General features: G+C 39.1%; 2 protein-coding genes, 3 long non-coding RNA genes and 1 pseudogene across 6 annotated transcripts; 1 reads left to right on the forward strand and 5 right to left on the reverse strand.

Annotated features, from left to right (window-relative positions):
• Positions 1 to 828: 828 nt before the first annotated feature.
• Positions 829 to 14,373, reverse strand: LOC143711329 (uncharacterized). Its single transcript, XM_077202723.1, has 3 exons — positions 14,113 to 14,373; positions 8,131 to 8,763; positions 829 to 4,145 (listed from the first exon to the last, which is right to left on the reverse strand). The coding sequence occupies exons 1-3, from the start codon at positions 14,309 to 14,311 to the stop codon at positions 3,715 to 3,717; spliced, it is 1,263 nt and encodes a 420-aa protein (XP_077058838.1). The 5' UTR covers positions 14,312 to 14,373; the 3' UTR covers positions 829 to 3,714.
• Positions 14,374 to 29,485: 15,112 nt separating this feature from the next.
• On the reverse strand, positions 29,486 to 33,348 carry LOC143711344 (uncharacterized). Of its 2 annotated transcripts, XM_077202757.1 has the most exons (3): positions 33,064 to 33,348; positions 31,927 to 32,469; positions 29,486 to 29,997 (listed from the first exon to the last, which is right to left on the reverse strand). In XM_077202757.1, the coding sequence occupies exons 1-3, from the start codon at positions 33,236 to 33,238 to the stop codon at positions 29,567 to 29,569; spliced, it is 1,149 nt and encodes a 382-aa protein (XP_077058872.1). In that variant the 5' UTR covers positions 33,239 to 33,348; the 3' UTR covers positions 29,486 to 29,566. The 2 variants fall into 2 exon arrangements, with proteins under 2 accessions (XP_077058872.1, XP_077058873.1); XM_077202758.1 differs by lacking the exon at positions 29,486 to 29,997 and having other exon boundaries at positions 31,763 to 32,469; positions 33,064 to 33,344.
• Positions 33,349 to 36,563: 3,215 nt separating this feature from the next.
• On the forward strand, positions 36,564 to 37,090 carry LOC143712025 (uncharacterized). Its single transcript, XR_013194963.1, has 3 exons — positions 36,564 to 36,615; positions 36,779 to 36,824; positions 37,049 to 37,090. It is a non-coding gene; the product is annotated as an uncharacterized LOC143712025 (long non-coding RNA).
• A 2,615-nt stretch (positions 37,091 to 39,705) lies between these two features.
• Positions 39,706 to 41,173, reverse strand: LOC143711345 (uncharacterized). Its single transcript, XR_013194812.1, has 2 exons — positions 40,418 to 41,173; positions 39,706 to 40,263 (listed from the first exon to the last, which is right to left on the reverse strand). It is a non-coding gene; the product is annotated as an uncharacterized LOC143711345 (long non-coding RNA).
• Positions 41,174 to 45,168: 3,995 nt separating this feature from the next.
• On the reverse strand, positions 45,169 to 60,978 carry LOC143712124 (uncharacterized; annotated as a pseudogene).
• Positions 60,979 to 61,310: 332 nt separating this feature from the next.
• Positions 61,311 to 63,577, reverse strand: LOC143712026 (uncharacterized). Its single transcript, XR_013194964.1, has 4 exons — positions 63,140 to 63,577; positions 62,663 to 62,747; positions 61,652 to 61,916; positions 61,311 to 61,502 (listed from the first exon to the last, which is right to left on the reverse strand). It is a non-coding gene; the product is annotated as an uncharacterized LOC143712026 (long non-coding RNA).
• Between the last annotated feature and the right edge of the window lie 8,512 nt (positions 63,578 to 72,089).

Consider the following 72,089-nt stretch of genomic DNA (forward strand, 5'->3'; position numbering starts at 1 on the left):
AGCTATGTTATTGACCTCTGCACACTGATTTAAAAAAATGATTGGTCGATATTATGAGGAATACATTTTGGTAAGTTGCAGTCTACTGTATCTTTCAACAGTGTTCGTGTTTTTTTACTATTAGCTAGTAGAGATGATCGGTTTGCGTGCGCTAGGGATCTTTTGTGTAACATTTACAAGCGGCAAAACAGTATTTATTGTTTGAATTGCGTAATAAAATTGACAGAAGCTGAGAACTGAGATTTTTTTATATCATAACTAACCTGCTGTGTCTAGTCTGTCGGTCTCCGTGTCCTCTTTGCTTTGCGATTTTTCTGTGCGTGACAAAATTGATGTGTGGCGTGTGTCTCACGGTGAATTCGTGAGAGTTGGCTGCTCTGAATGACGCTAGCTTGGTCAACATCAGCGAATGCTGTCTGTCAAATTAATGTAATTTAAACTAACAATAAAAATGTAATATGAACAAAACGAATATGAACATATTCACTGGTAAAGGTGAAGGGGAGTAGCCTGAAGATGTCATATTTAAAAATCACTTGACATCAACCAACGTTCCTCTGGAGTCACAACGTCCTCTATTAGGAGTTGGCTCGGCTTCGGCTATGGCTCTAGAATCGTTGTGAAGGTAGGGGCGGAGCATAGAGACTATGCCGTTTCTCGTTTGTTACTCTAGAGTAGACCAACTCACTTTCTGGAGGTATACTGCCCCCATCTGGTATGGAATGTGGAGTATGAATTGATTTTTTGGCAGACATGACACAAGGCACCTTTAAGTGAGACAACTGTTACCATGTGTGCAAACAGCAGAATCAATCAATGAAACCGAGATAAGTTGAAACGCATAGTTTATTTTAAAAAAACGCTATGGAAATAAAAAAATAAAAAAACTTCCATGGGGAAAAACAGTGTTGCCAAATAAAAAAGAACAAAACCAAACAATTCCCATAACTAATGACCTAAACCCTCTAAACCAACTAAAGAAAATGGGAAAACGAATATTTCAGCATATACGAAGCCAAATAAGGATGCTAAATAAAGACCAAAGATACTGGGAGTTGCGTTCCCTCTGTACATAAAAGCTAACACTGAAAATACTACATATAAATACTCAATTACGGCACAAACAAAAATGCGTCCGAAGATATGTCCATCTGTACGACACATCTTTGTCAAACTATAGACTCCCTGATGGCAAATAATTCTACTGTGGATTACATCATCAACATGCCAGTGGACACTGCCTACTAGCGGTCAGCATGTGTAATTGCACGTCGATGCGGACAACGACGCAGCAGTATAAATGAAAACCGACGCATGCAGCGTAGAGGCTGTGGCATAGGTCCGACGTAGAAGTATAAATCAGCCTTAACTCGAGTGACATGGGATGCTGACTTTGCTCACACCCTGCTCACACCCACACCTTGAAATCAAGCCCTTTTATTCAGATGGCATATCAGCGGGTTGGTGAGTGGAACAATGTCATCATGATAATTGACAGGCAGGAAGTCCAGTGATCGTACACCTAGGAGCGGAATAAAGAAACACCGGGGAACAGATAAACAGAGCTAAAAAAAACAAAATATACACAAAACACTTGTGGAATGTAACAATAAATATACCCGAATTAATTCAAAAGTTTACCATTCAAGTAGTAATAGAAGGTGTTTGTTGAAACGATGAAATTAGAGCACGTTCAAGAGGTGCGCATCTATGTTAAGTGCGTTTTTGAGAAACGCAGGGCTGCAGGCTCTGCACCATAGGCGCCGATACCGTGGGTGCTCCGGGGCTCGAGCACCCACAGAAAATATCATCACCCACGTGTGCCAGACTACCAGTAGGCTACATTAATTTAAAATTAAACATTGCAGTTGGTGCTATGTGAAGCGTCTGTCACACTGTGATTGGTTATGTCGCTGTCAGTCGCCTGCTCCATATCCTATCCACCAATCACAGCGTTTCTCGGATGAAAATGCCTCTGATCGCGGTTACATGTCAGTTAAACTTTTGATCTCCAATCCTGTCTGTATTTGTGAGAAGTGGCGCTGTCCTGAGCTATGGTCCTGAGTTCAAAGATAGCCTACTTTACGGCTTTATTATCAAGTAAATAGGTGTGTGCGTTCGTGTCGGTGGCTGTCCATTTCCTAAAAGAGGTCGCACACCGGACCAGAAGCGCAGCGCTGCGTCGTGCAGTGCCATGTCTTTTAAAATTCGAACACATTATTCTCTATGTGTGTAACTTACACACACCGGCGGCGCCCAGCTACGGCTTTAGGACCTTGTTCAAAATCCTGCCGTGCCACAGAGTGCGATTTACATAGTTTTATATTAAATTTACATGTATTTGTCTCAAATCGTCCTTAATGTATATACTGACTACAACCTGTGCTGCAATATTACATTTACATGTATTTGTCTCAAATCGTCGTTAATGTATACATTGACTACAACCTGTGTTGCAATATACATTTAGTTTTACATTAATTTACAGAAATCAGCTGCTTGAATTAAAATTGCTGATGTTATCGGATTTTCGCCTATGCTCTGCACAATGTAAATGCCGTAAATGGTCGGGTTGGACTCGGGTCTAATTTTATCGGGTCTGTCTCGGTTCGGATATTTCTTTAAAAAAAATTATTTATGCACGTCGGGTTCGGGTAAGTAGTGGTTCGGTTCGGGTACAGTTTTTAGAACCCGAGAAGACCTCTAGCTGCTGGCCCGAGAATTTTCGGTTTCTGTGGTAGCACAAAAACAAAAATCAAACCTCACAACCGTACATTCTTCCGTTGAGAGCTTGAATAATAGACACTCCAGCCCAGTTGGTGGCGATAATGCACCTTTAACCCGTTTAACCTGTAACCCTGTCAATCTAAATCGATCTCAAAACCATCATCGTCCCATACAAATGTCTCGGAATTCATTTCCAAGTTGACATGGATAGATTTGATCTTTTAAAAATGTTTGGATAGCGTAGCCTACGATACCGTGACTGCATAAGACTACAGAAAGAATACAAACAACCCCATTTCCGTTTCCGGCGGCGGAGTAATACCGTACCTCACAGAACATCCAATACAAGTCAATGGAGTTGGACAAAAAATACAATAAAACCTGTTGGAAAGCATCTTTTGCAGCGATTTTTGTGTGAGCTTATCAGTGAACACCCCAGACCACTTGGTGAGTTTCACGTCTTTGTAAACTAAAGTTTAATGCATTTTATGAACGATTGATCCAGTGAACCTATGCAACCATTGTGGAGGTGGGGGGGGGGGGGGGTCTTGCTACCACAGAAACCTAAAATTCTCAGGCCAGCAGCATTTGTCATAATTTCAATCTTAACCATTCGATTTCATCAGAAACTATCTTAAAACAGGGCTTTAAGTGTAAAATACCGAACTTTTCCTTTAACCAGAACTGCATAATGAATACCAATGAAATGTAATATATTAAGTCTGTACGAAAATTTGTAAAACTGCTTTGAAACCATGTATATTGTGTAAAATGCTGTAAAAAAAAAGAGAAAAAGACAATGGAAGCAAAATGGCTTTTTTAAATGACAGACATGGGATGTAGGAAGAGTATGTGCATCTACAAAACCTGAGATAAATGTCTCCATGTATCATTTATTATTAGAAATGTACATCAGAAATTCAAAATTAACATTACTATTCTAATTTCCTTTGCTAAAGAAGGGGTAACAAAAGCCAATTTACAGGTTTAGGCTTTTTCCTTTGATAACAGTGACATATCTCCTTCATGGTGCTTGATTATATGTGATCTTGCCTGATTCCACTGAACAAACCCCTTTCCACATTTATTGCACCCAAATGGTTTTTCACCGGTGTGAATTCTTAAATGCTCTGCAAGATGCCAGCTCTTATAGAATCTTCTGCCACAAAATTTACAGGGGTAGTTCCGATCACCTTGGTGTAAAAGCATGTGGCTTTTCATGCTCTTTTGACGTTTGAATGGCCTATCACAAATCTTACAATAGAAAGGATATTTCCCAGGTCCCTGATCAGAAAAACTTAATTTAGGAGAGTGCCGTGGGTTTGTGTCCACATTTACACCGTCTGGCTGCAGGATTATTTCGACATGGGAGATCTGTGAGTCCAGTGGTTCTCCGGACCGATCTTCTGCTCTACTTTCTGTAGGGAAATAAATGTTATAGTAATAAGTCTACAAATATGATTATCTGTTAAAAACTAGTGCTGCCAATCGATTAAAAAAACAAAACTAATTAATCGCACATTTTTAAAGTTTTTAATTATTTTTTTTTATATTGTAATACCTTCACACTGAATATCAAAAATAATGTAGAAACAACAAAGGCTGTATATTTTAAATATTTGTTTAATGGCATCTTTTTACTAAGTACTATGAATGAAGGCCAGTATCACTGATACCAGTACTGATGGTCTCCATTTAATTTTTTATTCTCAATTTTATCCATTTATTATAACCATTCAACATTACAGTATAACTGAAAGCTATTATTTTTCATGTCAAGAGCAGGAATAGATTTTCTCTTTTGTTCTTTGATTAACAGTACTAGCCACTTTTCTACTGTCAGTGCGAGCAAGGGCTTTCAACGGGCCGGGCTTGGCTAATAGCCTCAGACCTGTAGCAACGAGCCCAAAGCCACGCTGTTTCCACAGTTAGGCCTTAAGTTCCACAGTGCTTCAAGTTCCTTTATTATAAGTTCCAGCACCTTCCGTCTAATCGACGGTTTAGAGTCCCGTAGTGTACAACAAAACGTAGGAACAGCTTTGTCCTTGTAGTGATGAATTATATGAATAAGATGAAGTAATGGGTTTAGTATAATGTTTTAGGGGTTAGTGTTGTTATAGTTTTGTCTATTGTATTGTCAATTATATATATGTATGAGAAACAAACTGAACCGGTTTACTGAAATTTTATTTACCTATGGGTATGGAATAAAGGAACCTGCACCTGAACCTGAGGAGCTTTAGTAAAACTGTAAAACTGGACTCGATTTATTTTATGACATATGCGGAGCTAAATATGGATATCAGATAAAGAGACGAGACGTAATGACAGATAAAATAAAATAAATACACGATTGTGATAGCCTAAATCAGTGTTATTCAAATGGCGGACTGCGGTCCGGATCCGGACCATAGGACGTAATTGTGTAAATTTAACGTTTCTACAGATTAAAGTGAGCAGCGCGTCAGAACAACAGAGCGGTTCACACCACAAGCACCCAGGGTTGTTTATAGTATGATCCTTCGGAGCTATATCTATAATATTTTTATTTAGAGCCAAAAGTGCTTCATTCAAGCCCTTTCCGATCCGTCCGTGTTGCTTCTCTCTCCCCCTTGCTAAAAAGTAAAGCGAGAGCTGCAGACGACGTGGTTATTTTAATTAGAACAGTAGCAGAAACAAGGTGAGAAGCAAAATAGATACTTTCGCTAAAAAACAGCAGGAAACGAGAATGCAGCTAATATAATTGTTTTTTTTATCTGACATACAGATGACTGACAGTTTAACTACACCAGGTTAAGACTACACATTAATTGCATTTAGCATTATTAATAAGCATATGAAGAGCATTTCATAATAAACAATGTTAAAATTTGGAAAATTATTCAGAGAATTTTTTTTTTAAATTAGGCCAACTAGTTAACTTTGTTTTGTCCTCATGATGAGAGTTTTGATTATTAGATTATGTACATTGTTTGTTTTCAGTAGTTCATTGCTTTGATAAACACTCCACCCCCAGTCTAAATGTAAAATAAATAAAAATAGCCTGTTAAAATATCTGATCTAACCTTTTTATTTACATATCCAGTTGGGAGAAATATGTACTTTTTTGGGTACATTTTGGATGAAAATTCTAAGACATCACTATTTAGCTCTCTGGGCCTAAGATTCTCATCTTTGAATCATCAGGTTTTTTTTTTTGGTTTTTTTTGGTTTTTTTTACAAAGTACTTCTGCTGCCTTGATGGAAATATATAACTGTTCCAAAAAAGTATTGTCCGGAACTTTAATTGAATACCCCTGGTCTAAACTATTTGTCTTATTTCTTCAAGCGGTTATATTTAGCATGTTTACTATGGTAATGGTTAGCACACTTTTGCATCGCATATAAATATTTCTGCCTTATACATTAAACAGAATCCACATCGAATCAAAAACAGAAGGTATTCAAACACTCGCTGCAGTCTGAAAGTAAGTTTTGAGCTAAAATTATTTTAAAAGTTTTTAAGCTGATTAGCTGCTGTCTCCAGACTCAAATAAACTCCGCCTCTGTTCAAAACCACTCCACAAACCCGAGCTGGCCCGCTTTGGACCAAGGTATTCAGCGGGTCAAAAAACCCTGGCCGCTGGCCCAGAGGAAGCCCCAACGAGGCCCGATCAAGCCCCGGAAGTGACGGTGGAAAAGCACGCCCGCTTTTGTTCCGACAGTGGAAATGCGGCTAATGACGGGCAGCAACGGGATTATTAGGCTGCTGTCACTTAGGCCCTGTTTACACCTGGTATTAAGATGCATTTTGGTTGATCAGATCACAAGTGGACGAAGCTAAATACAGGTGTAATCAGCGTATAAAACATTTTGAGCTTGTCCACTTCCGAGGTAGTCGAAAACGCATTTGACCGGATTGCTTTCGTAGTGTAAATGCTCATGTGGTCGAACAGCCGCAAAAGACCGCCTACTCTCCGCCAACCGACCTAATGTGTATGGAAAGCGCCCTAGCCAGGCGAGATTTAAACTTTGTCAGCTGGAGATCCAAGTATGGTTTGAAGATGAAAAACGCTAACCCTCACCATTCCTGTTTCTAACATCCACTCACCACGTTTGGCGTGGTCTTGTGGCTGTCAGAGCAGAAATTAATTTGATGCTCTCTGTATGTTTATCCGTCATCTCCGGGCACTTTCATATGCGCAAGCTTATTTTGTCCATTAGAATGAAAGATCTATGCTTCTGATATATACATTTAGATTAAATATGCCACACTCATTCATGGAATAAGCATTAAAATTTCATGAATCATTATCCAAAAGTTACAATTTTTTTTATAAATTTAATTAGAAATATTTGTAGTGAATGCGCTGTTTTTAAACACTTTTCCTGTGGCATGCTGTGTTTTGATGTTTTATCCACAACGAGAAGTGCTTGGCACATGATAATTCCGCTTTAATTTGTGTTCTAAGTAACAGATTTGTTCTGAGAAAATATTTTTGTGTGAATAATAATCAATGCACTTTGAATCCAAGCAGAGACAGACAACGAAGGACTCGCTCGGTGATGAACACCATTGGCCCCAATAACACAGTACTGTAGGCTACAAACTCTGCTGAACGGTGTGTGACGGCACATAGTCCATAGGCCTATCTCATTTTCTTAATGTCTTGTACCGTTGAACATGGTATCACTTGGATGGAATATGCATGGAAATGATATGTAGATGTAGATGATACGCAGATGCAAAAAACTAGGCATTGTAAGCTCCATATATGGTTATTTCTAGGGGAGAGATGATGTAGCCTAGGCACAATCTTCCGCTGACGGTTTTATAAAGGGAATTTTGGTGTAGGTTCTGGTGTACTTTTGTGCGTACGCACACTTTTAGGATGAAAACTATGGAAAGTTTTATACATGAGGCCCCAGGTGAGAACGGGTATGTGTCTCCCTCGTCTACTTGTGATCCGATTGACCAAAACTCATTTTAATAACAGGTGTAAACACTCTTTTTTAACTCATTTAAGACTGCTTACGAACCGGATACTCGCCAATAACGGGCATTTCGACAAAATTGTGTGTTGTTTTTTGTCCAATCAAGCGCAAAATAGAACTCAATGTGGTGCTGGTGCACTGTCTGAAGCGACATCAAAGAGCGGGTTCAAAGACAGCGCACCAATATATATTTGAGATCTGCAAAACTAATTAATGGCATGAGTTAATTTTTACAGCTCTATTAAAAACACAGTGTTGAAATGGGTTACCCCAGAATGTAAATTAATTTCATTCTTTGGCCTAAAGCCCCAATTCATTGACCTGCCTAACTCAACCCGTCTTTAGACATGTTTTTTTTTTTTTTTTGAGGATTAAGAATTAAGACTGGCAAACATACAAAATCTGATTGGCAGCTATAGTGATAATCACCTGCATGGAGTCTCTCATGTTCTTTCAAGTGGAGTTTCGATTTAAAACGACTCCCACATGAACCACAGCAGAAAAGTGTCTGGTTCTGGTGCACTAAAGTGTGTCTCTGCAAACGTCCTTTGGTGCTGAAATTTTTTCTGCAAATCTTGCATATTAATGTGTTTTGGTAACTTTGAATTGCCTTTTGTGACATCTCATCAGAACTTTCAATGTAAAGTTGAAGACACGACAGGTCTTGTTCAGGTGCTGGAAGTTCAAAATGACAATCACTGCCAGGCTGCACTGTAGATGGGTATGAATGTTTAGCCTGATTTTCACACAGCTCTGACTTAACTGTGATGGGTGGTTGTGTATCTGTACCAACTGTGATTGATGGTTGTGTATCTGTACCAACTGTGATTGATGATTGTGTATCTGTACCACCAATATCTGCATTCTTCGACAGCACATTTGGCAGAAGTGTGAGGCAGTGAGAGGGTTCCTGCCATTTAAAACCTTCAGAAAGGGGAGAAGTATTGGTAGAAGCTTGTCTCAAAGGCTCATGAGCCATCACAGTGGCAAGCTCCATTTTTACTTGTATTTCTGACAGTTCTGAACCCAATGGAACTTGCAGACATCCATCTCTCCGAGTATCTGTGTGACATGAAGCACAAAATTAGTTTTTACTTGTAAGACAGGGACATTCTAAATATAATGTTCAAGTCAATTTAAAATGTCATTCACCACCAATTTCCCTTTGGTAAAGGCAGGAATACACTACACAAAATTTTCAGATTTTTGCCCTGATTTACAGTCTGGAGGAGTCATATGGGGTTAGGATTGTTGCATTATTCCAAATAAATAGATTGAGATTCACAAACAAATGTAGAGATTCACAAAAAAATATCAAATTCACAAATAAATAGATTAAGATCCACAAATAAATGTTAAGAGTTAAAAAAATAAATAGAGTTTAATACATTTTTCTTATTTTTTTTACAAATGTGTTTTATCACAAACACAACTCTGTCTAGCATTTATTTGTTAACCGCTTTCTGAGCATTTGTAAATCACTGCACGCACTTGTGAATCTCTTCTTGTGTATTTGTAAATCCCCTCACGCATCTGTGGATTTTGAAACACTCTAGCATAAACGTGCAGACAAATCCACAAATAAGTAGATTCCACCCACCGTTTACCTAAACTAATCAGATAATGGCCACACTGAGCTGACCAATTGTAGCACGTTCTCGCTACAACCAATCACGTTAGGCTTTACAGTCGGGGCGAGAACTGGATCTGATTAATTTTGCAGATGTGCACCCCTGAAAGGAGCTGGGCGCTTCATTCAAATTGAGCTGTTTGTGTGGTTAAAACACCCCATTTCCAAAAGATTGTTGGAGTTTAAGGTTTCTTTATATTTCCATCAGGATAAACTCAGGATTACACACAAATTATGATCATCACCAAGCATTATATAACGCCCTCTCTACTAGGGCTGGGTATCGTAACAAAATTTTCGATACCGATACTGATACCTTGACTTCGATACCGGTTCCTGAACGATACTTTTTTCAATACCAATTTTATCAATATAACATTACCTAAAAAAAAAAAACTTCTTTTTTCAGTTTGTTGACTTTTTTACACTCATATTTTGAGTCTGTAAAAAAGCACCAATGCTAAAGTTTTCTATGTTTCCTAATCATTTAACAACATGTATTCTTTACTTCAATGAGCTCATTGTTTCTGCCTTAACTTAATGCATTGTTTAACAATGAAACTGAATGAAAATTAATTGAAATGCATTACACACAGTCACCCCTGATAACAGATCACTCTAAATTGTAATTTAGACATGCATTTTCTGTAAAGCTCCTTTGAAACGATAGGCTTTGTATTGTGAAAAATGCTATACAAATAAATGTGAATTGAATTAAATATAGGCTACTGGGGTGCGGGATATATGCCTCACGCTCAGCACACATGAAGCTTGCGCAAAGCACAGGCAAAAGTAGCCTAATGATTATGGATGTGTCGGGAAACGATAGCAAGGAGATATTTTAATTGTTTATTAATGAACATGTTTTTACTAAACGTGTTGGCTGCAAAGATGATTACTGCGAATTTGCGATGCTGACTCGTCATCCCTGCAGTAGTGAACGCGCGCGCGCCTATATGGATTAGGTAATCAAACTATTTATTTCTAATTGTTTCGTTTAAAAGTAGACATATTTTGAACATATATAGAACTATTTCTCATGTCTGTGAGGCAAGTATCCTATACGCGTTCAAAGTTGAGTTTCGGTTCATTTGTGACGCGCTCCAGTTCTTGTAGTCGAAGGCGGATAAACTTTCTACTCTTGAGTGTATTCTGTGCGCTTTTAAGTGCCTTATCAGATTTCCCGTGTTGCCGGTCTTGGCAGCAATTATCTTGTCGAAAATATTGCATCGTGTGCTTATGGCATCGAGTCGGGTAAATAGGTACACTTTTGATCATTTCCACATATTTTCTGTCTATCTGGGTTGGACGCTTACACACACACACACACACTACAGCCACACGTGCGACGAGCCACGTCTCTGGGCAGCCGCGTAAACTGTTTTTCCGCCACAGCCAATCATGCTGCATGTTTATTGTTTAACTGACGTTGACGAGATTAACCACTTAGGTACCGAAACTTGGTACCGAAAAACTAGACATGTTTCGATACTCGGTAGTATCGAGGCAATTCGGTCGGTACCTAAAAAGTACCGAACTCGGTACCCATCCCTACTCTCTACCGGACTCTAGCGGCGTGTCAAAAAGCAAATAGCCCACTATCTTCCCTGCTGACGTCTGTTTTCTTACCTGCAGATATATGACGTGTCTATAATCTTCTTTATCGATGCTGGCTACATGAAAATTCCTAATTCGTTATAGTGTCTTCACTGATTCATTGATAGTAAACCGATGCCCGTTCTTCTTCTGAAGTAGCTACTACACGCAACTACACGGAGGACACATCATTTGCACATTTGCTTTGTCCAGTGTAGACAGCCTTGCACGGGGTAGACACGATGTAAGAAATGACTAAACGGATGATTTTGTCTTTTAAAGCACAATCGTGGTGACAAATAGCTAGCCATAGGACATAAATATTATGTAGAATACCAAATATCAACACAAATGACCATCATTGAAGATGCAACCACGGCTACGGGGGTTTTGAGTGGATAATGCAATGCTGGAAAATACATCTTTGGATTAATTTTGGATGTTGTAAGTAACTTTTACAAAAAAATATTAAAACTGATTCATATGAAATATCATTTGTCAAATCACTTGTCTGCTGGGCATTTCACTTTTAAATGCATGATACATATTTAATCATTAGATCCACGGACCTGCTGCACATTTAAAACCTGATTGAAGTTGGAAAAGCTGTTGGGACAGTAATTTCCCCAATATTACACAAAATCACATATTTATCATGAGGTTGAATCCAGTTTTTATAAGTCAGCAACGCATTGATGCTTTTCTGTTTTATCATGAATAACGTGACGCTTCCATAACGCGTTGTTCCCATAACATAAGCGCTGTTTCTCTGGCATTTTCAAAGGCTCATAAAAATGTGTGCCTGATACACAGTTTAATGGTCTAACTCTAACGAAATCCAAATTTTAAATATTTTACTGAAGCAATATTATGGGCCTTAGCCTAATACTTCCTATTTGAGCCAATGCAGATGAATGAGCAAAGTTACCACCCTGACTGTAAAGCCTAACGTGATTGGTTGTAGCGAGAACATGCTCAATGTGGCCATTATCTGATTGGTTTAGGTAAACAGTGGGTGGAGTCTACTTATTTGTGGATTTGTCTGCACGTCGACGCTAGAAGTGTTCCAAAATCCACAGATACGTGAGGGGATTTACAAATACACAAGAAGAGATTCACAAATCTGTGCAGTGATTTAAAAATGCACAGAAAGCGGTTCACAAATAAATACCTGGGAGAGTTGTGTTTGTGATGTAAAACACATTTGTAAAAAATTTTTTTAATTTTTTTTCATTTATTTGTGAGTTTTATATTTTTTTTGTGAACCTCTTACATTTATTTGTGGATCTTAATCTATTTATTTGTTAATTTGATACATTTTTGTGAATCTCACTACATTTGGAATAATGCAGCAATCCTAACCCCATAGAGTCAACACTAGTTGTCAAAGGTAATAGCCAGTTTTCAGAGTTTGGGAAGTCAGAGTTGACACGTTTCAAATAAAAAGGCAAAGTGTATGATGGGCACAAACTGATTTTCTTTTAGCTTTAGACTATGATTTTACCCAGTCGGAGGACAGCAATCATGCTTGATATTTTGAGAGCCGACTTTAGATCACATATTGTTTACATTAGCCATGTGTCTCCAAGCAAAAGAAAATCCACATTCAGGTTATGGTAGACGTGTCTTTTTGCTGTGAAATTTTTTAATGTTTTTTATAAACACAAGAATAACTTTAAAAAACAAAAACAAAAAAAACATTTGAGCCTGGAACGTTTCTTAAATTTGGTTGATTTCACACGGAATGACCCAAATGCGTTTATGTCTGAGAACCTTTTATAAACTTAACTGCAGAAATTACACTGTGTGGTACATTACAAATATTTTGAGTGTCCCTTATTTTCCTAAAAGAACCACGATTGTCCCTCATTTTCCTTTCCAGAAGTTGGCAACCCTAAGCACAACTGTTTCCGATATTGAGAATAATGGAGTATCAAATCAGTATATTAGAATAATTTCTGAAGGATCATGTCACATTTGACTCTGAAGACCGGAGTAGTGGCAGATGAAAATGCAGCATTGCATCACAGAAATAAATTACTTTAAAGTATATTAAAATAGAAAACCACTATTTTAAATTCTAATAATATTTCACAATATTACTGTTTTTGTTACTGTATTTTTTATCAAATAAATGCAGGCTTGATGAGCATAAGAGACTTCTATTACATCCTTAGACCAGATGGTGGAGACAAGTGATTTTTAAAAAAGTATATTTTTCATTTAATCATTCGTTCAAATAGATCTTTTTTTTATTATTAGTTCTAATTAATTCAATATTATTTAAATAGACTGCAGCCATTAGCTGTAGAGCCTCTATTGATTTAAATGTTGTTTAGTTGACTACTTAGAAACAAATTGTGATTCTTATTTTATCCAGAATCTTGCAGCTCTGTTAAAGTAATGATACAACCTGTAGGCTATTTGAGGATAGTTTATTAGTGCATTGTGCATTTCATAATCATTATTTTATTGCATTATTATATGGTAAGTTTTGCCCCTCAAAACTAAAAATATTTTTATTTAATATAGCACTTTGATCATAAAACAAAGCATTTAAATAACAACTTGCTAAGACATATTGGGAGACTGAAAACTGATACGTATTTACTCTGTTATACTGATATAAAAACCTAACAATTTATGTTAATAATTATTTCATTGCAAAGCTATAATATTCTTAACTTTTTACTACATAAACAACAACATCGGCACAACATTGCTCAGTTTGGGTCACTGAATAGGCTAATCCGAGGTATTAGATGAGTATTCTCATTAGATGGGCAAGAAAACCCTGATGTATCAAATATGACACCAAACATAAATCGTATTTATGTTATATAAAGATATTAATATCTTAATATTATAAAATATATAAACATATCTTACTATCATTTCATACGTCAGGTGTTACACGTTTAAATAAAAACAATTTAATAATGGCAATTTAAATACAACTTATCATCATGGGATCCTTTATAATATGATAAAAGTCAGAACGTCATATTTGAGATTTATCGTTGATATACAGCGTGTAACGTACTGACCGATATGTAACATGAAGGTTACCTGAAACAAGGTACTTCAGATAATTCCATAGTACTAACACTGACCATGGCCAAAAAGCATGGTATTCCCATTGACCATGACAAAATAAAATAGTTTAGAGTGAATGTTTTACTAACCATGGTGTGTTTCTGCATAGACGCCGTTTCGGTTGTGAGTCAGTGTACTCCTGAGACAACAGTTCTCTTGCTTTAGACGCTCTATCTCCTGCTCATATTCAATTATATTGTCTTTGACAGCGTCAAATATTTCTTCGGCTACTGCTGTCAAGCGCTTCACCAAAAACGAATGAATAGACACAAGTCCCATTTTGATCATTTTGTTACAATGTACAAACTTCCGTTGTTTCTTCTTCTTTATTTTACTGGCAACCGCACTAAACAGTGCATACTGCCATCATCAGGTAGCTTGGATCAAAAACATTTTCCTTTTACCTCTTAAAGGATTAGTTCACTTTAAAATGAAAATTAGCCCATGATTTACTCACCCTCAAACCATCCTAGGTGTATATGGCTTTCTTCTTTAAGACGAAATACAATCAGAGAGAAAAAAAAAAAAAAAAAATATATATATATATATATATATATATATATATATATATGGGGGGTTAATAAAGGCATTCTGAATCAAAACTGAGTTTTTGTAAGAAAAATATTCATATTTAACACGTTAGAAAGTAAAATTCAAATTTCTGGCCAAACAAATACGGATTCCACTTAAAGCTGCAGTCCGTAGTTTTTCCTCTTTGTCACCAAAAGTGTAACAGCACGTATTTTTCAGTTCAGCTACATTCAATTTGACCAATCAGAGCCAAGCATTTCAATTTGAAGTCGAAGCAGACTCGAAGAGTTGAAGATACTGCCCTCTCAGACTGCACTGGTAAGTTTTATTTGCTGTTTGCATAAATAAATAGCTCACTGTTTCTTTTTTTTCCAAGGTGGATAGGTCTGCTATGCATTTGCTAATATGACACGTGGAACATGCTGACACTGATTTCTAACACTGGGTATTTAGTAAAAGTCTGAAGTCTTTGATAAATGTGTTTAAAATCTATGTGGAGACATTTGTCTGTCTTAAAACAACTATAAAACATTGTCCAATGCATTGGCAAAAAACACAATTAGTCATTATTATAACACGTACGACATTACATTAACATTTATTTTTAATTGCAAAATGAAGCTGTGTATTTATTTCTGATTTCCTGAACAATTTGGCTTCATTGTTATGATGTAAATGATCTTTGAAAAGTTTTTAAAAAACATGTTATGAACATAAAGTTAATTCGTCTTGAGATGACCTGCTAATTATGGTACTGTGTGTTGATTGGTGTTTATATCTGTTCAAGCTTGACAACCTTATTGCCTTTTTGATTACTTTCTAATATATATTTCTAATTACAAATAAGTTCAAAGATTAAATTGTTAAAAGGGATGCTTATAAGAGAGCATTTACATTTTAAACTGATGAGTCTGTGAAGGGTTTTGATTATATTACCCACCAAGTACATTGTACTCAGCTTACGTAATTCTTACAAAGAAAACAAATCATTCATCATAACTTGCCTGCCTTGTGTGTGTGTGTGTGTGTGTGTGTGTGTGTGTGTGTACATATATATGTATATATAATCTCTCTTTTTTTCATATTAATATTTGTTGTTTGCCAGGCCAGCTGCTATAGAAGAAAAACTGAAATCTGAGTGCAGAAACGAGTGAAGAAGAGAGTAGTAAGTATGGTTTAATCTCATATCCCTTCGGCTTGTTCGGGGCTCCAGCGACCTTCCAGCGCCTGATGGACAGAATTCTCCGGCCACATACTGCATATGCCGCTGCTTACTTGGATGATATTATCATCTATAGTAACGACTGGCAGTGGCATATGCAGCATTTGCGAGCTGGCCTCAGGACGCTGCGGGAAACGGGGCTCACGGCCAACCCAAAGAAGTATGCAATTGGGCGAGTGGAAGTTAGGTATCTGGGTTTCCACTTGGGTCATGGACAGGTGTGTCCCCAAATTGATAAGACGCTAGCAGTTGTGACCTGTCCGAGACCTAAGACCAAAAAGGAGGTAAGGCAGTTGTGCCTAATTATTCGGACCTCGCTAGCCCGCTGACTGACCTAACAAAAAAGAAGCACCAGATACCGTCCAGTGGACGGAGCGGTGTCAGCAGGCCTTTATCCAGATAAAGGCTGCTCTATGTGGCAGGCCACTCTTACAGGCTCCTAACTTTTCTCTCCCTTTTATCCTGCAGACTGATGCGTCGGACAGGGGGCTGGGCGCAGTCCTGTACCAGGAGATAGAGGGTGAAGAGCGGCCGGTGCTGTACATTAGTCGTAAGCTCTCGAAGAGAGAGACTAAGTACAGCACCATAGAGAAAGAGTGTCTTGCCATCAGATGGGCCGTTCTCACCCTCCGCTGTTATCTATTGGGACGGGAGTTTACCCTCTGTTCGGACCATGCTCCCCTGCAATGGCTCCACCGCATGAAAGATACCAACGCGCGGATCACCCATTGGTATCTGGCATTACAACCTTTAAAATTTCAGGTGGTCCACAGGCCGGGTGTGGCTGACTAACTCTCCAGGAGGGGGAGGGGGAGGGGGGGCTGCAGGCCGGATGGCTCCCCGGCCTGAGTCGGGCGGTGGGGGTATATGGCGAGGGGGCGTGGTCCAGCGAAGTCTGCAGTGAGAGAGCGAGGAGGGAGCCGAGCAGTAAGTAAGTTGGTCAAGTGCAAAATGACGGACACCTGTCTCTGATTGCAGTGATTGGCTTGGGAGACCATATATAAGCTGGCTGGTACGAGAGAATGGGAGAGAGAGAAGGACTGGGGACTCGTATGGACAACTGTGACAAGAGAGCTGGATACTATCAAGTGGACTGGGTGCTTTTATAGCGGAAAGAGTTTTGAAAGACTGTTTGTGGAATGTTGCTGTAGTACTTACTACGGTGAAGGCGCATGTGGCGCAACAGTTGTTTTTGTGTGTTTTGAGAGAATAAGTAAACACGAATAATTACACGAATTAAGCATACAAATGAGGTGTTATCGAAATATTTCAAATTTGAATAACGAGTGCTTATATAACAAAAGGCAAGTAAAACGATCAGGTTACATTTTAGACACTGAAGGAATACAACTTTGTCAAATGTTTAATTTAGTTTCATATATAAACTGAGAAAGTTCTGTAACTTGAATTTAGCATTCAGCTGTGGAGCACGAAACTCCTGTCTTATTCTGTGTCTCTATATACAGCTGTCAGACGGGTTTTCTTTCTATTGTAAGTTAAATGAAACATGTTAATCAAACTCTTGGAGACTCTCGCGAGCTTTTGTCTTAGAAAGAGAGAGTCCTGTCACTCCTGTCCTGGAGTCTCAGGGTTTGCATAAGTTTTTCCCTCTCTCTTTTAATACAGGTTCCTAAACTGGTATACGAGTTTCCACCATCACAATGTAATCCCTCCCTCTTATAATGTATATATATTACAATGTTTGACTCAAGAAGTCAGACGATGTTGGAATGACTGCAGCTACCGACAAGCAATAAAGAACTTCTGCTTGGAAAACTTCCACCGTCTCCTGGTCTGAGCTTCTAACTTTTCTACAAAGAAAAAGATCACTACAGATGGTGCCGTGACCCGGATATAATTAACTTCACCTGAATCCAGATTGGAATTCAAGCTCAAAGATCTGACTGTATTCAAGAGAGAATCTTACCTGAATCCAGAACTGAAATCTCCACTCAACAAAGACTGAGTTCCAGAACTGAAATCTCCACTCAACAAAGACTGAGTTCCAGGCTGAATCCTGAAGCTTCAAAGCTCAACAAAGAACAAACTTTTTTTCCAGAGTTCCAGACGGAATCTTTTCTTTAAAAACAACCATTTGGTGAGTTTCACTCTATTCAAGATCCTTGAGGAAGGTGAAAGATCCTTTGCATTTCCTTTTAGAGAAGATTAGCGTAACGTGCTAATATTCTGTGTTACCCTTTGCTCTGGGCAAGGAAGGTTAACTGTGTTATCAAGTGTAGCCTCTTTTGATCAGAGAAGTTTTAGTGTTTTTTGTTTGTTTTATCCTCTAAAAGTTAAGAAGGTGAAAGATCCTTATGCATTTTTCTTTTAGGGAAGATTAGCGTAACGTACTAATAGTTTGTGATGTGTTGGTAACAAGGAAGTTAAACAATAGTTGATTTGTGTTAACAAGCGTACCCTCTGTGATCAGAGAAGTTTTAGTGTTTGTTTGTGTGGTAACAAAGAAATCCACAAAATGATTAAGAAAAGTGCTAGACTAATCTCCACAACTAAAAAAGGTGGTCTTGCTACTCCTTTGTGGTCAGATAGTGAATTTAAAACACTGTTAGGAGAACAGATGGACTCCATAGTGACTGTGACTCAGTCAGATTGGATTTGAGAAAGAAATTTGGTATTCACCCAGAAAAAGTATGGTCTATTGAAGAATGCAAGAAGGTGTTGGGTGCATGTATCAGGAAGAGAAACATAAAAGGCATTATTTTCTGTCACATGGAACTTAGCTTATCCATTGCACAAGAACAATCTAGGTGTATAGCTAAATTAAAAGAACATAACAAACAAATGCACACTAAGGTGGGCCATAACAAGGCCTCAACCAAATGTGACTCAGAAGACCAACAGTCAGATGAAACTTATCCTGACTTAAAAGCATTCTTTGAAACAGATGTAGACATCCCATCAGTAACTGATAAGCCTGTAGATTCAGTAAAGGTTTGTGTTGCAAGAAGATCTCAGGGAATTGAGGGAACTGAAAGTGTTCCTCCCAACTCTTCTGTTGTCCAAAACCAAACTGTTGCCAAAGCACTCGGACCTAGAGACATAGAAAGACTATCCCAAAGCTTACCTTCAGTACGCACAGATTTTTCTGAATTTAGAAGGGCATTGATCAGTAAAATGCGTCTTTACGACATGTCGTTGGCAGAAGTCACACAGCTGATGTCACAAATTCTAACTGAATCTGAATTCAACAGTTTTGAGTCTGCTGTTACTTCTGAACTACAACATGCCAGAAAAGATGAATTGAGAAAGGGAGTTCTGAAAGCGTTGAAGAACATTGTTGGACCCAAAATTGACTGATCGAAGATCACTATTTGTTTACAGAAGAAGGGTGAAACTGTTAGTGAGTACACTCAAAGATTTTTTCAGTCAGCAGCAGCATACAGTGGTATAGCTGACACTACAGAGAAGGTGCTAGAAGATAATGGTCACCTAGTTCGCACATGGTTTGATAGTCTTTTGTCAGAGCATAGAAATGCATTGCATTTCTTAAATGTCACATGGGTCACTAGAACCCTGCAAAACAACTTGGACAGTTTAGTTACTTGGGAAAGAAACTCTGATGTCAAGGCAAGAGTGAAAATTGCAGCAGCATCCTTTAAGGTCAACGCAGAGAAGCAACAGAAACGCAAATGTCCTAAGAGAGAGGGCAGCAGTTGTTATTATTGTGGTAAACATGGACATTGGGGAAAAGAGTGTAGAAAAAACAAAAAGAATGTTAGAGAAACTAACAATGTAACTCAGCTTCTGCTCAGCCTGCTGGCTGCTCTGAAGCAGCCCCTCCCCTCGTCATTAAGCTCGTTCGGCAGCTGTTTTAGTTGTTAACCAGTTGGGCTGTGAGTGCTTTATTTCCCCACTAACTAGCAACAGAGATAAAAGACTTCTGTTTTTGTTTAATAGAACAAAAGGAAAGTGACTATCTCAGTTTTTCCTTTGGGGGACACTGGTTAAAGTAGACTCACAGCCTTAAATGTTATGCTACAGCACAGGCCCTTCATCAGTAATGATGTTAGGTCAGACTGTAAATGTGAAATGCCTTCATGCAGTGTCCACACTGATGAATGAAACAAAAGAAACTTCTGTCATCTCCTCCCATTGGGGAAATGGGTTAACTACCCCCACAGCCCCGAACATTGTTTTACAGCGTGCACTAGTCAAGAACCCATCCTCATGTATGATGTCTGCAATGACTGATAATTTGTTAGAGGATGAAGGAGAAATGACTCACGATTGTGTTACGCTTACATACACACCTTCGAGGGAAGTAAAAGAAACTCCCACAGAGAATTCAGAATGTGAGTTGTTTGTTGACGGTTCAGCTCAAGTAATTGAAAGTAATTCCTATGTGGCATGGACCACATTAAGTGATGTTGATTGCAGCAGCTGCAGTATTGTGTCAGGGAAGGAGAAACCTGGACTAATGTACACACTGTAGAGTTGTTCCCCCCACCTACAGGGATAGGTTAGGACACGGAACCAGTGAGGAGCCCAGAGAAGAACCGAATGCAACAGGCTTCGGAGGGTCAAACTCTGCGGTGAAGATTACCTCATAGGCCCTATCCTAGTCCATCCTTACCTCCCTGTTCCTTAGGTGTCAAAGGTTTAAGAAATAGGGAAAGATGGAACAACAATAGCAGACTCAGAAAAGTTTACAACCATAGTGTTTGAACAAATACTGCTCTACTGTCTAGCAGACTCGGAAAAGTTTACAACCCTAGTGTGTGAACAAATACTGCTCTCCTGTCTTTTGTTTTCTTTCTTACTCTGTGCAGATACCACTTGATGATGACTGTCCGGGACCCATATGCACTGACCTCGTCATCTGCGTATGAAGCCAAAAGAAAACCTCAAGAAAACAACTAGACCCACTGCCGAACCAACTATCACGAAAAAATAAAATAAAATACACAACGCAGAGACTCACATACGAAACATTCAGTCATCCTTCAACATGATCAAGATTGTCGTACCAGTAACATGACAGACACTCTCGCTTCGCACAAGATAATGATCTTACAGAACAGAGTGGCCTTGGATTCAACGCGAGGAGCCTGCACCATCATCGGACCTAAGTGCTGCACCGGGTTAATGGATCCAACAGAGAACTTGAACAAAATCCAACAAGACATTCTTGATCTTTCAGCAAAATTACATCAGATGACTGAAGATAAGTCTTCATGGTTCGGAAACTTGATTGGTAAACCCTGGCTGTGGATAAAGGAAATAGCAATTATGTTGTTGTTTGTTCTACTGGCGTACTATCTATGCGTTGCGATGGATTTTCACGATTAATACCGTTCCAAATTATACAATATCCCGTCCTTGATATTAATATAATCCCGCGGTAACTAAAGAGCCTATCCTTTAGTCGTGTCCTCAAGAGTTAGGTGATCAGTCTATATAAATTCGTATTCTATTATTGAATAATAGATTTCCCCTTTATATTATAAGTCTACCTTTTGTGGTACTCTTCAACCTTGTTCGCACTATAACAATATATCATACATATACTCTTTATACATATACACATGTTATATGCTGCCTCTTTGGCTAGGCTGTTTGATCAATCAAATATCACAGTGATTATTCTTATCTCAAAAGAATGCTCACCCTCTGATGTCGCTCTCTTCAGGAAGGGTCCTTCTCGCCCGGTTAGACGAATGTGACTCGCACTCAATGATCCAAGGTCCAGTCAAATGATTATAATAAATGTTACAAAATTTATTAAAACAATCAAATGAAAGAGGAGTACTTGTTACAGATCATAAATGAGTACTAACTAACAGATAGATACTAGCTAGGCTTGAAGCTTCTTGCCCCTGACAACTGCTGGTGTGTCAGGTTGGTGGTTGCAAGGAAGAGCGAGCAATCTCTGTTTTCTTCCGCTTATATAGGCTTTTTCTGCAGCTGGCTTTTGTATCCCCAAAGCGCCTTAAGCATCTAGTTTCACAAGATCGCTGTTGCAGAAAGGAGCTATGTCTCTAGCAACTGCTTAGAGCATATGAGTCCCTCAAGTATAGAGTTCATATAACTCGGGTGAAAGGTGTGAGACACAGTAATACATTTTAAATGTTCATAAACACAGCAATATACTTTAAACGTTCATAACTTTCATTAGTTCCGACACTTCTCTTAAACAAGTGGCTTTATGTGGCAGAACATGTTTTTTATTGTGTCCTTTTCGACCTCTGCATTTGGATTGAGACAGAGGTCCTGCTGAAGATTCAGATACAGCAAGGCCAATGCCATTCTCAGCTGGGCCTATTACTACAGCGTCCACAGTATCAAGTGCTTTATTCAACAAATTAATCACGCCTCTCACGAGAAAATCACAGTTCCAACCAGAAAAGACTATTATCCGTAAGAACTTCACAAACCCTGATTGCATGTTTGTTTTCTGTGTCAGCATGCAAATACAGAAAAGCAAACACAGAGTGCATTATGTGCCTGTAGCTATCACAAGTTACAAGAATGAATTTTTAATTGTTTAAATTTGTATATAGTGTGGGAGTTATTTAGAACTCCCAAAGGGGGAATTGAAGGAATACAACTTTGTCAAATGTTTAATTTAGTTTCATATATAAACTGAGAAAGTTCTGTAACTTGAATTTAGCATTCAGCTGTGGAGCACAAAACTCCTGTCTTATTCTGTGTCTCTATATACAGCTGTCAGACGGGTTTTCTTTCTATTGTAAGTTAAATGAAACATGTTAATGAAACTCTTGGAGACTCTCGCAAGCTTTTGTCTTAGCAAGAGAGAGTCCTGTCACTCCTGTTCTGGATTCTCAGGGTTTGCATAAGTTTTTCCCTCTCTCTTTTAATACAGGTTCCTAAACTGGTATACGAGTTTCCACCATCACAATGTAATCCCTCCCTCTTATAATGTATATATATTACAATGTTTGACTCAAGAAGTCAGACGATGTTGGAATGACTGCAGCTACCGACAAGCAATAAAGAACTTCTGCTTGGAAAAATTCCACCGTCTGAGCTTCTAACTTTTCTACAAAGAAAAAGATCACTACAACACACACATAACGTTACCTCTCAAGGGATAGAAAAGTCCTCGGGACTTGGTACCGCATTACTTGCAAGACGTAACTTGCATTGGTCGTCAACAAGGTCGAAGTCCATCATTCTCCAGTTCTCGAAGCTCCATAAAAAATGTTTGCTGCACACATATAATTTAGATGTGTCCATTTTTGATGGCCAACCAACCGCCCGGAGCCAGAGTCCAGCCCTGGCAGCATCGCGGGGAAACATATTCAACGCACTTGAACTTCTGCACCACGAAAACAAACACTTGCGTCCCATGATTGGCTCTCTCATCTACTACGTGATATCACAGTTTGACATGTCTGTCATTGGAAAGATCCACGTGGTGTCATGAATAATTAAGAGCTGTGTCTTCTCAAAGAATATGAAAACTCAGTCTCATTAATAATTATGAGACACCGATGAGTCATCAAAGCACTAACAGTGCTCTGCACCTTCACAGCGTGTGACGAGGACACGATGAAGATTTTAAACCCGGAAGACAAAAATAGCGGGAAATAAATAAAATTTAACCATTTTCACCCTACTATTAAATCTAACAGATGCTAATATTGTCTTCAGTGGTGTTCAACACACATACCTCTGTTAAAATCTCAGAAAATTTGGTTTAGGGTTTCATGACCCTTTAAGACATTCATGTAAAAATCTGTTTATTTAATAGTTTTTTTGTTTTTTTTAAGTAAAGCTGCAAGTCACTTGTCCTAGTTGTACTGGCATACAATATTTAGGACTTCTAATTTCCTTAAATCTTTGCAACAGAGGTGAAGAGAGTGCATCGCCCCTTTAACACAGAGAAAATACACGGATAAAGTCACCAGGAATTTGACCCGGGTTCGTTTGATTTTGGTTTAATCACACTGCCAGTGATTTTCCGGAATCAGAGAGTGCGTTCACACACAACCCGTAAAAATCCCATAAAGACGTGACATCGATGTGACATGTACTGTCTCAGCAGCGTCTATAGTTTGCTTATGAGCTGCGATTTCTCCTCAAAACCACGCTTGTGCATTTTTTTCTCTGATTCGATCATAAACTAGCGCATTACGTACCGTTTCACTAGCCTGCTTTCACTTCAGCCCCTTTCACACAGCGCGTTGATCCCGGGGAAATTGCCAGAACGCCTTCTGTGTGAACGCAAACACGACCCGAGATTGATGCCAGGATCGATGCCGGGTTGGGGACCTAGTAACATTGCCGGGATCAGTCCCGGAACTCGCGCTGTGTGAACAAAAGCCGTAATCAATGCTGTGTCGTAATAATGACGCTGAAGTGAAGTCAAAGCAGGCAAGTGAAACGGTACGTAATGTGCTAGTTCATGATCGAATCAGAGAAAAAAATGCACAAGCGTGGTTTCTCCAGAGAGAAATCGCAGCTCATGCAGACTATAGACGCTGCTGAGACATTACATGTCACATCGATGTCACATGTCTTTACGGGATTTTTACGGGTTGTATGTGAACTCACTTTCTGATTCCGGAAAATCAATGGCAGTGTGAATGATCCAAAATCAAACGAACCAGGGTCAAATCCCGGGTCACTTTATCCGTGTATTTTCCGGAATCTCTGTGTGAAAGGGGCTTTAATTTCAGCGTCATCATTACGACACGGCATTGATTACGGCTTTTGTTCACACAGCACGCGTTCCGGGACTGATCCCGGCAATGATACTAGGTCCCCAACCCGCCATCGATCCCGGCATCAATCCCGGGTCGTGTTTGCGTTCACACACATAATCACAGCCCAATGGAGCAGTATCAGACTCACATTCTGACTAGAATCTGAGTATGACGATTTCAGGCTATGGACATACCCTAGGTTTAAATAATCCACAATTATCAATATACAACATACCCTCTCACAGTTTACTTTATTGATGCAAATAACTATATCAGTGACTTTGATTGAACTCTGCTCACTGTAAGTGGTGTTGGACTTCTAAACTCATGTTCAATGTAACTCATAGAGTGCTGTATAGTGACGACAGACAAGAGGATAGAAATGGACACTCATGTCCAGCTTGATGAGGGTATTGCCAAAGCTTTTAAAGGTAAACTGAGCTGTCAACGGAATTCTAATGCATTTCTATGTAAATTATTTTACATGGATACAAAAAGGTTTATCAATGGTTAATTATATATAAATTATTTTTTCCCTTTCACAGATCCTGTGATAAAGCAGTCTTCTACTGTGTCTGAACCACAAGCCCCAGTTGCAGAAAATGAGTCGTACTCAAAGAAGTGACTGTCCACTTGAAGATGAAGATGTGACATTCAAACTCTTCTGTTTCTTTGGTTCAGCCATTTGTAGGCCTAAGTTTGTAAATAATGAATTATTCACTTATGCACATTGTTTTTCTTTAACTTTTATTTGTATTTTTTCAGAAAATGGCATTGTGATGCGTATTTATTTATATTATTAAAGTGATGTAATATTCATAGTGTACTTTTCAGTAATACAGGTATAAGTGAAATGTTCTACAAAAAAATTATAAATATAGCTCTTTCATTGCATTTCACTGATCTTTGTTATGTATTTTGTTCAAGAGATTATATATGCTGCTGTACTTTTTTAATGTACTCTTATGTATTTATTTTGTAATTAACACAAAAAGATACTATATTAAAGTTTTCTGGATTTGAAAATCTGTATGTCTTAACATTTATATTTAATTATGCACTTTTAATATACCATTTTAAATGCTGAATAAAACAGCTTTATAATAAACAATTAGTGAAATGCTAATACATTTTTATTACTATTTAAATGATCTTGAAGTACATTAAAATTAAGCTTCAAATATATTATATGTACTTTAAGACATATGAAAGTATATTTATAATGAACTGTAAATAAATACACTTAAATGTACTTGAAGTGGTTCAATTTTAGCACAATTTAATATATTAAAATATAGTGCAAATAGCTTAAAATTGATCTTAAGCATATCTTGATATACATTTAATATACTTGAAGTTGTTTCAAAATAATACATTTTACTGGCTATATTCCTTGTATGTTTCGAAGACACTCATAATGAATTTGTAATGTACTTGTAACACCAATAAAGTACACTTTAATATAACTAAGCATATAATTAGTCCCTACACAGGCATATACTTAAAGTATACTAAGTATACTTAAAGTTGTTCCACTTAAGTACACAAAAGTACACTAAATACACTTAAAGTTATGCTTTACTACAATTTAAATACTACTAAAATATACTTAGTACAAAATTAGTTGTTCCAAAATAGCACACTTCAAGTTAACTAATCATTAACACACTAAGTATACTGATAAATAGACTGGCTACAAGTATAATTAGTATATATTTTTTCACTAGGGTTCCTATTTGCTGTCATCATCTATATGACACATTATATGGAGATAACTGAAAGTAATTGGACTATCCCCATTAGGGTTTGGGAAATAAAAAAGTGTACTAGTATTTCTCTCTAGCTATATGTTAAACAGTGAGCTTGCACCATTTTAGCCTGGTAACCAGGCCTTGGGACAAATTATAAATGTTGATTTGTGTTGTTTTTATCCTCTACAGGCAGCTTATCACATTCGGAAGACTGATCCTCCCTTCATTGCTCCTGACACTAACTGTGACTCTGTGAGGTGGCCTTTACTCCAGAGACTGTTGGTGTGTACCGCATTGTGTTTCCATTAGCCCTTGTGTGTATATATATATATATATATATATATATATATATATATATATATATATATATATATATATATATATATATATATATATATATATATATATATATGACAGTGGGTTAGAATGTAAATAAATGTTTCTATTTTAAAATTTCCTAGAATACTGATCCTTTCACAGGCAAATGGAGTACACTTTAATATTGTAAAAATATATATACATATACATTGAAGGAAATTATAGTTTTTGACCTTAAGTTATACTTAGGGAAATGACCGTTAAGGGGTTTTATGCAACACTTAAAGGGTTAGTTCACCCAAAAATGAAAATTATGTCATTAATGACTCACCCTCATGTCGTTCCAAGCCCGTAAGACCTCCGTTCATCTTGGAACACAGTTTAAGATATTTAAGATTCAGTCCAAGAGCTTTTTGTCCCTCCATTGAAAATCTATGTACGGTATACTGTCCTTGTCCAGAAAGGCAATAAAGACATCATCAAAGTAGTCCATGTGACCTCAGTGGGTTAGTTAGAATTTTTTGAAGCATCAAAAAAACATTTTGTTCCAAAAATAACAAAAACGACGACTTTATTCACCATTGTATTCTCTTCCGGTTCTGTTGTCAATCCGCGTTCATGAGTCCGCTGACGTAAGACGAGCTGACGTGTTATCTGGTGCGCCCGAGCTTCGTTTACAGTCTGAGGGAGACACATGCTGTAAACAAAACAATCTTTGCAAACATGTCTAAGGATTTCGACACAAGGGAAGACTTGCATTTTTTTTTTAACCAGACATATTTATTTGAACCCGAATACACGGACGCACCAGATAACACGTCAGCAGCGTCTTACATCAGCAAGGCCTCGTGAACGCGGCCTCGTGAACGCGGATTGACAACATAACCGGAAGAGAATACAATGCTAAATAAAGTCATCGTTTTTGTTATTTTTGTAACAAAATGTATTTTCGATGCTTCAAAAAATTCTAACTAACCCACTGAGGTCACGTGGACTACTTTGATGATGTCTTTATTGCCTTTCTGGACAAGGACAGTATACCGCACATAGATTTTCAATGGAGGGACAAAAAGCTCTCGGACTAAATCTAAAATATCTTAAACTGTGTTCGAAGATGAACGGAGGTCTTACAGGCTTGGAACGACATGAGGGTGAGTCATTAATGACTTAATTTTAATTTTTGGGTGAACTAACCCTTTAATGCTTTTTAAGGGATTACTTAAGTGAAAAAACTGCATTTAAGGGAAATTCTAAGTGTTTATGACGTTTCACTTAAAGAAACCCTTAAGTAACACTTAAGGGTTTTTTTCTGCAACACCCTTAGGTTTAAGGGAAACATAAGGGCACACTTAAGGGAAAATTACACTTAAGCTGCTTTATGCAACCGGGCACTGACCCCTTGGAAGCGCACCGACTGGAACCAGTCAGGTGTAGACATGGAACTGGTCTCGAGAAGGAAAGTGGTTTCAACAGGTGCCTCCAACCTGGGTTGGGGGGCACTGTGCTAGGGCAGGCCTCTGGTCGAGCCCGGAGAAGTGCCTACATATCAACTGCCTCGAAATGAGAGCGGTTCATTTAGCCCTGAAAACCTTTCTCCTAGATCTGGCGGGACACCAAGTCCTGGTCCCCACGGACAACATGTCAGTGGTGTCCTACATAAATCGCCAGGGCGGCCTCAGATTGGCCAGTCTGGACGCGATGGCCAGACTCCTACTCATTTGGGAACGGCAGTGCACATACCGGGCATTCTGAACCAGGGTGCGGATATGTTATCCAGAGACAATTTCCCCCCAGGGTCTCTCCACCCTCAGACATATCATGTGAACTATATGATATGGAGCACCTTCAGCGAGGCAGAGGTTGACCTCTTTGCCTCAGAAGACAATTCTCACGAAAATATATCAACAATATTGTCTAGAAAGGTCCCTCTCTAACAATTCATTACTAATGAACATAGGAACTTGCGACAAAATTTTATTTTTTGCAGGTTTAACGAGCGGCACCGCTTGAACCAAGATATCTTTGATCGTTAGGCCTACACCTTGTTCAACAATTGTTGCAACTTTATCAAAGCTATCTACAAAAATCACAACTCCATTGTTCATCCAAAACGCGGATTTGAAGCTATCATATCCAACAATCCCCCCGACTGCCAAAGCGCAATTCTCCACAAAACAGTCTATAGTTGGACAAAGTTTAAAAGCATGTTGACGCGTAAGCGTTTCCAGCCCGCCTCCAACACCGCGAACCGGCATGACTCCCGGTTACACCGGTTGTCGCCGCCACCAAAAAATAACCCATTTAAACTACACCACTAACGATAACAAATGTCTTAAATAAAACAACATAGAAAAAAGAGAGAAAAGATCGAAAAAGCACAAAAACCACACTCCCATTCTCGCATCCACTCACCCAACTTCCGCTCAGAGAGAGAGAGAGAGAGAGAGAGAGAGAGGGAGAGAGAGAAAGAAAGAATGAAAGAGAGAGAGAAAGAAAGATAGATAGAGGCAACTCAAGCGCGTTCTCTCTCGCAGCTGTTCCTGAAATTACTGTACTCATAGTAATAGGCGCACACACCCTTTTTTTCTGGTGTATTAGGCCATGTATTTTCAAAACGCAGCTGGCTTGACCGCAGTGCCACAAATAATAAACAAAAACAACAAATAAAATAGTCCATGCCTGGTCCTCTCTCGATCTTCACTCCAGTCCTTTTACGCTTCTGCTTCTCCGTGAGATACGAGACCGGGGCGTCGTGCAGGTGTTACTCATCATTAATTACACCACCGTCCTGCTCGCCACAGTGTGCATTCAGATTTAAGTCCCCACGTGGATAGAAAAACAACCACAAGCGCACACACACAGTGCAGATGTAAGAAAAATTTTAAAAATCACTTTGAAAGCTCCTTTAATGATGTGTGGAAACAGTATGTGAATTCCATTTTCTTTACACAAATTAGATGAAAGTCTCTGGAGACCATAAAATATGACTAACAACTAACATTCTTTTGAGGTGATGATGACAAAACCGGTTTTACAAATTTAGACTTTTTTTCTTTGAAATCTGTGACATATCTCCTTCATGATGCTTAATTATATGTGCCTTTACCTGATTCCATTGTACAAACCACTTTCCACATTTATTGCACCCAAATGGTTTTTCACCGGTGTGAATTCTCAAATGCTCTATGAGATGACATCTCTTATAGAATCTCCTGCCACAAAATGAACACGGGTGTTTTCGATCACTTTGTGGCAAACATATGTAGTTCTTCATGCTCTGATGAAGCTTGATTGGCCTGTCACATTTCCTGTGAAATTTTCCAGGGCCCTGATCAGAAAGACTTAATTTAGTAGAGTGCTGTGGGTTTGTGTCCACATTTACACTGTCTGGTTGTAGAATTATTTCCACATGGGAGGGCTGTGAGTCCAGTGGTACTACTGACCGATCTTCTGCTTGTCCTTCTGTAGGAAAAGAAATGTTATTGTAATGAAGTCTACAAATATGATGACCAGTTAAAAATGTTGGCAGATTACTTGCATTTTTTGGACTAAAGCTCTCATTCATGAAATCCTTTTTATATTACATTAAATACCTCCAATTACATTCTGCTGAATCTACCCTGATAGCGTCTCACCCTAGTAGATGCTGTTTCTTTCACACAAGATGGAGACACCAATATTAGTATATTGCCGCCACCTAGTGGTTCACAGAGAGAGAACTGGAATTTCTTGTTACACCATGATAAAGATTATACCAGCATCTCCATGATAAAGAAGCTCAAAGAATTGCTTGGAAATCTATCCATACTACACATATTTACATTTCAGTTAGGATGCTCTCTTAAAAAACTAAAGCAGCTTGCTTGGTTTTCAACAAAGCCAGTTTGCACTTCACCCACTGTAGGACAAGTGTTTAATTAATATACATTGTACAATATACACTACCAGAATACCTTTTATATTTTAGTTTTGGAATCAACTTATTTTCAGACATTAGCATTTCCATGACAGTAGTTCCTGTCCAGTCTTGTTAACATAGGCAGATCAGCTGTAGTAGATCATATAATATAGAGAGCTGCATTGGGATTGGGATCCCACAAGTCCCAAATCCCAACGCAAATCTCGTGGGAGAGGGCAGTTTTACCTTTGCTGCGGTGGGAGTGGAAGGTCTAAAAATACAGCACAGGTCCCACAATACCGTGTAACAAGAAAGGATTCAGCAAATGAAGTTCACCGCGGTCCGTCATTAACATTCTCTTCCTCCATAGCAGGCTAGGCCAAGTGATTCATTCTTTAATTAATTCGTTAAGTACGTGTAATGTTTTTTAGTATTTATTTACTTTTTGCTATATGTTAATTACCTAGGCTACATAAACACCAGTGATATCGTTTAATATTTAATTTATAAGTGATTCAATTAAATTGTGTGCCTTGCTAGGTTACTAGAGTTTAACTGCTATGGTTAGATGTGTTTGTGTGTTGTTTCGTATAAGTTTAAATATATATTTTAGGCTCCACTAGAGTTTTATAAGGCTAATAAAAAGCTGGCCGAATGAGTTTGTCATTTGTTGTGCTATCATTACTTTATGTTATGGTCAGTTTAATTAAACGCAATGTTTTATCTCTGTTATTCTGAACATTTAGCATAGCCCTAATTTTGGTGTCATTTTTTCACAATTTCTAAGCTGTGACAATGTTTGCGGGTGCGGGCGGGGGTGGAACACACTCTTTGTGGGTGCGGGCGGTAATGATTAGAAATTCAGCGGGAGCAGGATTAAGAAAACAGCCTGCGCAGGGCTCTAATATAATATAAACTGCCAATGGGTATAACAGAATATGCGCTAGTAGAATCACTGCTATCATCACCTCAAACAACAAAACATGTATTCTTATTGCTAATAAGTGATGTTAAATAAATAAAGAGATTGTTATTGACCTTTGTTTTGTTGGATAAGAAAAACTAGTAGCATCATGCCATGTGACCCAGACCCACATTTGCTTAACTTTGAAAATGTGTAGAATATAATATACGCAAGTAGCCAGACTGAGAACCCCGTTTGACTGTGACTGTACTAGGGCCTTAAATATGGAAACATCAAAAGGGAATCTAAAAGTATATTACTTAAATTGTCTGGAGTTACAGGCGCTGCATAAAGCAATCAAAATATTTTAAATAATATTTCATATAATAACATTACATAATCAGAAGAAAGAGTTCTCTCAGATATTTGTTTTGATATTTTAATTTTCAATACAGTATATCTAATAAAACATTAGAATTTAAATTCATTTTTTAAGGATTGTGACAGTAAGCTGCCTTAAGGTGCTTTCTGACATGATTTGATCGAGAAAAACGCCTTCCACATCTTGGGCAGCTGTAGCGATAATCACCTTTATGAAGTCTCTCATGTTCTTTCAAGCTGGATTTCGTTTTAAAACGTCTCACACATGAACCACAGCAGAAAGGTCTCTCATTTTGGTGTACCAACATGTGTTTCCGCAAATGTCCATTGTTCCTGAAAGACTTGCTGCAAATCTTGCATAATGCACTCTGGTGTTTTCGTCTTGCTTTTTGTAACACCTCATCAAAGGTTTCAAGCTCAAGTTGAAGAGACGACGGTTCTTGTTCAGCTAGTTTAAGTTCAGCATGACAATTGCTGCCAGACTGCACTGCAGATGAGTTCGATTCACTGGCCTGATTATCACACAGCTCTGACTTAACTGTGATTGATGACTGTGTATCTTCATTCTTTGGCATCCCCTCTGGCAGAAGTAAGAGGCACTGATGGTGTTCCTGCCCTGTGACTGCTTCAGAAAGAGGAGAAGCATGACACAAAGGCTCATGAGACATCACAGTGGCAACCTCCAACTTTACTTGTATTTCTGACAGTTCTGAACCCGTCTGACCTTGCAGACATCCATCTCTTGGAGTATCTGTGTGACACGAGGCATAAGATTAGTTTTCAACTGTAAAAACAGGGAAACTATAAACAACAATGTTCAAGTTAATGTGAAATGCAGATCACAACCCAGTTTACTTCAGTAATCTGTTTGTATTTGTTTTCGAAAATCAATTGGACTTCTCTTATAAATTGACTTTAAAGAACATTAAAATATGAAACTGATTAAAGAGTCCCGTCTTTAATCACAATATTGATTGATTCGCCTTTGCATTAAAAACAATGTAATAATAGCCAAATAAAAATGTTGGTGTTGATAAATATCTTTAGGCTAAAGTATATTTATGATCCTTATTTGGAAACCTTTGCGTAACTAACAGTTAAGGTACTTCAAATAATACCATGGTACATACATTTTTAATGACCATGGTAATATGTTCCAATTGAACCATGTCAAATTAAAACATTGTAAAACCATGGTAGTTTTGTTTGTTTACGTTTTTTTTTTCTCTATAGGAATATGACTTCATATTGTTAATACATTTGATATCTCTCTTTAAGAAGGTAATTATAGAGGAAATACAGTTCTTGTTTATTATTGCTTTCTAATAGTGAATGTGTTACTGACCATGGCATGTTTCTGCACAGCTGCAGTTTCGGCTCCTCAGAGAACTGTTCTCCTGATTTAGACGCTCTATCTCCTTCTCATATTCAATTATACTGTCTTTTACAGAGTCGAATATTTCATCGGCTACTGCCATCATGCGCTTTATCATAAATGAATAAATAGACTCTAGTCCCATCGTGAACACTTTTGTTTTTCAAGCTATTACGTATTACTCTTCTTCCGTCTCGCAACTTCTTCTGTGTGTAACGACGATTGACTAACACCTTTGGGAGCATTACCGCCACCTTTCGAAACGGAGTACTGAGTCGAGAAAGTAGTCTGTAGGCTGCCTGCTTTGCATGTAGATTTCTGCAAAATGTGTTGCCACTTGCCACAGTTTATTTAATCTGTTTTTCTTGTATCTTCACGTAATTAACCCCAGACTCGCCGATGGTGTGATTCGATCTCTGAGTGAAGCATACTAAGGATGTGTGCAACGGAGCCAATGTGTGTAGGCTATCTATCTGAATAATTTTTTTTAATTTTTTTTTTGTATGCTGGAATGTACTCAGATAAATCCAAAAGTGTGCAGGGCTTTAACAGGAAGTTCGTGAAATTATACGTGAAAGTAGTTTTAAATATAAGTCAGTTCCTATGGCGGCAAATCAATGACATAAAGAACCGAGCGCACAACTGATGCTGGCGCGCGCGCTAAATTTCTTCTGCGAGAGGATTAGATAGGCTATACACCATAGACAGTAAAAGAAATGGACAGATTGACCCCATTGATTTCAACGGAGAAGACAGAAGCCCGATTATTGCACTTCCTGACTGATGGCTGAGCGATTTTTATTTATTTTTTATTAATAAGGGGAGTTTCAAATAAATACATTAAAGATAGAGCATATGGTTTTAGCAGCCTTCTTATTTTTTGAATCATAGATGGATTTGATGTTCTGTTCCGTCTCCTTACCAAAAGCAATATAGGAAGGTTTAGAAATTATTAAATTTGGCTTTGTGAATATGATATTTCCCTAAAATGATCAATAGATTAATTAGGTATATTTCTTTCTGTTTTTTACCTTTGTCAACATGGAGACCAAACAGCACATCCCTCCATAACAAAGAAAAATCAGCGATAAGTTTAACAGTAATGTATCAGGACAGATCTTTCCAGAAACTGATGGTGTAGGGACATTGCCAGAACAGCTGTACCATTGTTTGAACATAGGCCTACCCTACATAAAGAACAGTTAACACATATGTCAAGCTTAAACCTTAGGAGATATTGCTTAGCAGGATAATACCTATGTATCATTTTGAAAGAGAATTCTCTTACTTTATTCGTAAGGAGGTATTTGTAAGGAAGGTTCCATAGATTCCCCCAATTCAGGTTATTAACAAAGTTAGACCAATAGGGAACAACATTAGGGGTGCAGGTGACATCTCTCTGGAATAAAGAGCGAATATTCCAATTATTATTCCTCGTCGTGGTTGCGAAACATATATTACCAACTGAGGTTAACTTAGGGTCCAAAGCTGATAGGCAATCTGGTTTTCCAGTCCCTTTTAAGAGAGTTAAAATACCAGATGGGATGGCATCCATAACAATTGCGAACTCTCTTGGGGTGATTGGAATGCCAAAAGTGTGAAGGAATCCAGAATAATTCAGCAACGATCCATTATCGTTTAATAGTTGGGAAACTGGAATTATGTTATTATTGAACCAGGTTTTATAAAATAAGGATTTATTCTTGAAATTAATAAGCTGAGTATTCCAGATGAAGCACCTATGTGGGGAGAAATTATGTTTGTAAATTAATGACCATGCTAAAAGCATTTGTTTATGGAATTTAGATAAAATTAAAGGAATCTTTTCTATTTCATAATCGCATAAAAGTAAAAATTCTAGACCACCAACCTTAGAGAAAACATAGTTAGGTATAAAATTCCATGTAGATGTGTGATTTTTTAGAAAATGCTTTATCCAATTTATTTTAAAAGTATTATTGAGGATTGAAAAATCAAGAAAGTTTAAACCACCACGTTTCAATGTGTTCATAATAACAGATTTTTTTACATAATGCGTCTTGTTTTTCCAAATAAAATTGAAAAGAGACTTATCAATGGAATTACAGAGCTTTTTATTGACAAACAAGGGGATAGCTGCATATGTAAGACGGAATAAACCTTCTGCCTTTGTCATGTCAGTGCCATATCGGAACAATGGAAGAGATCCACTTCTCGCCAATGGAAGAGAGCGAAGGGGCGTTGTCCATCTTTTTTTACAGTCTGCACCTGCATGATGCTCATCTACTCTCACCTGCTGCTTTTGCTCACTTGAACAGTTTTATTTTTGGCAGTCGAGGGGCGGGGCTTACTGTTTTTATAAACTTAAATATCATTGGTTACTTCCACTTTTCCGAAAGTCAGTTGTGATTTGACACCTGTTACACGATGACCCATAATTCACTTGATTTGAGACATGCAACGGAGAAGATGCATGTGAGTTATCAATTAATTTGTTTTAATTGTATTTGCTTATTGTTGTTTATTAATGTGATTTAATGCATTGTTAATATAGAATAGATTCTTACCAGATTCTACACTAGTCATAGGGGTACTAGTGATTGCATTATTTTGCTGTTAAGAGATATTTACAGACTGTAATGACACATTTCAACAGTTATTCGCATTGTAAACCTACCAAAATGTTTATACATTTTTATATTTATAACACTATGATTCGTGTTATTTGCATTAACATATTTAAAAGAAATTGGAGCAAAATGGGAATGCAAAGTCATATTTGCTGTAGTTCAGCAAAACATAACCACTATACTTTCTCCCATTCACCACTATACATTTACCCAACCAAAATTATATGGGTTCTGAGAACCTCAGAAATGTAAAAAGTGTCCATTAAATAGTTGTAAATTTAACAAGGGCTTTGGATGAAAGATAAACTACGTGTTTATATCAATAAGCAAGAGTTGTTGTGTAAACTTTTTGTTATCATCCTGTGTATTACTATTATGCCAATTTGAGTGGTTCACTATTTTTTTTTATTAAATGTAAAAGGGGTTCTGGCTTCTCAAGGTAAGATACAGAATGGTCAGAGGGAGGTTGCTGTCTTTAGGAATGCGTGTGCAATGGCAGAGAATAGCTGCCTCAATGCACCACGTTGATTCAATTGGAATCCTTTCTAGATTGGCCAGGTTGGACTGTGTGGTGTGAAGAACAAACTCAGTTCGAGGTCCCCTTTATCTTGTGTTTAAACAAGTTGTTGTGTGCACATCCCACCTTCTGGCAGGTGCAGGACAAAAAGGACTACTGAATTGAAAAGATTATAATGTCCGCAACACTGCTACTTACTCCCATATTTTAATAAAAAAGGCAACGTTTCGACCCTACTGGGTCTTCTTCAGGCCTGAAGAAGACCCAGTAGGGTCGAAACTTTGGCTTTTATTAAAATATGGGACTAAGTAGCAGTGTTGCGGACATTCTAAACTTTTCAATTCAGTACCCCTTTATCTTGTGCACATAGACACAAATCACAAATTGATATGGTAAGTTATATATGGTGTGTGTGTGTATATATATATATATATATATATGTGTGTGTGTGTGTGTGTGTGTGTGTGTGTGTGTGTGTGTGTGTGTGTGTGTGTGTGTGTGTGTGTGTGTGTGTAATTTTAAGAACATATTTAAAAACCTTTTTTTATCTTGTAAATAGATACAACATTGTAATATTTGGTGGTGTGGATGGTTGTTCCAGGAAGGTAGGTTTACAGTCTGTGTTGATATAAACAAAAAGGTTTCACCATGTTTGCATTTGATTTATTGTGTTACTAGTCATATGGTATCAAGATCATTCCAGTCACTATGATTTCTATGAAAAAAATATTCTTGTTTATTGAAAATTAGCATGTAATACATTCATTTCCAATTTGTGTTATATTTTCTCCTTCCTATATTTACTTATTGTTTTATTTTGTATTTAAAGGTCATGTACTTGAATGCAGCAAGTAACAACTAGGCATCGACAGCCGACTACTTCTCAGAAGCAGTCCACAAATTTGGCTCACCATCTAGGTGAGTATAGTAAAGAAAAAGCATTTGAATTGTATGTCTGGAAATGTATTGTAATATTAAAAGATAAATAAATAAATCAGGGTCAGGGGAGACCAAGGAATGGAGAATGTACAGATAGCCAGGTTTATGTTTTCTTCAAGAGGCACTGACCGAGGAAGTTTCATATCTGGGAAAAGTGTCCATAATCCAAAGGTCCAAAGGTAAATTTCAACTGTCTGAAATTTCTAAAATGAAAAGACTTAATTTATATTTCGTAACTTCAATAATCTATAGGGTGAGATCACCTCTCACCCTCCCAGCTCACTGGCATTAAAAATTTACAAGCTGAATTTGCTGATGTGTTCTCTCCCCTGCCTGGTCGAACGGACCTCATTCAGCACCACATTGAGATGGAACCGGGTGTGGTGGTGCGCTGCCGCCCGTATCGTTTACCTGAACACAAAAAAGGTAGTTCAGAACGAATTAGAGGCTCTGCTGGATATGGGGGTAATAGAAGAGTCCAGCAGTGACTGGGCGAGCCCGATAGTTTTAGTTCCTAAAACTGATGGCTCGGTCCGTTTCTGTGTGGACTATAGAAAGGTGAAAGCGGTGCCTAAGTTTGATGCTTATCCAATGCCTAGGGTTGACAAATTGCTTGATCGGCTGGGTACTGCTCGTTTTTATTCGACACTGTACTTAACAAAGGGTTATTGGCAGATCCCCTTGTCTCCTATGTCCAAAGAAAAGTCAGCTTTCACAACGCCGTTCCGATTACACCAATTTGTCCCCCTTCCTTTCGGCTTGTTCGGGGCTCCTGCGACTTTTCAGCATCTGATGGACAAAATTCTCCGGCCGCATGCTGCATATGCTGCTGCCTACTTGGATGATATTATCATCTATAGTAACGATTGGCAGCGTCATATGCAGCATTTGCGTGCTGTCCTGAAGACGCTGAGAAGGGCTGGGCTCACGGCCAACTCGAAGAAGTGTGCGATTGGGCATGTGTAAGTAAGGTATCCACTTGGGTCACGGACAGGTGCGTCCCCAAATTGATAAGACGGCAGCGGTTGCGACCTGTCCGAGACCTAAGACCAAAAGGAGGTTGGACAGTTCCTGGGGCCAGCGGGTTATTACAGAAGGTTTGTGCCTAATTATTCGGACCTCGCTAGCCCGCTGACTGATCTAACTAAAAAGGAGGCACCAGATACGGTCCAGTGGATGGAGCAGTGTCAGCAGGCTTTCACCCAGATAAAGGCTGCTCTTTGTGGCGGGCTCCCCGGCCTGAGTCGGGCGGTGGGGGTATGTGGCGAGGGGGGCGTGGTCTCGCGAAGTCTGTAGCGAGAGACGAGTCAGCGAGCTGTGCGGTGAGTAAGTAGGTCAAGTGCAGATGATGAACACCTGTGTCTGATTGCAGTGATTGGCGTGGAGACCGCATATAAGCTGCCAGGAATTAGAGAGCGGGGAGAGAGAAGGGCTTGGGACTCGCACGCGAACCGCTGCAGATACCAGCAGAGTTTATGCACGAAGATGAAAGAGTTTTTGACTGGATGGACTGAGTTATTTATGAAACGGGAAGAGTGGTCGTTTGACTAAACCTTGAGAGCTGGAGACATACAGCGTGAGCTGGTACAGCGGGCAGAGTGTTTCTTATATATGTGCTGTAGTATTACAGTACGGTGAAGGCGCACGAGCGCACCTTTTTGTTATTTTATTTTCTGAATAAAGTGCGCGTGTCCCAAATTCCACCGACCCTGTCTTCTTCTTCCTTCACACACACTAAGCTTGACTACAGGTAGCTTTTCAATGTCACAACTGATCTCAAATGACTTTCACTGCATTGCTTTTAAACCTTATTATTGTTTCTAATAGGATTGAGCGCCTCTGGCGTAATGTCAGAACCATGGTGACTAACAAGTACTCAAACACACTGCACTCACTAGAGGCAAGGGATTGTTTGACTTGTCAGTTGTCGAGGACCTTTTCAGTGTGCCCTACACTTTTAACAAAAGACTTCAGACAGACTTGGACACATTTTCAGAAGCCTGGAATTATACACTCTCCTCAGAGGGCAATCAAAGTTAAGAGCAACTGTGGCAGATTGGAATGATGCACACAAATATTGACCAATCGGAGATATACGAGGAATGGTGACCCTGCTTTAGTTACTCTGTCACCACACTGCTGTTTATGTATTACTCTAAGTGGATTTTGGACTATGTATTTAACTACTATACCTTCAGATCTAGCCCCCAGCCCCTGACGTATGCATGACGTGGTAAAAGAACGGTTCTAGTCCAGCAAAGAGTTGGTGCCGCTTTGGAATCAATTTTCCTGGCTGAGAACCGATTCTTTGGCTGTCGAAACACAAAGAACTGGTTCATGAGTAGGCACCGGCTCCGAACAGGCTCTCAAAATGCTTTGGGGGAAAAGGGGTATTTGTGTTCAGATGGGTTGAGGGCTCTCGAACACCTGCTGAATTCAACTGGTCCTAATATTCCTGTCAAAGAACTGTATTTGCTTCGTCGGGAGTTTGTTTCAACAAATATGTTGAAATAAAAAAAAATAAAAAACACACCAAACAAGCATAAAGACAGTACTGCATAGCAACTTTATTTTGCATTGAAGCTTACTGTATATTGATATACATCATTTTCATTTCTGAATTGAGTCTTGGAACAATTTAGCAGCAATCTTTGCTGCATTTTTTGCAATACATGTCAATGATAAACAAAAAACAAAAAAACAAAAACTACATTTAAATATCCAAAAGCGACCAGATCATTAACAACCAAATTCTCTGCTATTGCTCACAGCCTGCCTCATAATGTCAAGGAACTCTGTGTGAGTCCCTAGGTGCCATGTAGGCAAGGTCACAATACAGGAACATGCATTTACAAGAGGGTAGCATAAATTGTTCTCACCATATCATAGCTGACAGTCATAATCAAATTCTATGTGTATTTTAAATTTTTCTCTTTGTGCAGAAGTAATGGGAACATGTCCCTGAACAGTAAGCCACTGCATTAAGCTGCTGACGGTGATCTTGTTCTGCGTCTCCTTTAGTGCAGCCTCCGTTTTAGTGCTTTAGTGCATCTACCTGTTCGTTTTCATTCTCTCCTCTGCTCTTGTTACCACTGTTCCCTTCTTCTGCAAGAAAAAAATCAAAACCATTTCTGTGTCTGCACCTTTACTTTTATTTACAATAAAAATTACATTGTATTTTTTAAATAATAGTGACTGAGGGCAACATACTCAAACTGAAGGTAATTTAAATATAATTCAGAGTATTCAAAAATGTTACCGGCTTCATCTTCAAGGCTTTGAAAGAAGTCCTGCAAGTAGTTCAAAATTCTTGATTCCCTCTGCCGCTTTACTGAACCCACCTCACTTAAAATGGGTGATGTGTTGTGTTCTGTGATCTGTGTGGTTCCTCCTCAGAGACAATCCATTCTCCGTCTGGATCCTGTAGGAGCGTGGAGCAACTTCCTCCTCCACCTGTCCCTTTTGTCTCCATGTGCCTGTAGAGATGTCCCTGAGACGTACCGTGTCTCCCGGCTTCAGAATTGGCAGGTGTTTTGCCGTTCGATCATACCAATGCTTTTGTTTTGCTTTCCGTTCCTCCTTTACTTTTCTGACTTTGTGTGCACTTTTGGGCGTAAGCAGGTCTTCATTTACTGGTAGGTTAGATCGAATGTGTCTACCCATCAGCATTTGAGCTGGTGATAGTCCGTTTTGTAGAGGTGCACTCCTATACATCAGTAAGCTTTTCTGAAAGTCATCTCTGTCTTGCGCTTTTTTCATCATGTTTTTCACTGTTTTCACAGAGCTTTCTGCCAGGCCATTGGACTTTGGATAGGTCGGACTTGACATGGAGTGTTGAAAACCCCATTCTTTGGCAAAGGCAGCAAACTCGCAACTGGAAAACTGAGGCCCAATGTCTGAAAACACATGGAACACCATGTCTGGCAAAGACAGACTAGGTAGCTGATAACTGCCTTACTTGATGTTGACTGCAGTGCTCCAACTTCTAGAGAGTTTGAAAAGTAGTCGGTGACCACTATGTAACTCTTTCCACCACAGTCAAATAGGTCTGTCCCAACCTTGTAGTAAGGTCTGTGGGGCACCGGATGAGTCATCAGTGGCTCAGCTTGTTGTTTTGGCCTGTGGGTGCGACAAAGTCCACACGACGCTGTTGTCTGGCTGATATCTTGGTTGATTCTCGGCCAGTACATTACTTCTCTCGCCCGTCGTTTACACTTGACTTCTCCGAGATGATCTTCGTTTATCTTTTGTAGCATTTGTTTACATAAAGCTGATGGAATAACAAACTTGCTCCCCTTCAACACTAAGTCACCCACCACAGTAAGCTTGGCTCTGCAGTTCCAGTAGTCTTGTATGTTTGTGGGGCAATCCTTTTTGTTTTCAGGCCATCCTTTCTGTTGAGAATTCCTATGGATCACATGACGTAGCCAGTCATGGGAGGAGCTAAGTCTGCTCAGGTGCACTTAATGATTGATGAATCACTATGTTTTGGTGTGTACCATATGCAATGGAAGTAGACTGTCCTTTCTTTCTCTCCTAATGAGAGCCTTTGTAGAGTGATGTGTTCCCTGACTATGTAAGTTTGTGCCCATTTGATTTGTTTTATAATGTTAATTCTTGAGATTCTGTTTGGGTCTAATTTGGAAACGTTCTATGTGATTATGATTCTTATGTTTCAGTGTTCTTATTTTGATGTTGAATTGTTTAGGATTGGATTATGCGATAAATGATTTATTAGTTGAAGTTCTATGGTGTTAATATTTAAGATTCCGTTTTCTTGTTTATTTGTTTACAGAAACCATACAACTCTATATCGGATTCCCATTCTACTCTATGGCCTGATTCACGATCTGTTACAATAAATGAGTATGGACTGAGTACTGGACCCCTGTGTTTTAATGGACACACCATCCTGGTAGCACATTTCCTGAACCAAACATCCCCCTAACTTTACACTTTCTGTATTGCACGCTTGAGTTCTTTCATCGTTTCGTCTGCATTTGTTTTGTCTCTCTCCGTATTTGTTCTGTCTGCTGTTACTAGCAGGTTCTTCACAATTATGTCCACATATGCCTGTATTTCTGCAGTGCTCTCGCTGTCCATACGTTCCCCTTTATCCACTGCTTTAGACAATGTGTCAGCGGGTGTACATGTATTTTTATCGTATTTTTGCAGCCTGATTAGCATGCGTTGTATCCGTACAGGACAGTCATTCAGAGGTTTGGACATGATGGACACCAGAGGTTTATGGTCAGTTTCTACTTCAAAAGCTTGACCATAGACGTATCAGAATCAGAATCAGAATCAGAAAGAGCTTTATTGCCAAGTGTGCTTGCACACACAAGGAATTTTTTTGAATTTTGGTACTGAGGCTTCCAGGGGACATATACAAATACAACAAGAAACATAATACTACAAAAAATAAAAATAAAAATATGAGAATAAAAGTATCACAGTTGGGTTTAGTCAGAATAGACATTTTCAGATTTAAAGATTATGAACATATATTACAGTGTTTTGAATATTATGAATAAATAAATCTACATATAAGTATCACCTGAGTTTTAGGGTATTGCACTAAACAGTGGGAGTATTGCACTTAAAGGCATATGCCTTGGGAGGAGTGTTAACTGTTCAGGAGGGAAATGGCCTGTGGGAAGAAACCGTTCCTGTGCCTAGATGTTCTAGTGGCAGTGATCTGAGTCGCCGTCTTGACGGTAACAGTTCAAACAGGAGTCTATGATGATTTTACCTGCTCTCTTCCTCACTCTGGAAGAGTACAGGTCCTGGAGGTTTGGCAGGGGGCACCAATAATCCTCTCCGCAGTCCGGACTGTCCGTTGTAGTCTCCTGATGTCTGATTTGGTAGCTGAACCAAACCAGACAGTGATGGAAGTGCATAAGACAGACTCAATGACGGCTGAGTAGAACTGAATCAGCAGCTCCTGTGGCAAGTTTAACTTCTTCAGCTGGCGAAGGAAGTACAGTCTCTGCTGGGCCTTTTTCACAGTGGAGTCAATGTGATTGTCATTGAAGATCTGCGTGAAGACCGGGGCCAGTTGGTCAGCGCAGGCTTTTAAACAAGCAGATGAGATGCCGTCTGGGCCTGAGGCTTTCCTAGTCTTCTGTTTTTTGAAGACTCTGCTCATGTCCTCCACACAGACCTTAAGCTCAGGTTGGATGGCAGGAGGGGGGAGTGGGAGTGCAGGAGGTGATGGTGAATGTGTGAAGTGCAGATCAGACCGGGTGTGTGGTGTGAATGAGGGCTTTTCAAACCTGCAATAAAATGAGTTTAAATCATCAGCCAGGTGTTGATTGTCAACAGATCGGGGGGATGGTGACTTGTAGTTGGTGATGTTCCTCAGGCCATTCCAGACTGATGATGGGTCGTTGGCTGAAAACTGTTTTTTTCAGATTATCAGAGTAGCTTCTTTTAGCAACTCTGATCTCCTTTGTCAGTCTGTTTCTGGCCTGGTTATATAAGATTTTATCCCCACTTCTGTAGGCATCCTCTTTGGCATGACAAAGGTGTTTGAGTTTCCCAGTAAACCATGGTTTATCATTAGTGAATGATAAGAATGTCCTGGTAGGAATGCATGTATCCTCACAGAAACTTATATATGATGTTACAGTATCTGTGAGCTCATCCAGATCGTTGGTAGCAGCTTCAAAAACAGTCCAATCAGTGCAATCAAAGCAGGCCTGTAGATTCTGCTCTGCTTCATTAGTCCATCTTTTTGCAGTCCTTATTACAGGTTTAGCTGATTTCAGTTTCTGCCTGTAGGTCGGTATGAGATGAACCAAACAGTGATCAGAGAGCCCTAAAGCTGCCCGTGAGACGGAGTGATACGCATTTTTTATTGTGGTGTAACAGTGGTCTAGTATATTACTGTCTCTGGTAGGACATGTAACGTGCTGTCTGTATTTTGGTAGTTCACGGGAAAGATTTGCTTTATTAAAATCCCCAAGAAAGATTAAAAGAGAGTCTGGGTACCTTTGTTCCGTTTCAGCTATCTGTTCAGCCAGCTGTTGTAGCGCCGCGCTCACGCACGCGTCTGGAGGGATGTAAACATTCACGAGAATGAAAGAGGAAAACTCCCGAGGTGAGTAGAACGGTTTACAGTTTATGAAATGTGCCTCTAAATTAGAAGAGCACATCTTCTTCAGTGTTGTTACATCTGAACACCAACTTTCGTTAATGTAGAAACACAATCCACCTCCTCTTGTTTTCCCCGTTAGCTCCGCGATGCGATCCGCTCGGAACAGCTGGAAGCCCGGCAGATGTATTGCGTTGTCCGGTATGGCTTCACTCAGCCAGGTTTCAGTGAAGCACAGAGCAGCAGAGTTTAAAAAGTTCTTGTTAGTGTGGGTGAGGAGAAGTTCATCCGTTTTGTTAGGAAGGGATCGGAGATTTGCGAGATGAATATTGGGGAGTGCAGTGCGCAGGCCGCGCTCGTGGAGTTTAACCAGCGCGCCGGTGCGCTTCCCGCGTTTGCGTTTGAAAGCGTGTTTGAACAACACCGCTGCCCCTCCGACGAGAATGTCCTGCAAGACGTCCGAATAATCAAAAACTGTAGAAAAGTTATCTGGTGTGTGTTTCCTAATGTCCAGTAGTTCGTCTTTGGTGAAACTGATAGGAAAAGAATGACTAAACGCAGAACAAACGAACAAAAACAACACAATAGCTGGAGAGCACCACACCGAGGCAGCCGTCTGCGGCGCCATCTTGGATCGATAAGATGGCGTATTGGTGAAAATATTCACATGCATACATGCTCGCTAACAGCTCTTTCTCAATTTGAGCGTACCTGGACTCAGCGCTTGTCAAGGCTCTGGATGCATAAGCGACAGGTAGCCACTGCTTGTTTTATTGCTGCAGCAGCATCGCACCCAGGCCATACTGTGACGCATCTGCTGAGATCCTTGTTCTCTTCTTTGGGTCATAAAACTTTAACACTGGTTCCTGTGTCAGAGTCTCTTTTAGTTTCACTGCTCATGGGACCAGATCCATTCATTCTTCTGCTCGAGAAGACTCCTGAGAGGTGCTGACTGCGCTGACAGCTGTGGGACATTTGGCTAGGTAGGTGACCATTCCCAGAAAATGTCTGACCTCATCTTTGTTGTTTGGTCTTTCCATGTTGTTGATTGCCGACGTTTTTCTTGGGTCAGGCTTCACCCCCTCTTCACTGACAACATCTCCCACAAAGGTAAATGTTTTCACTCTAAACTCACATATATTTCCAAAGCATCTTCTCCCATAACATGCAAAAGTATGTGAGCTTTCAATTTTTTATCATCACCCCCTGCTCCGCTTGCTGCTAAATATATATTAAATCTTTGCTTAAAGGGGGGGTGAAATGCTCAGTTTCACTCAATCTCATGTTAATCTTGAGTACCTATAGAGTAGTATTGCATCCTTCATATCTCCAAAAAGTCTTTAGTTTTATTATATTTATAAAAGAAAGATAGGCTGTACCGAGTCTTTCCGGAAAAACCCGAGCGGGTGGAGGCGTACTGTGTGGGCGGAGCTAAATAATCACGACACGAGCGCGCGAAGCTTTTGCGTTGAGAGCGTCTGGAAGCTGTGAGTGACATCCGAAAATAAACCATGGCTAATAATCAGATTCAGCCAATCATTATATAAAGAAATAATTAAATAAATAAATACCATGTGGTTCTTTACTGGCAACATGACTTTCAGAATAATAACCTTGCTAGACTACAATCAAATAGTAATCCCATGCAGAACAAGGATCTAAACAATATAAGGGCTCGTTCATACAGAACGCGTTTTTGCTCACAAAAACGTGAGATGGGCAGTGAAATGGGTGAAAAACATAAGGTCTCGAGCGTTTTTTTAAAAATAGAAATGATTTGAACTTGAGCGCAGTGTTTTTAGAACACCATGTCATGCGCGAGTTTTACAACATTTGTGTGTTGTAAACAGACAGACTGGTTTATGAGGACATGATTTATTTTTACAATAAACAAACTGAAACCTACAGTGGCCAGCTAAACAAATGTATTTAAACACACACCATACATCGCATGCTCCATAGATACATTAACTGTATGTGATCATGTTGTTTACTTTCTGTGCTTACACGCCGATAGTTAACAACTCAGACATTTGAAGCAGTTTTACTCACCGCCTGCGGTTCCAACGCACGACCGTGAACCTTTATCGTTGGGACTGCTCCATCTTTGAGTATTAGGCGATCTGCAAATCCGGCGTTGAACTGGGCCTTGTTTATAAAACTATTACTGTCGAAATGAAGGGAACAAACAAAAACACTTGCACAACTCCGTTGCAGCTCTGGAAAAACAAAATCCATCCACAGGTCCCTTAACGCTGGGTTCTTTGGAAATTTGTGCAATGTTGTTTTGCCCTGGCAACCAAAAACACACTTTTTTGGTGCCATTTTTTTAATTTCAGCGCAGCCGAGCCCAGCGCTCTGATGGGCATAGGCGTACTCTCGCACGCACTAGGCTACAGATGCGCGCGCGCCCTTCCGGGAGAAGTGCCCTTAAGACCCGTATAAGGAAATTCCGGCGACTCTGACGTCACACAGGCCCGTATTCGAAAAAAACTTTCCGAAACTTGTGACAAACCGGAAGGAGTATTTTTGGAACAGAATTACTCCATCAAACTTACAACTTCATTTTTGAAACTTTGTCCATGTTTAGCATGGGAATCCAACTCTTTAACAGTGTGAAAAACTCACTATGCATGAAACAGCATTTCACCCCCCCTTTAAACCGCTTCCAATTATCAGCAAGATTACCAGTCAGTTTCATGGATGTGGGTGGACTTAGCCTCTCCATTACTGAACGTCGGGGTACCAGGACTTCCCCAGCCCTCTCCTGTTGCTGGTTGTCGGGCACAAAATCTTCTACTTGTTCGATCTGTCCCTCGTCCCCCGCTTCACTTCCACTGCCAACTGTAGCCATCACGTGCCGTAGCAAACTCTTTTAGCATGTTGCCGTGTTAGCACGATACACTCACGCGACCAGAGATTTTTCTTTTCTTTCTCTCTTCGTTCTCCCATGACACATCTTCCTTCCGTAGCTGCTCACAGCCACTTCTGACACCATGTGTTGTGTTTCTTCTTCTTCTTCTTCTTCTTGTAAGATTCCGGCAGTGTAGACGCTGCTGAGCATATTACTGCCCTTCACAGGTCAAAGCTTGAACTAAATTCTTACATTCAGTCCTGTCATGCAAGAATTGAAGAACTGCCTTGGAGATCAGTTTATGCCTGTCACTGTGTCAAAACAAAGATAAAACAGAAAAAGCCTTAACTCCAAGTCCTGACAGTTTAATAAAGAGTACATTTCTTTCTGCCCTATACTTTCTGCATTTCAGGAAAACATGCCCTACTGTCTCAAGACATTCACACAAGCCAGAAACATGCTTCCCTACAATGCACAAAGAATTATTTAACCCACAGTGCCCCAACCTCAATCTGCACATTTGAGTCCCTGCGGGACAAAATGTTACATGAACATATTTTCCTAACTTCAGGTTGTATAGAAAAGTAGTGTCTACCCCTAATTTCCTTTTCCCACCCTCTCTGCCATTCTTTAATTAAGCCCTCTTTAATTCTTTCTTTCAATTCCACTCTCCCTAATGATACATGGACATCTACTTCTCTTCCTGAGCTCTCCTTTGCGATGTTATCCACCCGTTCATTCCCCCTCACCCCAGCATGCCCGGGAACCCAGCAAAAACTGATGTTGCAAGTAAACCTAGTTCTAAAAACCACATTCAAGATGCCATTGACAATGTCTGGACGAGCTTTAGATTTTCCTTCTTTTAAATTTTCTAGAGCACCTGCAGAATCAGAGCAGATAATAACTTCTCTAGGTTTGACTTCCTCAATCCACCATAGTGACCATAAAATTGCCATTAATTCAGCAGTGAGGACAGAGCTTCCATTAGAAATACGCCAACCAATTTCCAACCCTAGCTGCTCCACATAGACCCCAAATCCAGCTTTCCAACTAACTGGATCTATAGATCCATCTGTAAAAATAATCATTGTGCTCCCAATAATTGAATTAAGATATTCCTCTATTTTTGGTGCTACTTCCCACTTATTTTTTCCCTGAAGAAAATCAAGCTCAATATTAATTTCAGGCAGCACCCAATATGGTATAGGTAACCAACTTGTGTGCTCTACAATACCTCCCTGATCCATACTCATCTTCTCTGCCCACTGATTTACTATGCCCAAAAATGTATTGTATCTATACAACTTGCTGGGAAGGTATGATTACACCCACTAAGTTTTACCCAGTACTGTAACCCCAACTGCGTCTTAACCATAAGGACATTTCTCCCATTTCAATGAGTAGGGCAGGGACTGGGGAAGTTCTAAAGGCCCCACAGCAAAGCCTCAAAGCCCTTGCCTGCACCACATCCAACCTAGCCTGAACAGTTTTGGAAGCAGATCCATACACAAAGCACCCATAATCTAGAGCAGATCTGATCATGGCCTGAAAAATTAGCAGCATTGTCTCCCTATTAGCCCCCCACTCACACCCAGCCAGACTTCTCATTACATTCAAAACTTTGTCACACTTCAACACAATTTTACCTGCATGCACAGCCCAAGTCATACGCTCTTCAAACCAAACACCTAAAAATTTAAAAACCTTTACCTTCTCCAATGGAGACCCATACATATATAGCCCTAGATTAGGTAACTTTCTTTTAAAACCAAATACCATATACTTAGTCTTAGAAGCAGAGATTTTGAAGACCCATGTATTCCCCCATCCCTCTACAGATACTAACACTCTTTGAATCTGTTTTAAAACAAACTCTACATTATGCCTTCTTTTCCAAATGGCCCCGTTGTCTGCAAATAAAGATAACCCGAATCCTCTCTCTATTTTACCAAAGATATCATTAATCATTATATTAAATAACACTGGACTAATTGCACTTCACTGTGGGGTTTCATTCTCTATGCCCACAGTCTTTGAACTAACACTACCAACCTTTACTTGAATTGTTCTTTTCATTAAAAAAATCCTTTATCCAATTAAACATTCGTCCCCCAACTCCCAAGTCAGAAATTTTAATCATCAATCCCTCCTTCCACAAAGAATCATAAGCCTTCTCAATATCCAGAAATACACTCACTACTATTTCCTTATTGCTAAATGCCTTTTTAATATCTTGATCTAAAACTGCAACTGACTCCATTGTAGACCTTCCATTCCTAAATCCCTTCTGTACATCAACAAAGTTTCCTCTTGTTTCTAAAAAATATACCAATCTGTTAGTTACCATCCTTTCCATAATCTTACAGATCACTGCTGTGAGTGCTATAGGACGGTATGAGCCAGGGTCAGATGCCTCTTTCCCTGGTTTCAAGACAGGGACCACAACTGCATGCTTCCACTCCTTGGGCAAATAACCCTCTGCCCACACAGTATTAAACAGAGCTAAGATTTCTTCAAGTACAAAATCATCTAGATATTTAAATAACTCGTTAGATAGCCTATCTCTCCCTGGGGTAGTATTTGCCCCAGACATAATTGCATACTTCAAATCTTTTAAAGAAAAAACAGATTAATAGGATTTCATTTTCTAAACTCCTCTCTAGCTTCCACTAGATTAACTTCCTTCAATTCATTCCTCTTCCTACACCTCTCAATATATATATATATATATATATATATATATATATATATATATATATATATATATATATATATATCTGCTTTATTCCTACTCCTTACAGCTTCATCACATTCTTTATTCCACCAAGGAACCAGCATACGTGACCTAGGTTCCTGCTTCACAGGAATGGTATAGCAAGCAGCCTCATGCATCATGAGACTAATTGAAGTATTCCAGTTATCTACAGAACCCTCACTATCAACATGTCCTACTAAGCTTTGAGCTTTCTCCTGGTATTTATCCCAATTGGCCTGAGAAAAGTTATATCTAGGGACATTATTTTCCACTTCTCTTCTCAAATCTCTACCAAACCTGCATAAAATTGGACAATGGTCACTACCCAGTGTATAGGAATCTATAACATCCCATTCACCAATTCTAGCTAAATTTGATGATGCAATTGATAAGTCTATATGGCTGTAGGTATTTCTCCCAATATTATACCTAGTCGACCTTCCATCATTTAACACTACCAACTCATACTTGTCTAAAAATTCTTCTACTATAACACCATTTTTATCCCTGTGGTCACTCCCCCATATTGGATTGTGCGCATTAAAATCCCCAATCCAAATAACAGGACACCTTACCTTCTCCATTATCTCATCAAAATCTAATAATACGAAAAGTTGACAGGGGTTATAATAATTTATCACAGTAATTGAACTGAGACTGCTCCAAACCTCCACAGCCAAACACTCAATATCAGAGTTAATGTCAACTTTTCTATATTGCACCCCAGTCTTAACAAAGGTTGCACAACCCCCACCTGATCTATCAGGCCTATCTAATCTCAAACATTCATAGCCTGGAATTACAAAATCTAGACAGGCCTTAAGCCATGTCTCTTGGATACATATCAAAGCTGGTGCTTCTTTAAAATCATCTACAAATCTTTTTAACTCCTGACCATTTCCAATCAGACTCCGGGCATTCCATTGAGGAATATACCACAATAAATTTGTTAATGAGGATCCTCATCATCCACCTCGATAACATCATCCATATTGCCAATCTTCAACAACTGTGACCTGTCTAGACACTATACTCTCCATCATGTATTGATGTAACTTATCTGGCAACTGCTTAATACTCAGGTACCTTTGAGCTGCACCCACCACTAACCTAATGACATCTGAAAGGTTAGTTGCTTTCTTTGCTCCCACCAACACATCAGAAACAAAAGACAAAAATGACTCCTTAGTAAAAATTAACATGTCAGATGAAGATGTAGATGGTAGATTTGGCACAGAGACCTGGCATCCTAGCACCGGCCTTTCCCCAGAGCTTCCATTTCCACTTTCTCTAGTCACTCTTTGAACCGCCTCTGCATATGTTACTTTGTTCTGATCCTTCACAACCTGCACCCGCCTAGCTTGGACAAAGTGCTCACAACCTTGAAACCCTGCTGCATGATCCCAATCACAGTTAGGGCACTTAGGAGTCTCTGCCTTACAATTTGTATGATATGATCTCCACCACACTTTGCACACTTTCTTTTGCCCCGACATGATCCAGGAACATGTTCAAACTTCTGAAAATTATAGCAACGCAAGGGTGGTTTAATGTACTCCCTCACATGATACACCATACTCCCTAGGAACACTCTCTGTGGTAGTACACCATCTTTAAACGTTAACAGGATGGGTGGATCCCCGGCTCCATCTCTACGCTTAAATCTTATCACATCAGTTACTTGGGCCCCCTTAACATTTTCTAAGATTTCCTTCTCAGACAAGCCAGCAAACATTCCATATACTACTCCCTTGACCCCCTGATTGCTTCCTCTAGGGACCAAAGTCTCCACCTTAACCACTAACTTCCCAACACCTCTAGCATCATCATACTGTTTCCTATTTTTGCAACAAACTCTTAACATTCCATTATATAATATCTTGGCCTGAAAATCCTTGCCTATCTGACTCTCCAAAGCATTAGTAACCTTTAATGGGTTAATTGCTCTAAATCCCACATCTCCTTGATTAGCACCCTTGACTTTAAACAGCACAACTAACTCTTCAGAACTTCCAGTTCTCCTAACTTTATTTCCTTCATCTCCTGACATTTCGGGTCTTTCACTCGATGCCTCCCTCTTAGAGCCCCCCTTTTCCTTAACCACCGTATGCCACCCACCACCATCGTCATCCCCTCCACTCCCTGAAGCCATGGGCCTCCAATACCACCTCCTTATCCAACACTAATCTAATATTATTATTACTTATACTACTAATAAAAAAAATTGGGAAAAAAAAACAAGTACTTTACAGCAGAGAACACCAACTGATCTCCTCTGATCTAGATCAACGTTTCAGCACGAGGCTCCGAGCACTTGTGTCAGTTCGCGCATGCGCCACCCATCAATCGACAACCACTCTGTCCCATGTGTTGTGTTGCTCGACAACTTGCATAACACTACACTTCAGTGCTACCTGCCTGGTTACCTCCCACTACCCGCATAGTATGCTGGGTAATGGAGTTCTTAACCTAATGTACTCACAACATCACAATTGACAGAGCCATCGTGAGAAAATCCGCATCAGGCTGCAAAGAACAACCTTTTATTATACACAACTCAAAAGCCATTATAAAAAAATGAAAGCCTATTAAGACAGATTGCGTCATTTTATAGTTAAATGGCCCTGGGATTAAAAATTAAAAATGTAATGGCTTTCAACTAAAGGAAATGGGGGTGAAATAGTACAATTCCAATAAAAATACACACCTGTGACCAAATTTAAAAGACTTAAATGTCTATAAGGATGCACAAGGGTTAAACGAAAGTAAAAACTGGGTTTATACTTTTACTGAATCCCCATCAGATTGGAAAAGAATTAAAAAAAAAAAGATTTTACAGACATCACCCACAGGTATTTCTCATTGAAGAAATACTATAAATCAAAGCTTGAAAATGTTACATTGAATATAGAAATTGTTGCATTTTCATGTGTGGAAATTACAATTTTGAAATTCACCAAATGAAATAAAATTTTACAGTACCATGGAAACCCTGTAAAAAGCAGGGGAAGAAGGTCTATGCTTATAATTAGGTTACAAAAATCTAACCCCAATGAGTGGATTCAGAAGAAAAAAGTTGTAGAGAGCCAGATTGAAAGAGAAGTACAAAACATCATCAAAAATTAATTACCTTTAAAGTCCCTGTAAAGGCAATTTTACAAATAAATTCTAAACACATTATAAATGTTAGAAATGTATTGCTAAAACATATTACAAAGACTGTGAACTGTGAAGTTCTGAATTGTGGAGTTAGACTGTTACACAGTTTTTCACCATTACTATTTTCCGGATTTTTTGGGCGGGTCTAAAACGGGGCTCGATGACGCACTGGAGCCCCTGAGCTCCTGGACACGCCCCTACTTGATGACGCACTGAATCGAGCCACAGAGGCTGGCCGCCAGTGTTGCCAGATGTACGATAATTATCGTATCTGTACGATAATTTTGACCTCTGTACGATGTACGATCAATAATGAAAAAAATCCCATAATGTACGATAATATCAGAGTTTTCAGTCGTTTGTCCACACATCCTACCGCCTCTCTCTCTGAACCAGAATCATTTCGCAGGCTCACCTGCCTGCACGCAAGCACGTATACACACACACAGGCACCACACGGTGTCGCCCGGACCGCACGTAACCCCCCCCCCCCCCCCCCCCCCCCGGGATAAATAGCTGTATTCTGCACATTTACGTCTTGTACGATAATTTTCTTCCAAATACGATGATTTTGAACTTCTGGTACGATAATTTGACATTTCCAATCTGGCAACACTGCTGGCTGCTCCCCTAACAATATTTAGAATTAGAGCACATTCAAATCAGTTTGCCGCTCAATCGCGAGTTACTGTCAGTATTATTAGTTACTAAAGCTTACAGTTTGCTAGCTAGCTATGCGTTCGTCACGGAAATGCGTGTTACCTGGATGCGGTCATGTACAAAACAGATCGGTGTCCTTATTTACATTTCCGAAAAAATATCACATCATGAAGAGTTGGATTAATTTTGTGAAGAGCCACTTTGATGGAGAGCTGAGGATCACTGCAAACACCCACCTCTGTACTGATAATTTTAAACGGGATAGTTTTATACACTTTCGTCGGAGACAAGTGGGATTCACTGATAATCCGCTGTTACTAGTGAATGGGGCCGAACCGACTATCTCCCGCCTCGGCCTTCATCCTCCCGTCACACCGACAACTGGTGAGTGCTTCCCGCGAGTGGGCGTGGTTTCAGTGCAGCCAGCGGACATGCATTTCAAGATTTTGATAGCTTATTTTATGTACTTGCCGGCTTTTTTATCATTCAAGTTTGGTTGGGTGGCTAATAACACATTTTTCTGTGGTGTGACAAAGTCAGAACACATAATTCATTTTAACTTTACAGGGACTTTAACATCGCCAACACACCATGTGATTGGCCGCCCAGAGACATCTATCCAGGCACGAGGAGACCGCCAAACAACGGACCCGGGAAACACCCTTTTATGCCGACAAAAGGAATCCCAAAGAAATGCACAGACAAACGCAAGTATACCTCCAGACTCTTAGCTGAACTGGTCCATTGAGATAAAATTGAATAACCCTCCTAAGAAACGATAGAAGGGTTAAATTCATGATTGATGGTTCGTTCAGGTCATGTCTTGTAAGTGCATATAGAAACTTGGGATTTCACTATCTCACTCTTGAACTCATTTTCTTTCATCACTCTCTTTCTTTCTGCAACTCCTATGAATGTGCGTGTGCGTGGGTTTGTGTTAGATATTAGTTTTATGTTGTAGAATAATCAATAAAGTCTTGTTTATATTTTAAAGATAATTGTCTTGTGTTATGTGTTTACAGATTTAATGTCTTAAACTGCTGATCTAAGTTACCTTGCTAATAAATAGTGTTTCCCTATAGTTTGGATATTTATATACGCTGCAGTGGTTATAGTTACGGCCCGTTAGAATGAATGCTGCATGAGTCAAGTCAAGTCAAGTCATCCTCATTTATATAGCGCTTTTAACAATGTAGATTGTTTCAAAGCAGCTTTACAGAGATGAACATATAATTTAAGGTAACAGAGATTGGTTTGGTTTTATAGTGGCTCTTGAAAAATGTTTTTTCCAGCTAAAGTTAGTAGGGATGGGACGATTACCGGTTTCACTATAAACCACGATAAAATGTACTGACGGTTAGTAATATCGTTTAAAATGCAGTTATCATTAAAACCGTGTTTGATTATCGCGATTTTAATAACTCACTATAAATCCTGTCCAGCCAGCAACAGTCTGAAGCAGGCGCGCAATGTTGGGTTTTTTTTTTATTCGAGAAGGAATGGCGGAAGGCAGTGACCGTGTTCGGGAGATTTTTCAGCCTTTTAAGAGGACCAAATCTGAGGTGTGGTCATATTTTGGCATTTACAAAAATCCTGAGGGAAACTTAATCGAGGATTGTCACTGTCGGCGGAACATGCACAAAAAAGTCGCAGTGATAGAGGTAAACACTTCAAATCTGCCGAGTCGTCCTGTGTGACCATCATCCACTGTTGTAGCGAACGCAAGGCAAGTTCACTTTGACCTCAATACTAAAACTACGTCTGGGAAATAATTGAGCACAAAATTTTGTTTTGAGTTGAAATATTTTATCTCACTCACTTGAGATAAACTTGAAGCTTCTGCTAAGAAAAGTTCGCAGCAATAAGTGGCTTTGAGCCAAAAACAAACAAACAAGTTCAAACAACACTATTAAGAGTGACATTTAAGAGATAATAATGTATATTCATTGTACACTTATAACACCGATTTTTTTACCACATATTTACGGGGACATATTGAATAGAGATGAATGTCTCTATTCTTACCTGTTAAATCCATTTTGTACGGCGAACAAAACTCGTCCGGCAAGACGATCACAACAATATTATTACATTCTGTAAACAATAAATCAACTCTGATTTCATTTTCAATACAATCAAAAACGAAGACGCAAGATGACAAATTGTTTTTGAATGAAATGAGAGCGCGTCCGTTGTGATACATGGATGTGCGCTGAGTTATAATGCGTTGGTATTGACGACAGTCATTATAAGGTATGGAAATGCAACAGAATAGAATCTTGCTTTAGAAAGTCCCATCCCAAATTTTCATACCGTCCCATCCCTAAAAGTTAGTTTTGATTGATTTACTTCCGTCTAAATGATCATTTGTTATTAAATTAGGGGCCGCTAAGACGACACTGTTCTCTCTAAACAGACTTTAAACGTGAACCTGTGATAGACGCTGATGGCGTTCACATGCGCATTAAGAATTGATTCTATAGTTATGTGCGTTTGAATATATGTGCGCAGGTTTGTAATTCCTTACAAACCATGCCTAAACAAACTACTTGTCTATAAATTTTGATGCAGAATTTTTATTTTATCTTATCACTTTGGGTAGGTACGCGAACCGAAAAATTCCACAACGCTTTATCTGTAGAGTGGTATAGGGATCCTCCATAGGGAGAGGCTAGTTGGCACTTCAGCACTGCATTGTCATCAGGTCCAGGCGAAAGTCCTTCGTCAGATCTGGAAACGGCCTGGATCCAGCAGGCTGCGGGAAAACCTCGGGATAAACAAAGACACTAAAATTAGCGTAGATGCCATTCTTCTTATGATGTAACAAGTACATCAGGATATGAGGGAAGTGTTCCCAGTTCCGGCTGACCTAATCTAAGCAGCCTAATATTGAATTATAGAAGGCTATAGAGTGTTATGTGAATGCTAGGTCAAAGAGATGTGTTTTTAGTCTAGCTTTGAACTGACAGACTGTGTCTGCTTCCCGGACAATGTTAGGAAGATTGTTCCAAAGTTTTGGTGCTAAATAGGAAAAGGATCTACCGCCAGCAGTTGATTTATATATTCTAGGTATTATCAACTGGCCGGAGTTTTGAGATCGCAATAGACGTGAAGGACTATAATGCGTTAAGAGCTCGCTCAAGTACTGGGGAGCTAAACCATTTAGTGCTTTGTAAGTAATCAGCAATATTTTAAAATTTATACGATGTTTAATAGGGAGCCAATGCAGTGTTGACAGAACCGGGCTAATATGGTTGTACTTCCTGGTTCTGGTAAGAACTCTAGCGGCTGCGTTTTGAACTAGCTGTAGTTTGTTTATTAAGCGTGCAGGGCAACCACCCAGTAGAGCATTACAATAATCTAGCCTTGATGTCATGAACGCATGAACTAGTTGTTCCGCATTTGTCAATGAGAGCATATGACGTAATTTAGATATATTTTTAAGATGGAAAAATGCGGTTTTACAGACACTAGACACGTAACTTTCAAATGAAAGATTGGTATCAAAGAGCACACCCAGGTTCCTAACTGACGACGAAGACTTAACAGAGCAGCCATCAAGTGTTAGACGGTATTCTAGGTTATTACGTGTGGAAGTTTTTTGTCCAATAATTAGAATCTCTGTTTTTTCAGAATTTAGTAGTAGGAAATTACTAGTCATCCAATTTTTGATATCAACAATGCATTCCGATAATTTTGTGAATTGGTGAGTTTCGTTAGGTTTGGAAGAAATATAGAGCTGAGTATCATCAGCATAACAGTGAATGCTAATTCCACGTTTCCTATTGATATCTCCTAAAGGTAGCATGTACAGAGTGAACAGCAGCGGTCCTAGTACTGAGCCTTGTGGTACGCCATACTGAACTTGTGATCGATAAGACATCTCTTCATTTACTGCTACAAACTGATAGCGGTCAGATAAATATGATTTAAACCATTTTAATGCAATTCCACTAATGCCAACATAGTTTTCTAGTCTATTTAAGAGAATGTTGTGGTCAATGGTGTCAAATGCAGCACTAAGATCAAGTAACACTAATAGAGAGATACAACCACGATCGGATGATAAGAGCAAATCATTTGTGACTCTAATGAGAGCTGTCTCAGTGCTATGGTGCGGTCTAAATCCTGACTGGAAATCCTCGCAGATACAATTTCTTTTAAGAAAGGAACACAGTTGTGAGGATACTGCCTTTTCTAGTATCTTTGACAGAAAAGGTAGATTTGAGATCGAACTGTAATTGACTAATTCTGTAGGATCAAGTTGCGTTTTTTTAACAAGCGGTTTAATCATAGCCAGCTTAAAGGTTTTTGGTACGTATCCTAGAGACAAAGATGAATTAATGATGTTAAGAAGAGGATCTATGACTTCTGGAAGCATCTCTTTCAGTAGTTTAGTCGGTATAGGGTCTAACATACATGTTGTCGATTTAGATGAATTAACGAGTTTGCAAAATTCTTCCTCTCCTATGGCAACAAATGAATCAAATTTTACCTCGGGGAGACTATAATGCACTCCCTGATGTGATGCTGTAGTAGACGGTTGCATAGTTATAATTTTGTCCCTAATATTATCAATCTTATAAGTGAAGAAGTTCATAAAGTCATTACTGCTGTATTTCTTGGAAACTTCTGGGCTTGAAGCTTTCTTTTTCGTTAGTGTAGCCACTTTTTCAAATAAATACCTTGGATTATGTTTATTTTCTTTTAATAGGGTTGAAAAATAAGCAGATCTAGCAGCTTTTAAAGCCTCTCTGTAAGCAATTGAGCTCTCCTTCCATGAAATCCGAAATACCTCTAATTTTGTTTTCTTCCAGTTGCGCTCCATTTTTCTGGCTGCTCTCTTAAGGGCCCGGGTGTGCTCGTTGTACCACGGTGTTGGACTATTTTCTTTAATCTTCTTTAAGCGCAACGGAGCAACTGTATCTAAAGTGCTGGAAAGGAGAGAGTTAAAAGTTTCTGTTGCAATATCAAGTTCTTCTAAGCTATCTGGGATGATGAGACGATGAAACTGATTAGGAAGATTATTGATAAAGCAATCTTTAGTGGCAGAAGTGATAGGTCTAACATACTTGTAACACAGAGTTGGCTTTGCAGCCTTGGCTAAATGTAATTTACATGAGACTAGATAATGATCTGAGATGTCGTCGCTCTGCTGCAGAATTTCAACAGCATCAACATTGATTCCATGTGATAATATTAGATCTAGAGTATGATTACGATAATGAGTAGGTCCTGACACGTGTTGTCTAACTCCAATAGAGTTAAGAATGTCTTTAAATGCCAATCCCATTGCATCTTTTCCATTATCTACATGTATATTAAAATCACCAACAATTAGGACTTTATCTGCAGTCAATACTAATTCTGATAGAAAGTCAGCAAATTCTTTGATAAAATCTTTATGGTGCCCTGGTGGCCTGTAGACAGTTGCCAGCAGAATTCTCAAACTTGATTTATCGTTTACATTATATATTTTTACATTACGCATCCAACACTTCAAAAGAAATAAATTTTAAACTAGATTTTTTAGTGGTTTTGAAAATATTACTATAAATTACAGCAACACCTCCCCCTTTGCCTTTCAGGCAAGGTTCATGTTTCTAACAGTAATCATGAGGGGTGGACTCATTTAAAGTAATGCAATCGTCTGGTTTTAGCCAGGTTTCTGTCATACACAGCACATCTAGGTTATAATCTGAAATCATATCATTAACTATGAGTGCTTTTGAAGTAAGGGATCGAATATTCAGCAACCCAAGCTTTATCGTTTGCTCATCTGTATTATATCCATTTTTTATTTGTTGAATATCAATTACATTTTTAACCTTAGATCGGTTTGGACGTTTTTTCGATTTCCAAATTCGGGGAACAGACACAGTCTCTATATGATGATATCTAGGTGAAAGAGCCTCTATGTGATGGGATTTATCTGACCTTGGTGACGCGAGGCCGCTAGCAGACGGTCGGTTTAGCCAGTTTGTCTGCTTCCTGACCTGAGCCCCAGATTGTCATGTTTTGTCTCTAAGACTATGAGCCAAATTACTAGAGAGAAGAGCAGCACCATCCCAGGAGGGATGAATACCATCTCTTTTCAACAGGTCAGGTTTGCCCCAAAAACTTTTCCAATTGTCTATGAATTCTATATTATTTTGCGGACACCACTTAGACAGCCAGCCATTGAGTGATGACAATCTGCTAACTATCTCATCACTCCTTCGAACAGGAAGGGGGCCAGAGCAAATTACAGTGCCTGACATCGTACTTGCGAGTTCAAACACCTCTTTAATATTAATTTTGGTGATCTCCGACTGGCGGAGTCGAACATCATTAGTGCCGACGTGAATAACAATCTTAGAGAATTTACGATTAGCATTAGCCAGCACTTTTAAATTTGCTTTGATGTCAGGCGCTCTGGCTCCCGGCAAACATGTGACTATGTTGGCTGGTGTCCCTATTTTCACGTTCCGTGTAATAGAATCGCCAATTACCAGGGCACAATCAACAGAATTCTCAGTGGTGTTTCACTGAGTGGGGCAAATCGATTTGTTGTGGTAATCGGAACGGAAGAGTGGTTTTTTGATCCGTGACTAGAGCGATCCCTCACTGTCACCCATCTGCCTGGCTGCACAGGCAATAATTCAGCCGGAACCGAATCATGTAAAGAGTTCACTATGCTAGGCGCATCCAAAGTAGAATCTAAAGCTCTAGCACACTTACTATCCTCAATTAAAGTTTGGATGCGTGTTTCTAATTCTGAAATATTCTCCGTCAGCCTGACTGTTTCCTTGCATTTATCACATATAAACCCTATATTGCCGACGGGGAAGGCTATGCTAAACATGTAACATGAAGTGCAGGTGACAATAACAGGACAAGACATTACTCACCGTGTTTGTTGACTGATTCTTACTCACCTGGGCTTTTTATGAACTCAGAGGCGCGGGCGCGCGAGAGAAAAATAAATAAATAACTGAGCGCACGGGTGGCGCGTTAACAGGCTAGCGAGTTACTAGCGTGTTGTTCTAACAATAACGGAAGCTAGCGATGTCAGGTTAATCTGAGATGTTGTCTAAGCTGTATTTAGTAGTATAAACAACTAGAAATGGTAGTAAATGATGGTTCAAAACAGAAAGAAATACAAAGCTCATACGAGGCTTAGACGGAGCTTACAGCCTCGAAGCAAACAAAACACAGAAGGCAGCTAGGCAGACAGGAGCAATCGATCAGGATCAGGAACAGCAATCGAACAGCAATCCAAACAGCAATCGAACATGCATAGTGGTCATGAGTCATTTTGCTTGGCCTTATAACAGATTCTTTTAAGATTCCCTATAAATTAATTGATAATTCCTTTTGAGCTAAATTGACCTGTCTAACCCAGACACGTTACTTACTACGTCTGTATCAGACAGCGAGTAATCTCTAGGCTCCTGTAACAAATGAAATGCTAATTTTAAATGTTGACGATTGAAAATTTCACTTCATATTTTATTTACTATGAGTGAAATGAAAACATTCTTTAAAACATGAAATTGACTTTACAGATTCACAATCACTGATGTCGATACACGTCTGTCTCGCACTTCTGGACGTGCAGCTGAACAAGCATACAGTTTCTGTGAGACATTTAGTGCATCAAGCTTTAGGCATTTTCTCGAACTCTTTTGCAGAGTACGGTACAGGGGAGATGTCTAGAGTATTCTGTAGAGAAATGATATACAGACAGCCCTTTCCTCCTGCAATTTTGATGAGATAGGACCCTGTTTATCCTTCAGCTTCCGGTGCAACAATGTTCAGCTTTCGCTGACCTGATCCACCTGAGTGAAAAAGATCAGAAGCCATTATCAACTATTTATATCAGATAAATGTTTCAGAAATTAATGAATATTCTATTACACTCTAACATTGATAGCCAAGGTAAACAAACTAAGACAAACTAATTTTGTGACTTTTAAAGCTGTCTTACTTTTAGCAGAGATGCTATTTCGAAAAGGGTCCCTTTATAAAACCTGAAGTGCCAGACCTCAGAGTGGTCAGCATCCTCTGGGATGGCAATAGTCCTCCGTCCTAATCCAGCCTGTAGAAGTAACAACTCATCTGAGGCTTTTGGGGTCCTTTAAACGCTTTTATTTAGCAGGATAAACTGGATTGGCGCTGACCCGGCAGGCCTTTTTTTTTTTTTAGAGGTAGGGATAAAGCCTTTTCGTCCCTTGAACAGACCAGGGAATGCTCTGAGAGGAAAAACTGAAATGTCAATGTGTAACAGTAATGAAGCAGGATGCAAAAGCAAGTTAACTCATTTATTAGAGAGGCAAGATAACAGGTGCAGGTCAGACGGACACAAACTCGCTGGAATGTGACGCAGGGACTCAGGTAAGCAACAAGGTGGTGGTGCTCGGTGATCCCGTGAATCCACAGTGCGTGGTGAACAGATGGTAGTGCAGGTATCCACAACGGAGAACAAACGACGATGAATGAAACAAATCCACAGTCCAGGAAAGGCAGGCACGGCACGGCACAGGAACGCACACGGGGAGAACTACAACGATCTGACAACAGAGATACTGATTACTGCACAATATATAGGGACAAACAAGTAGTGACAGCTGTTGCTGTAATCAGCGGTGATCAGAGACCACGCCCACAGACAACAATTTACAACAGCACGTGGACGAGAGAGAGAGACAGTGAATCTATGAACCGTGACACAATGATGTAATATTCAATCAGTCTTGAAGCATAATACCAAAGGGCTCATCTAAACTGTTCAGAACAGTTAGAACTTATAAATGTTTAGGAAGTTAAGCTTGAGACTTATGCCTAAGCTTTGCTTTATGCTACTTGATGATTGCTACTGTAGGTATTTTAACCTTATAATAATAATATTATTATGGCCAACGGTAATCATTACATTCCAATGTAAGACAGGTGTGCAATGTTTAATGTAATGAAATGCCACACGACACAATTAACTTACCCATCCGTGATGGTGAGCTTGACTCACTAGTTAGGGCACTGCGTAAAAGGGACACGACTTGCCTGGCAGCATTCTGCAACTCTGCCTAATGTAAATTAATAGAGAAAGCATCATTAGCCCCAACTTTGAGAACAAAGTAGCAGGAAAAAAAACATATGTATATAGACTAAAATAGTATTGTAATTATTCCACTGTCACACTGTTTATCTATTAAAAAAGTACTGGCAACAATAAGTTTCTTGTTACTGGTCTAGTTATTTGCTTTATGATAAAGAATCAATGCGCTAAATTTGCAAGTATTTCAGATACTTTTTTTTTTACTACTACATACATAAAGCATAGCAATAAGTTTATGATTGTTGTGGTTAGCTGCAAGCTAGTTAGTTAACTGGCTTCATAGAATACTGAACAGAAATCATGTCTTACTATGGTCAGCTAATCTGCACCTTTACAATTTTAATTTGGCAATCACTATACCTCTCTTTGATTATCCATCTTACCGAATCTTGATCGTCATTAACACCTCTGGGTCATGCCTTTGCCACTCTTGAATGAAAATCACGGGCGTCCAATCACAACTGAGTTCCGGAAAAGGGGAAGTAACCATAGACAGTAAAAGAAATGGACACAGCGACCCCTTTGAATTCAACGGAGAAAACTGAAGCCCAATTAAAGCACTCACTTCCTGATGGCTGAGCGACTGCGCAGGCTCAAACTGAGCTTGATGACAGTCTGACAGTTGTAAATCTTCTAGTAGCTGTGCCAAGGCAAATCTGAATCACCTAATTCCTCAAAAACGTTGCTGAAATATTTTGTCCCGTTGCTTTCATGGACTCTCTATGGGCTTCTCCCTTGACTTTATGCCTCTATGCCCCCCCGATTGCCTCATAGACAGTAAAAGATTGCATGCAAGCTTCTCCTCCTGTCTATACGGTCATTTCTCTATTGTGCGACAAAGTTGCATGGTTATGACGCAATCATTAGCCTATTTTTACAAAAAACGGCTTCTACGGGGCCATAACGTAAGACAAAGTAATGGAGCCTTTTATACATTGTCGTGTTTCTTTAGAAATAAATAATGGACAAATGAAGTCTTTGGACGCCTCAGATGTAAAGTTATTCGCTGTCAAAGGGACGCCAAAATGAATGGGAGTCAATAGAATGCTAACAGCAGGTGAAGTTCTGCTACAATGGCGGCTCCCGCAAGGCTTCAGTTTCCGGCTGATGGATTAGCCCTTTGGAAGTAACCAATGACATTTGAGGTTATAAAAAAAATAAGCCCCACCCCTCGACTGCCAAAAATAAAACTGTTTGAGCAAACAAAAGCAGCAGGTGAGAGCAGATCGAGCGCGAGAGCGTGGGGAATGATCATGCACGTGCTATGAGACATGTCCAAGCGCGCAAGGGCTTGTTTTGTGTGCGGAGATGTCATGCGTGCGTGTAAGGTTTGAAATGAGCTCGCGAGTTCCTGTTTCCTCGCGTGTATATCTGTAATCCTCACGCGGAAGCAATTTAGCGCGCACACCAGCATCAGTTGTGGGCCTGGTTCTTTTCGTCATTGATTTGCCGCCTCTACATATCACGTGTACTTATACAGTGTTATTGCGATACTCCCAAGACATATGATAAAAGGTTAACAAAAAATGTACTGTTGATTAAAATGCTAACTTTGATATTACATTGTGGGTTTATATGAATACGCTTGGACTTGGTGCTTGTAACCCAAGGACAATGGTGACACCAGAATAAACATATTCATGATTCTGAAGCTGAAAATACTGAATTATTTTAGACGAATATGCTTAACATTGGTAACATATATGTTTGGCATTATCAGGACCCACAAATATTCCCCCATTGCATTATATTATATATTAATAGCGACATCATTTTAATGTAGTACTGACACTAAAAAACTCTGAAAACCTGAATTTTTTCTCACACAGTAATTTTTATTTTGGGTGAACTATCCACGATACGTATTGTTGCATTTTTGTATTGCATTTATTGTTGCACGATATATTATTACACCCCTAGTTTTGAAGTATATTTTTATCAACAGACAACGTTGTTTAATACCTCGTCGTGTGTGTGTTTCGGCGGAAGACATGGGATGAGGGCTACTGGTGATTGCAAGGGAAAACACGCTGGTCTCTGTTGCCTGCACATCACTGGGGCCATTCATTTAATCTGTAAAAACACGTTGAAAAAAGTTAGTTTGTTTTATCACTGCAAAGAGTTTAAGGCAATATCATGTAGAGGTGTGATAATTTACCTTCTACCGACTGGTCCTAAGATTCATGAATGGATTCCAAAAATGCAATAGCAGAGTCTTTTGTCACCTCTCCTCCAGAAAATGCCGGCCTGTGTCCCAACAACGAGTCCAGGCGGTCAAACCACTTGTTAGTACGCCGATCGGATCTGCTTCTATTGTTGTGATCCTTGACTTTTTTGTAGTCTTGTTTTAATTTTTTTTTAACTTCTCTCTGCACTGTTTTCCAGTGTGAACAATACCCAGCTCGTTTAACCGACTCGATATTTTCAGGTATACCTTTTCATTGCGGATTGCCGTTTCCAGTTCCCGCTGGATTTCTTCCGCAAATACGCTTATTAAAGCCTGGACCTCGTCGTCGGTCCAGCGGTCGTATTTTTTTGTAAACTCCATATTAATTTCCAGACAACTCTTTACTGCACGAAGCCAGGAAGCGCAATTTTTAAAAATGGCGGCTAAAATAAAATGCTGCGTGGTGTCAACCAATCAAATGTGACGTGAGCTCAACCAATCAGCATGTTCAGCACACAAGTCCCACCCCGAAAGTTCCTGAACTCTGAAAAAGTACTACCTCGCCAGCAGGGACTTTCTGGGGGGGGGAATTTTTACCCGGAACTTCATTTAGACCCTGGTTCCTGCGGTGTAAACACACCGAGTACCATCCCAAAGTTCCTAGTTCCTGGGGAAAGTTCCTGTGGTGGAAACGCGGCTATAGATTCCCTTCATTTAAAAAATAGCCTGTTTCAATAACTCATAAAATAATCAGTTTTTAAATTATAATTATAATATTTTATTGAAATATCTTATAATCAAGGAATAATAATAATAATAATAATAATAATTACTTTAAATGTTAAAGTATTTTTTCCAGCAGACTTTGTGTAGGCCTATATAGTTTTGTCAGGACAATCATCCACAATCTGAGGACTCTATATGAAATAGCTGATTAGAATATAGAATTTAAAAGAAGATATTCAGTGGTTGAAAATTGCTGAAACAACTTTTAATATGCACACAAATGCATATTTGAACAAATGATAAATAATATAAATGCTTGCCATCTCTGGGAGAGAGTGAGACAGAAACATATCATATCGATGAGAGATGCACGGCGGCAACATGACGACTGTTTGAATACAAAAATGTACTACAATGGCAAAATAATGTATATTATATATTTTTAGTTTTTGTAAATGTTGACTATGTTGCCATTATGGTCTCTATCAATTTTGAATGCCACCAAATTTTTCCATCAGGCTGTTCCTGACCCACCAAAAACTTGACATAGCCTACCTTTGGGATCCCTTTCCTGACAATCTCTCAATATTTCCTTTGGTAGGATATATTATGTCTGTGTACATTTATTCATAATTATGTTCCCATACTTTTTTGCCTTGTTTTATTTCACCCATGCTTGCAGTGCTGTAGCTGGGGCTATTCTAAAAGTCCAACAACACGTCTGGTCAGTTGTGCTTACATTATAATCCAGTCTTTTTGATGTGCTGATCCATAACCTGCACATTCAGTTTAAATATCATCTAAACGCACATAGCCTATACTGTTTTAATGGAATTTCTGTCTACACCCTGCTACTCTATTCCTGTCAGGGAACATTACATGTGGCCGATGTTAAAAAAAGTTTACTTAAAAATAGAACGCCCATATTGTTCCGCTTACATTCCCATATAACTTTAAGTTCAGGTGATCTACCCTTTTCATTGTTAACAAAGAATCTGACTCTCCATTTCCAGGACCAAGATTCAATTGCATCCTGCATTTTTTCTATTATTATCCACTAAATGTGAAATAGTTATACTGTTAAGACGCTGAGATATTTTGTGTGTATATTATCTCTCTCTCGGTCTGTGTCTCTCTCTCTGGGTGTAGAAATGTTTTCGTTTCAAATGGGCGTTACCCCTGTTAACCAGTGGAAGACTGTGATTGGTCCTTCTATGCACCTTACCCGGATATAAGGACCACCCCAAACACTCAATGGGGGCCTTTGAGCCTCGTTGACTTTGTGCTTTATGCCATTGTGCTTCTCTTCACCTTTGTTCGTTTTGACATCATTTAATTGAGTAAGTGTGTCGTGCCAGAGAGATTGTTAGTGTTTAGTGAAACAGTTAGTTTGTTGATTGTAATCTCACTTCTGATATTCTCCTTTAACTGACAATTACGTGTTTGACTACACCTTGGATTCCGATTCTAACTTGTCGGCCTGAGACTGTAAATAAGTGTGTAAATATTCTTGTATATACATTTTTTCAGATTAAGGGATGTAGGGGGTTTGACGGCAATTTATTTGAATTTCTTTTTCAATTTGTTTATGGTTAAGGAAGTTAGGTAAGCTAAACTGTATTTTTGTTTTATTAATCTTTCACTTGAGGTTCTTACTTAGCTTCTAAAAGAAGATTGTTTTGTTTGTTATTTTGGCCTTGTCTGTCCCTTGTCTGCCCCCTAAATAAAGGCTGATTTATACTTCTGCGTCGGACCTACGCCAGAGCCTCTACGCTATACACTACGTGTTGGTTTTCATTTATACTTCTGCGTCGTTGTCCGCGTTGACGCGCAATTACACATGCAGAGGGAGCATGTGAAACCTGAGGGAGGGGTTCTAGCAGACCAATCACAGCACTTCCGTCCGCGTAGAATTGACGCGTTGTTACATTTTTGGAGAGGTGCACGTCGGCGTACGCCGAAGGGTACGCACAGCCTACGACGTAGCTACGGCGTAAGTTCGACGCGGAAGTATAAATTGGGCTTAACCCTCATGGTAAATAAAGCTCATGTTATTTGTCATCTCTCTGGTAGTGTGACTCTTCCTTTTTCCTGTTGCGGCTGACCCCTAGTGGTTGTAACAATATACTGTAAAAAATAATCCTGTAAAAAAAACTTAAAACTACTGGCAACTGTGGTTGCCTGCATTATACTGTAAAAATACGGTGCGTTACTGTTTTTGAAATTAACAGCTAAATACCGTTTTGTCAGCTACAGTATAAAACTGTAATTTAATGGCATATAGCTGTAGCTGACAAAACGGTATTTAGCTGTTAATTATAAAAACAGAAACACACCGTATTTTTACGGTAGCTGCTGCCAGTAGTTTACTGTTTTTTTTATTTATTTTTACAGGATTATTTTTTACAGTGTTAAGTATTGTGGTATTCCCATGTTTTTCACTGGCACACCCCAACTCATAAACATCAGGGCTTAAAGAAGATTCCAAGCTTTCCACTCGTAATAACGACATTGTGGTGGAGGTCATGTGCAACTCGTAAATGTGATCTTTCCGATATGGCTTGAACACACGATTACATTTAGAGCCTTTGCCAACATTGCATGTTCATCATAGGAATTGTGTTACTACTCCCAACCCCATCTCAATTTTAAATGCATATTATACCTTCCATTTTCTGTTATGTGGATTACAAAAGAGAACAACACTAGATAAACTTTTAGTACTCATACAACATACATACATATATACAGGCCCTTCTAAAAAAATTAGAATATTGTGATAAAGTTCATTATTTTACATAATTCAATTCAATTCAATTCAAATTAGCAATTCACAATACACATTGTCTCAAAGCAGCTTTACAGAAAGTGCATTTCGGAAATGTACATAGAAAAATACAGTTAGTTAATCATGTATTAATTTATGGCATAACATATCGCCGGCTTTGAGTCGTCTCTTCACAGGCGTCGAGTCGTCTCTTCACAGGCGTTGGGGCATCTAAAGTCTCCATGAGAGGCTGGATACAAACTGGAGCTGACGAACGCTATTTACCTCGGGACTAGCGTCCCGAGATAACAGCAGAAAGGCAGATGGGAAATAATTAGCATAGCTGATGTTCATAATGTTAATGCATTCGAACTGATTCAGCAGTAGTATTAAAGGTTAAGCATTAAGTGAATGCTTGGTTAAAGAGATGCGTCTTTAATCTAGTTTTAAACTGGGACAGCGAGTCTGAGTCTCGGACAATATCAGGAAGGCTATTCCAGAGTTTAGGAGCAAAATGCGAGAACGCCCTCCCTCCTTTAGTGGACTTAGATATCCTAGGAATGACCAGAAGCCTCGAATTTAGTGATCTTAAAGAGCGCGATGGATTGTATGGCGATAGAAGGTCTGTTAAATACACAGGAGCTAAACCATTTAGGGCTTTATAGGTCAGTAGGAATACTTTGTAATTGATACGTAACTTAATAGGTAACCAGTGTAGAGATGATAAAATAGGTGTTATATGATCATATTTTCTTGATCTAGTAAGAACTCTAGCGGCTGCATTTTGCAGTAACTGTAGCTTGTTTATTGAGGATGCAGGACAACCAGCTAATAAAGCATTACAGTAATCTATTCTCGATGTCATGAATGCATGAACTAGCTTTTCTGCATCAGAAACAGATAGCATGTTACGTAGCTTAGCAATGTTTCTAAGGTGGAAAAAGGCTGTTCTTGTAATATATGAAATATGATGTTCGAAAGTCAAGTTGCGGTCTAGTACAACACCCAGGTATTTTACTGTAAAGGATAAAGTAGCAGGACATCCTTCTAAATTAAAGTTGTATTGTAAGGGATTTTGTGGGTAGTTTTTTGGACCAATAAGTAGTACCTCCGTTTTATCTGAATTTAATAGCAGGAAATTACACGTCATCCAGCATTTTATATCATTTAGACACTCTGTCAATTTAGATAAGTTAGTGTTTTCATCTGGTCGTGATGAGATATATAATTGAGTGTCATCAGCATAACAGTGGAAATTAATTCCATGTTTTCTTATAATATTACCAAGTGGCAGCATGTATATTGAGAATAGCAGAGGGCCTAACACCGATCCTTGCGGCACTCCATAGTCTACTGGCGTTATCTTTGATTTTTCCCCATTTAAACAGACAAAATGGTAACGGTCTGATAAGTACGATCTAAACCAGCTTAATGCCTGTCCCTGAACACCAGTGTAGTTTTGTAGTCGATCCAAGAGTATTTTATGATCGATAGTGTCGAACGCAGCGCTAAGATCGAGTAGAACTAGTATTGAGATACAGCCTTGGTCAGAAGCTAAAAGTAAATCATTTGTTATTTTAACTAGCGCAGTTTCTGTGCTATGATGCGGTCTGAATCCCGACTGGAATTTTTCATAGATATCATTTTCTTGCAAGAAAGAGCACAATTGAGCGGACACAACTTTTTCTAGTATTTTAGACATAAATGGAAGATTTGAGGTGGGTCTGTAATTTGCTAAGTTATTTGGATCTAATTGCGGTTTCTTAATGAGAGGTTGTATTACTGCCAGCTTGAATATTTTTGGAACATGACCTAAAGATAAAGACGAGTTAATAATATTAAGAAGAGGCTCTTCCACTACAGGTAACACTTCTTTCAGTAGTTTAGTGGGTATTGGATCTAATAAACATGTTGTTGGTTTAGATGCAATGATAAGTTTATTTAGCTCTTCCTGTCCTATAGTTGTAAAGCGGTGTAGTTGTTCTAGAGGGGCCATAATTGAGGCTGAATCATAAGACATCATAGAGGAATGTATATTTACAATTGTGTTTCGGATGCTTTCTATTTTCTCATTGAAGTAATTCATTAAATCATTACTACTATATTGTAACGGAATATTTTGCTCTGGTGATGTTTGTTTATTTGTTAGTCTAGCCACGGTGTTGAATAAAAACCTTGGATTATTTTGGTTATTTTCTATTAGTTTGCAGAGATGCTCAGCCCTGGCTGCTTTTAGAGCCTTTTTATAACGTGACATACTGTCTTTCCACGCGATTCTAAAGACCTCTAAATTAGTTTGTTTCCATTTACGCTCTAAGTTACGAGTTTCTCTCTTGATTGCATGCGTAGCACTGTTGTACCATGGTGCTTTAGTTTTCTCTCTAACCTTTTTTAGTCTAATTGGTGCAACAATATCTAGTGTACTAGAGAACATGGTGCTCAAACTGCTAGTCATTTCCTCTAGTTCATCTGTTTGTTTGGGTGCACTGCGCAGCTGAGATAGATCAGGTAAGCTATTTGAGAATCTATCTATAGTGGTTGGAAGGATTGTTCTGCCTGGTCGATAACGTGGCGCAACTTGACAAATTTCAGCAGTACGTATTACGCAAGATACCATGTAATGATCAGTGAGATCATCACTTTGCGGTATAATATTTATATCAGTTGGATTGGTTCCATATGATAAAATTAAATCTAGTGTATGATTTAGACGATGAGTGGGACCACTGACGTTTTGCGTGACCCCAAAGGAGTTTAATAAATCTGTAAACGCAGTCCCTAACGCATCATTTGTATTATCTACGTGTATGTTAAAGTCTCCAACAATTATTGCTTTATCGACATTGACCAATAGATCTGAGAGAAAGTATGCAAACTCTTTTAGGAAGTCAGCATAGGGCCTTGGAGGTCTATATAGGGTAGCCAAGGCTAGAGATAATATGGATTTGTTTCTTAAATCTAAGAGCGTAACATTTAGCACAAGTACTTCAAACGAATTAAACCTGTGACCTGTTTTCTGAGTAACATTAAGAATATCTCTATAGATTGTTGCAACACCGCCACCACGACCGATCAGACGGGGCTCATGCTTATAACAGTATCCTGGTGGAGTAGACTCATTTAGACCGAAATAATCATTTGGTTTAAGCCAGGTTTCAGTAAGGCAAAGTACATCGAAACTATTATCTGTGACCATTTCATTTACAATAACCGCCTTAGGTGTGAGCGATCTAATGTTTAGAAGACCTAGCTTTAGAAATTGTTTTTGTTCACTGATATTTAGATTTTCTGGTTTAATTACAATAAGATTTTTGCTAGATCCTACACTAGATTTATTGTTTGGCCTCACTAAGCGAGGAATAGACACAGTTTCTATATAATGTTCTACACTACTTATATCAATTAAGTTGGGACAGCAAAGACTGTGATTTGGACTTTGACTTACTAGTCATATGGTGTGTAACGTCTTGGAGATGTTGTCCGACAGAACAGCCGCTCCGATTCTGCTGGGGTGCAGGCCATCAGCGCGGTAGAGCCTAGGTCGCTCCCAGAACAGATTCCAATTATTTACAAAGAGCAGTTTCTGTTCATTACACCATGACATTAACCATTCATTTAGAGCAAATAATCTACTGAACCTTTCTTGTCCT

This window comes from Siphateles boraxobius, unplaced genomic scaffold, assembly GCF_051911475.1.
Source record: "Siphateles boraxobius isolate OS27281-9 unplaced genomic scaffold, OSU_SipBor_1 5, whole genome shotgun sequence".
Taxonomy (NCBI): Eukaryota; Metazoa; Chordata; class Actinopteri; order Cypriniformes; family Leuciscidae; genus Siphateles; species Siphateles boraxobius.

Coding starts and splice junctions, on each gene's coding strand:
- LOC143711329 (XM_077202723.1), bottom strand. CDS start 14,311: ATGATCAAAATGGGACTTGTGTCTATTCATTCGTTTTTGGTGAAGCGC. Junction 8,764..14,112: donor CTATGCAGAAACACACCATG/GTTAGTAAAACA, acceptor CATGTCACACAG/ATACTCGGAGAGATGGATGT. Junction 4,146..8,130: donor ACATGAGAGACTCCATGCAG/GTGATTATCACT, acceptor ATTTCCCTACAG/AAAGTAGAGCAGAAGATCGG.
- LOC143711344 (XM_077202757.1), bottom strand. CDS start 33,238: ATGGGACTAGAGTCTATTTATTCATTTATGATAAAGCGCATGATGGCA. Junction 32,470..33,063: donor CTGTGCAGAAACATGCCATG/GTCAGTAACACA, acceptor CGTGTCACACAG/ATACTCCAAGAGATGGATGT. Junction 29,998..31,926: donor ACATGAGAGACTTCATAAAG/GTGATTATCGCT, acceptor CTTTTCCTACAG/AAGGACAAGCAGAAGATCGG.